Raw genomic sequence first — 72,089 nt, forward strand, 5'->3', positions numbered from 1 at the left:
TCTACAATACAGCGCTAGCTGTAACGTTAAGGGTATTGCATTAGGATTTCCCATTTAACTCTTATTTCACATAACACCTTGTAGAAGAGAGGTGAAAAATGTCATAAATGGATTTGAGATCAAACAGTTATCTTGCATAAATGTCTGTCGGATATAATTCAATATCCGACGTGGTATTCGCCGGGGAAGAAAGTAGTTGTTTTCCGGTAGGAATTTACCAGAACCCACTGTGTAGTTCTGTTGAGAAAGATGAAATTTTCGTAATTTCATTTGGAAATATTTATTTCATTGTTGATTATCATAATGTTTCAAACATTTTCACAGATTTGTTTCATTACCTACATTACATTACAGTGTCAAAGTAAAATTTCAAGGAAGGTTTGAGTAAACCATGGTTCAAATAAATCCAACGAAGGTTCTAATGGGGAATTCAAGACCAGTTATTGCTTGAAATGAATTTCATTTGTCAATAAACACACTGATTTAGAAATAGTAAATTACGTATAATTAAATAATATTTTTAAAGAAATTATTGCAAATGTATTTTTTCTACTGTGTCTATGTCTTCTGTGTCCAATAGAAACTTAAACTGATGAGAAGGAGAGGCGATTTTCGTATAATTCAATTTCCCATTCAATCGTGAAAATTGTGTTACTATAAAAGTATCCATTTGAGTAATATCTTTATAGATTACTTGACATTCCAGAAAGAAGTTTCTAGTTGAATAAAATATTTGAACTTTTTCACCTTGCTTGCAAGATATCCTAGTGCAAGTCTTTCAAAAAATCATTTTTAAGAGATGAATCAAAAAATAAAACAATAGAAGTCATCATAATCAATATCAACTGTAAAAAAACTCTTTTGTATAATATGGTTATACCCTACCGACATATATTGACAAAAATGGTTTTGGAAACCATTAAAAAATATTTGTTCATTTTATTATTTTTCATCGAATGGTCTTCAAAGATAAAATATGTGAAATGAAATATTCATCATTTTACTGAATATATTTTATGAACTAGAACAGAATTATACGTTTCCTCAACTGAGTACAAATGAATATCATTGAATTAATGTAAGTTTTGTATTATCAGAGGTACGAAAGCTCTCAACTTCCTATACTGTAAACAGGAAAAACATTTACTGAACTTAAATTTCAGCAACAAGGAAAACATACTTGATACTACAACCAAAGTATTAATTTGTTATCCTGAACATGCCAACCTTGTTGGCGAAACGCACGTCAAGTGCAAGTATTTTTAAATTGGTGAATGGATAACTGAATTCAAACAAAAAGTGTTTATTTTCATACGAATCTTTCCAATCATACCTATGAATCAAAGATATAATTTGATCTGAGATAATATGTACTTTATCTGAGGAGTACCGTCGAAACCCTTGACTAATTTGACAATTTACCTCTTCCCATCGACCGTCAACAATAAACTTTAAATCTCCTATTTCAAATATATCTACTTTTGTCATACCTACGACCAAATATCTTGGCAACACCGTAGGGGCTTGATTATATCTTCAGAATATATACTTATATACACCCGCCAACCTTCCTCTCAACCCGGGCTTCGACTAACCCTCGGCATATAGCGGGCTTGGTATCATGCGTCAGATGCGTATATATATATATATATATATATATATATATATATATATATATATATATATATATATATATATAAAAAATAAATAGATAAGTACTCTTTGATCATTCCCATATTGATTTCAATTTAAGAGCCACCGGTATACAGCTGTTTCAGCCTATTGGGCATCGTCAGTACCGGGCAGGCGGTCCTCGATTGAAGACAAAATGAGAAAAAACCAAGAAAGTACTTGATAAAAATAGCTGCGTAAACGCAAGCGAAACATAAGTGGAACCACCTATTGGTGTGACACCCAAGTCAACTTGCCAAGTTGCTTGGCAACTTGGCAAGTTGCCAAGCAACTTGGCAACTTGGCACACTCGATTAAATCTCTATTTGTATTTATCCTGGACCCGGATGTCACGCAGGTAGCTATAGCTGCCTCCGTGGTCATGTTAGATGTAGCCTGGGAATTCTAGGTCTTCTAACTGGAACCACAAATGTGCGGTTGGCTCCTGTTGTTGACTCCGTGCGTTTGTGTTCTTTCCTGATTTCGGCAAACAAGTGTTTCCCATCTTTACATTTGGCTGCACCGCGCTGATGAGGCCAATAGCCAGAAACACGTGTCCGCGGTTTGCCCCCCTTTTTTGAGTGTTGTGTCCACAAATTGTTTAATTTTTGATTTATATCATGCACACTCGATTAAATCTCTATTTGTATTTATCCTGGACCCGGATGTCACGCAGGTAGCTATAGCTGCCTCCGTGGTCATGTTAGATGTAGCCTGGGAATTCTAGGTCTTCTAACTGGAACCACAAATGTGCGGTTGGCTCCTGTTGTTGACTCCGTGCGTTTGTGTTCTTTCCTGATTTCGGCAAACAAGTGTTTCCCATCTTTACATTTGATTGCACCGCGCTGATGAGGCCAATAGCCAGAAACACGTGTCCGCGGTTTGCCCCCCTTTTTTGAGTGTTGTGTCCACAAATTGTTTAATTTTTGATTTATATCATGCACACTCGATTAAATCTCTATTTGTATTCATATCCTGGACCCGGAAGTCACGCAGGTAGCTATAGCTGCCTACGTGGTCGTGTTAGATGTAGCCTGGGAATTCTAGGTCTTCTAACTGGAACCACAAATGTGCGGTTGGCTCCTGTTGTTGACTCCGTGCGCTTGTGTTGTTTCCTGCTTTCGGCAAACAAGTGTTGCCCATCTTCACACTTGGCTGCACCGCGCTGATGAGGCCAATAGCCAGAAACACGTGTCCGCGGTTTGCCCCCCTGTTTGGAGTGTTGTATCCACGAATTTTTCATTTTTGATTTATATCATGCACACTCGATAAAATCTCTATTTGTATTCATATCCTGGACCCGGAAGTCACGCAGGTAGCTATAGCTGCCTACGTGGTCGTGTTAGATGTAGCCTGGGAATTCTAGGTCTTCTAACTGGAACCACAAATGTGCGGTTGGCTCCTGTTGTTGACTCCGTGCGTTTGTGTTGTTTCCTGCTTTCGGCAAACAAGTGTTGCCCATCTTCACACTTGGCTGCACCGCGCTGATGAGGCCAATAGCCAGAAACACGTGTCCGCGGTTTGCCCCCCTGTTTGGAGTGTTGTATCCACGAATTTTTCATTTTTGATTTATATCATGCACACTCGATAAAATCTCTATTTATATATATATATATATATATATATATATATATATAAATATAAATATATATATATATATATATATATATATATATATATAAACATATATATATATATATATATATATATATATATATATATATATATATATATATATAAACATATATAAACATATATATATATATATATATATATATATATATATATATATATATATATATATATATATATATATATAAATAGAGATTTAATCGAGTGTGCATGATATAAATCAAAAATTAAACAATTTGTGGACACAACACTCAAAAAAGGGGGGCAAACCGCGGACACGTGTTTCTGGCTATTGGCCTCATCAGCGCGGTGCAGCCAAATGTAAAGATGGGAAACACTTGTTTGCCGAAATCAGGAAAGAACACAAACGCACGGAGTCAACAACAGGAGCCAACCGCACATTTGTGGTTCCAGTTAGAAGACCTAGAATTCCCAGGCTACATCTAACATGACCACGGAGGCAGCTATAGCTACCTGCGTGACATCCGGGTCCAGGATAAATACAAATAGAGATTTAATCGAGTGTGCATGATATAAATCAAAAATTAAACAATTTGTGGACACAACACTCAAAAAATGGGGGCAAACCGCGGACACGTGTTTCTGGCTATTGGCCTCATCAGCGCGGTGCAGCCAAATGTAAGGATGGGAAACACTTGTTTGCCGAAATCAGGAAAGAACACAAACGCACGGAGTCAACAACAGGAGCCAACCGCACATTTGTGGTTCCAGTTAGAAGACCTAGAATTCCCAGGCTACATCTAACATGACCACGGAGGCAGCTATAGCTACCTGCGTGACATCCGGGTCCAGGATAAATACAAATAGAGATTTAATCGAGTGTGCATGATATAAATCAAAAATTAAACAATTTGTGGACACAACACTCAAAAAAGGGGGGCAAACCGCGGACACGTGTTTCTGGCTATTGGCCTCATCAGCGCGGTGCAGCCAAATGTAAAGATGGGAAACACTTGTTTGCCGAAATCAGGAAAGAACACAAACGCACGGAGTCAACAACAGGAGCCAACCGCACATTTGTGGTTCCAGTTAGAAGACCTAGAATTCCCAGGCTACATCTAACATGACCACGGAGGCAGCTATAGCTACCTGCGTGACATCCGGGTCCAGGATAAATACAAATAGAGATTTAATCGAGTGTGCATGATATAAATCAAAAATTAAACAATTTGTGGACACAACACTCAAAAAAGGGGGGCAAACCGCGGACACGTGTTTCTGGCTATTGGCCTCATCAGCGCGGTGCAATCAAATGTAAAGATGGGAAACACTTGTTTGCCGAAATCAGGAAAGAACACAAACGCACGGAGTCAACAACAGGAGCCAACCGCACATTTGTGGTTCCAGTTAGAAGACCTAGAATTCCCAGGCTACATCTAACATGACCACGGAGGCAGCTATAGCTACCTGCGTGACATCCGGGTCCAGGATAAATACAAATAGAGATTTAATCGAGTGTGCATGATATAAATCAAAAATTAAACAATTTGTGGACACAACACTCAAAAAAGGGGGGCAAACCGCGGACACGTGTTTCTGCCTATTGGCCTCATCAGCGCGGTGCAGCCAAATGTAAAGATGGGAAACACTTGTTTGCCGAAATCAGGAAAGAACACAAACGCACGGAGTCAACAACAGGAGCCAACCGCACATTTGTGGTTCCAGTTAGAAGACCTAGAATTCCCAGGCTACATCTAACATGACCACGGAGGCAGCTATAGCTACCTGCGTGACATCCGGGTCCAGGATAAATACAAATAGAGATTTAATCGAGTGTGCATGATATAAATCAAAAATTAAACAATTTGTGGACACAACACTCAAAAAAGGGGGGCAACCCGCGGACACGTGTTTCTGGCTATTGGCCTCATCAGCGCGGTGCAGCCAAATGTAAAGATGGGAAACACTTGTTTGCCGAAATCAGGAAAGAACACAAACGCACGGAGTCAACAACAGGAGCCAACCGCACATTCGTGGTTCCAGTTAGAAGACCTAGAATTCCCAGGCTACATCTAACATGACCACGGAGGCAGCTATAGCTACCTGCGTGACATCCGGGTCCAGGATAAATACAAATAGAGATTTAATCGAGTGTGCATGATATAAATCAAAAATTAAACAATTTGTGGACACAACACTCAAAAAAGGGGGGCAAACCGCGGACACGTGTTTCTGGCTATTGGCCTCATCAGCGCGGTGCAGCCAAATGTAAAGATGGGAAACACTTGTTTGCCGAAATCAGGTTTGCCCCCCTTTTTTGAGTGTTGTGTCCACAAATTGTTTAATTATATATATATATATATATATATATATATATATATATATATATATATATATATATATATATATATATATATATATATATATATATATATATATATATATATATATATCTTCTAGGCACTTCTCAAACTTTTGAGGAGTGCCATACTGTCATAATACCGTATTTTTGAAATAGTGGCCTAGAGTGATCTTTATAACCTGCAAACGCAAGAGTTCTGACCGCACTTTTTGAAGACTTTCAGCGAATTGCTGGAGCTGCCCTCCACAATATTGTACCATATGCTATTTGGCAGTGGAAGAGTGCGTAATAAGTATTCAAGAGAATATCTCCACTCACCACTTCCCTCAGTTGTCTGAGATCACACTAGAATATTTGGAGCAAATTGATTTAATATGTTTCAACCAATTAAGAGTATCATTGAAGGTGAATGTTTCCATATATTATATCAAAATAAAATTTTTTATATGTATGTATCTCTCCTCTATGCATTATTTTCATTTCTGTCAGAATATTGGTACATAGGATTTTCATTCCCCGCTTGGAGTTTCGTTCACGAGATGGAGCTGTTACTGGTTACAGTCGAGCCGTGTTGAAACTAATCGAGCACTTTAAAGTGTCGACATTAAACGTGCGAATAAAAATATTATCGAATACGCGGACAATATCGACATTAAATTATGTACAACAGAAGCCAGTTGATCCAAAATACTTCTTTGATATTTCTGAACTGTCACTATAGAAAAGTGAAAAAACTATTAGAAAAAACACTGAGCTATAATAATAACCAGTACACCTATGAAAGACATTTTACAGAAAAAAGAACAACAAAAGAGTCAAAAGATTGTATGAAGATCCACCTAATGAAGACTGGAGTCTTCATAAAGTATATAATAATAATGATGATAATAATAATCCTTCCTGCTGTAATCCTTCTTGTCCACCAGAGCACGACGATATTTGTCGTGGAGATTTCAGACCCTGACGAGATGAATTTCGCATGAAAAGATGAAAATAACTGGTGAAATATTGAGATTTTCCTTCGAACTCCGCAAACTTTATGTAGATCACTTTGTCAAGATGATTGCATAATCTCATGTCGGCTTGCCGCACTAAGGCAAAAATTTTAGCCGAACAAATGCAGAAGACTATCATTCTTGACTTACTGTGCTTGCTCAGGGCAAATGGACACATTGGTCACTTACCCCACGGTATGGGGAGTGGTCATTAGTTGATAATGCTGGCGTTCCTCCTGAATGTATCGGGGCTTGGAGGATAGAGCCTGATGAGCGCAAACATAAGATGAAAAAAAAAGAATAATAAGTATAATCTCCTTTGTATCTGACAACAACTATGTAGAGGATTGTCTTATTTTGGACTCCCACTGCAGAGATATTATAAATATTGATCATATTGGTATAGATATAGATGGTAATTTTTATAGTTTTCTCAGATTTTTGCATGTGAACGTTCAAGGCTTTATAAACAATTTAAATATCATTGATGTGATGGTTAATTATCACAATGTTGACATTTTGTGTTTGTCTGAACACTGGATCACAAAAGACGATTTCAATAAAGAATATTTCACTAACTATAAAGTAGTTACGATTTTCACTAGACAGAACCACGTTCGTGGGGGAGTTCTTATTCTAGCAAAAAAGTAAAATCAGCAAATTGACGAAATTTCTGTTATCAAAAATTCATCTGTAGAATCTCATATTGAAATGTGTGCGGTTTGTTTGAGAGTTGATGTTGAAAAAATTTGCGTAATAACTGTGTACAGGTCACCCGATGGGGACATAAATATTTTTATCAATTGCTTGACCCAGGCAATTAGCATGGCTACGGATCGTTCAGATTATTTGATATTGTGTGGAGATTTTAATATAGATTTTCTCAAGTCATCAGACAAAGATACAGAACTTCTTAAAGATATTTTTGATTGTTACCTTTTAGAAAACCACTATATGGGCCCAACTAGAATTTTTGCTTATAGGAATGGTCATACTAGTTCTACTTGTATCGACTATATGGGGACTACCCTACCTAATGATACTTTCAAATGTGAATTGATTCAGCCAAATGTAGCTGACCACTTAGGCCAACTTTTGACTTACTCTTTGAGTAGTGTTGCCATTGAGGATGGGGACATGTGTGTCAAAAGTGTAGCGAAGCGTCAATTGTATCCCGGAAACATTATGGAGCTTCGAACATATCTGATGTCTGTCGACTGGATAGAATTATACTACCAGGATGTGACAACTTGTTTTTCTTATTTTCCGGACCAGATTTCATGGTGCTTCAATGTCTCTTGCCCTATCAAAAATACAAAACTCAAACAAAAAATTTCCAAGCCATGAATAACAAATGATATCATACGAGAAGGAAAAACATTAAAAGACATGTTCTGGCTTATTTCTTCTAGTAACACTGTAGACCCTGATATGACGCATAGTTATAGGGCAAAACTTAAAAATCACAGATTAAAAATCAAACAAGGAAACACCAACTATTATAATGCAACTATTATAATGCAACTCCAACAATAAAACTGAACAAGTATGGACTATCATAAATAATGAACTTGGGAAAAAAACTAAAAATGAAAATCCAGCATGTATAGCTTTGAAATATAACAATCAATAAATTGAAGATCAACATACGATTGCAGATTTGTTTGCTAGGCATTTCTCTTCAGCGGCTGCAACCGCAATTTCGGATCATTTTGGATGTAACTTAATTCTACCGTGTACTTTTGCCAAGAATATTGTCGTTCAAAATGAATTCGATCTCTCAGAAATTTCACCGCTTGAAGTTTTGAAAACTTTAGATGATATGAGGAACAGAAATTCAGCTGGTATTGATGATATGTCTATTGTTACTGTAAAGCAAATTATTGATATAATTATTGAACCATCAGTTTTTTTGCTTAACCAGTCCTTTTATGGGGGTTTGTTCCCAGATGAATTGAAGAGGGCTCTTGTCTTTCCACTGCACAAGAAAGGTCGGATAACAGAAATTGACAATTATAGGCAGATTTCGTTGATTTCATCCTTTTCAAAACTCTGAGAAAATGATAGGTAATAGAATTTTGATGTATACTGAACAAAATGACCTATTCTGCAATAATCAACATGGTTTTAGGAAGAGTAAATCAATTAAATCTGCATATTTTCAACTATTGAACTATATTTATGCACAAGTGGATTATAATAACCTGGTTTTTTTACTTTTTTTAGATCTATCGAAAGCATTCGATACTGTTTCTTTCAAATTTCTATTGGAAAAATTACTAGTAATGGGCTTTTCCAATAATGTATTGTGTTGGATAGAATCGTACATGGAAAACCGTAGTTTGGTGGTTAAATGTGATGGAATTACATCAGTTCCTTATGATGTGAAACTAGGTGTTCCACAAGGGTCTGTTCTGGGTCCATTGTTATTCTTGACTTTTATCAATGACTTGCCTGAATTCATATCAGATTGTCACATAACTATGTACGCAGACGATACTACAATCACTATTTCTGGAAAAAATGAGAATGAATTATCGATGAAAATTAATTTAGTTAATGACGAATTCAGTAGTTGGTGTCAACGTAACAAACTGATTTCAAATAAATCTAAGTCAGTGCTGATGAAAACATTTGTTAGGAGGGATTTCTGTTGTAATTTAGTCACTTTGAATGACATAAAAATATCAAAAGAAGTTGCACACAAAAAGTGTGCAGTAAACTCAATTCCGCTTATTATTCGATCAAACAGTTAAAACATTGTTTAGATAGGTTTGGTTTACTAAATGTTTACTTTGCGAATGCATACTCCCACATTAGTTTCAACATAATGGCTTGGGGATGTGCAAAGGAATTTTCTAGAGTTTTCATCTTTCAAAAACAACTGATAAGATTAATATTCAACCTGGGGTACCAAGAAAGTTGTAGACCCGTTTTCAAAAGAGAACGCTTATTGACTGCACCCGCAATTTATATAATGAAATGTGTCATTTTTTTGCACTGGAACCTTGAGTTGTATATAACGAACTTGAGGATTCACGGTCGTGATACTCGCCATGCCACTACTCTGAGGGTCCCTTCACATAAGAGTGATCATTTCAAAAAATCTTCATTATATAATGCCATAAATTTTTATAACAGACTGCCACTTTCTATAAAGAGGTTGAATTCTTCAACTTTGTTCAGTAAGAAAGTTAAAAACTTATTACTGGACAAATGTTACTACAGTCATAAGGAATATTTAGAGGATTCTTTCACAAAAGGATAATGAGATATATAATCGTTCTAAATTTTCACTTGCTGTTTTGCTTTAGTTTCAGTGTTCTGACTGGCGATTTTATCGTTTTTTTTTTAAATATGTGTGTACATGTTTGTAAATATATGTATATATGTAAATATATACATATGTATATTTATTTGACTACGGCAAGCAAAATTGACACATTTTTTATTCATTTTTCAATTATCATTTTATATATCTATATGTACCTATATCCTTGTATATGCAAATATTAATTTTTATTTAAGCTTTGATTCCATAATTTTATTCATAAGTGACGTACTGTTTTTTTGTAAATAATAATTGACCTACCATATATACGCTATGTATCACAAATGGTGAATAAATATTATTATTATTATTATTATGATTATTATCTTACATAAATTGTACATTTCATATTTGTGACCATGAGCTGAAGGGCGGAGTTTATTCCATTTGGAGACAAGACTTCCACTGAAATGTTCTTCCACTCAACCCCAAAATGCTGCCCTATCAAGCTTATTGAAGTAGTATCATCATTACACATTCTTTCATAAACGAATGTTTCAAATTTATTTAGTAAAACGAGCAAAAAAGACAAAAAAAGTTTGTATTGGTCAGAAAAAATATTTTCTGTATTTCAATTTGAATTTTGTGAACAATAGACATTTGGGTTTCAGAGGTAGAGAATTGTAAGTATATGGTGCATATTTGATATGATAAACAACGTTTGAAAATTTCAATATTAAACTGGTGGCATTAGAGTAAAGAATTTCACATTCAGATTATGAATGTCAGAGCGAAATGTGATTTTATGATGCAAATAGGTGGGTATTTTTGGTAGTTATAATTTTGTGGGACATAAAAGCAGCATGAAAAAGTCGCCTCATCTCCATATTCAACCATCCAGCAGTAATTAGTGTAAATGGATGGATGCCTACATCCAGTAACGTTAGTTACAAATAAAAGTGATGAAAAAACATAAAAATTTCCATTTCTCTTTCCATTAGTAATTATTGTATTTGAAATTTTTTCGCGTCTACGAATACAATATATGAGTCTCAGGCAAGAGTTTTGAACTTTTTGTACATATGAACACCACTATTCATACATATAAGGGCCGTACACGCAGTCGGCAAAATTAAAAACAGACAATACTTAAGATTCATACAGAAGTAGGTAGTTTTATATCCATCGTTAAAAAATGTTTGGCTCCGTATAATGTTTTCAGGGATAGATGACACCTCCATATGACTATTTATGTGATTTTCGAATTTTAAATTACAGTCTACCTTTACATCAAGGTTTTTTGTGTGTTGTATAAAAGCTAATTGGTCACTATCAATAGTAATTTTGATATCTTGAGGAAACGATGAATTGTTTTTTGAACCAAACAATATTATGTCAGATTTACTGGAATTTATCTTAATACAATGGTGTCATACTTTTTGCATGAAGTTGTGAGGATTTTCATTAATGAAATAACAAGCCGTTTCCCCTGGATAAAAATTGTAATAGATTTGTATATTTTCGTTTGTTGTTGAACTGACATTGTCAAGAAACACCTTTAGTTTTCGTCCTTGTAAATATGCCTAAAATAACTTAATTGCTGCCACTGATAAGCCTAAATGGTACAGAATAGCCAAAATTAGTTGATATTTTATAATGCCAAATGCACGATTGAAGTCCAAGAGAACTAACAGTTCACAGATACCTCACGAAGGTTTGTTTGTGATTTATGTTCTGATTAGTCTATGTTTGTGATAAGGTACTTATCCAATGTGTTGAAGGGTAATCCTGGAGTCCAATGTTTTGTTTTTCTATGATTATTTAATTTTACATAGAACATTCATCTACGTTGATATTATGAGAAAATAAGAATTATCGGTTATAGTTGAATTTCGATGAATAGCAATCATAACCTGAACTGGTTTTGTTTAATAATTAGATAAAACTGACCGATACTTGATGAAAATCCATATTAAAAGTAACTAATATAGTTTACTGCGTGATTTTCACTATAAAGGGCTTCACAAAAACCGTGACACGTGTTTCACTATACGATAGCTTCCTCAAGCCTAAACTAGTTTACCCTTAAGGAAGGAAGCTATTATATGAATAAGTTTTTTTTTGTTTCGTTTATTTTCATTTCTTTCTTAAGTATTCGCAATTACCCCACTCTACCCAATAATTGTAAAATATTCCACTGCAGAGATGCATCAGATACACCAACATAAATACCTAAACTAAAAATAATTATTTGGATATGGTGATTTTGGTTGATTCGAAAAAATGAACAAGATAAGCCTGAGAAAAACAAGTCCAGAATCCATGATTTAATTATAAATAAAAGTAACGTTCCAAGAAAATAAATCATTGTAGTTATACATAGTGCTTGTATTCAACAAACACTCATAAGTATGAAGTGGTTTTTGCTTCTTTTGCATCTAGCGTCAGTTATTGGTGAGGCATTTCTTCATTTCATTTTTATATGGATCCAGTACGAATAGTTTCGAAATTTCAGAAAACTCTATAACTTGCAATATGTATGTTAGTTATTACACTAGGGCTGCAAAATTATCTAAAAAAATGGGGAGTGCAAATGATTAAATGATTATACATTTCAACTTACTAATTGCCACCATTGATTCGCAAATCAATATATGATTTGCGAATCAATGGTTTCGGAAGGTCTATTGTGATAATAATTTTGCGAAATCTGAAAAAACGAACGGAAGTGATTTTCGAATTGTAATAAAAAATGTCAATTCAAAGTTCATATACCGATTTTGGTTTTGATATAACTAGACAAAAACATTTCTTGTAGTCAAAAAAAAATAAATAAGATGTTCTCGTGAGTTGGAAGAACTTTTTTGTCTGGATTTTATGTGATAGTAAGTAGTATGGATAATTTCAGTAATTTGTTAGTAATTTCAATATTGAAAATAACACTGTTTCCTCTCCTATGAACGGAAACATTTTTCACCGATGCTCATTCAAAGCAACCAAGGTATTACTGTAAAATCAATGTTGTCATTTATATCAGTGAGACTTTTGGGTTTTTTTTCAATTTTCCAATATTTATGGGTAGTCAATTGAAAAAACCCAAACTCATGTGAACTTCACACCTGTAATATTTATTTATTATTCATCCAATATTTCCCAATTTCAAGAAACATTTTTTCATTAGGTATATATGGTATTGATGCGAAGGCATGGAGGAAACGTTTTATTTTAGAATTATCAAGACCATCATTTTTCAATGAAGCAAATCCTTTGGGAAACGTGGAAGGAGCTATAGCACACGAATGTGAAGTGAAGGATCCGTCAATAAGAGATTATCTCGAGGTACCATTTTGAAAGTAATTTGATCATGACTATTGAAAAAAGCGTCAGTTATGTGACCGTTTCTTGTATTGAGTTGTGTAAGTGGGTAATGATCCATAACTCACACCTTCAAACCAATCAGACTTGATCTGATACATAACTTTAGCTGATCACAGATAAACAATTTCATTTCTTCACACTTTTGTGAATTGTCATGGAAATGTATCTACTTTTAAATAGTTTCTCAGCGAATGCCAAACGTATTTATGTAACTGAAAGTTCGTTTTATGGTTTCCAATGAAAAACATAAATGAAAGCATTGATTCGAAAAGTGAAACCGAGTGAACTTTCAAAAAATTTGTATTGTGGCAAAAACTTTATATTTTTCAAAAGTTCGTCACTTGATAACAAAATGATAGTTGATCAAATACTGTGAACTTTCAAGGCCGGAGATAACAATGTGCATACTGGTTTTATATTGGGCGTAACTTGATTTATCTTCATTGGATTATCTGTTTGTGTAACATTAAGGATAGATAGTGAGATTTCATTAATGCTCATAGTATATTCTTTTCTATTGAAATTATCCCTGTGGTTTTGAATGTCTGAATGGGTAGTGATTTTGAGATTCATCAAGTATTACTGTATCTTAGAATGAGAACATGTTCGACTTGTCGAACCCGCAGCTACAGGGAATCCGATATACCCCGGCGTTGCTGAAGGTTCTCTGGGGTTCTTAGCTGACAATAGACTTCGTCTGATGCTTTTTGTTAGCCTAAATATTGGTTTCAAATCGTTTATCTTTAAGATTATCCCAATCCAGTCTGTAACATTTCTAATATAGGGAAGGAAAGTCTTTCCTTTGGAAATTACTAGCTGGGTTTCTCTCTCCTGGGTGGCCCGCTCGAATTCTCCTTCGCCATTCCTTCTGCAGATATTTTTTAGATGATTGAATTCCTCAGGAATACTCTTAGGTTTACAGATACTTCGTGCTCTCTCAACCAACGTTTCAATCACTCCTCTCTTTTGTTGTGGCTGGTGGTTAGAGTATTCGTTCAGGTACCTGTACACTGTATGGTCCAATGTACCATCTTCACGTCTAGTCACAAGAACATCCAAGAAGGCTAGATTCCTTTGGCTAGCGATAATGACGTGAGTAAAACTTCTGTTTTAAGTATTTTGAAAATACATAAATACCATCCAAATGAAATTCAATCACATCAGAAACTGAATGAGGATGATTCTGATTTTCTGCTATCGAAAAAATCAATCAAAGAATTCACATCAAATTTTGTGTAAATGATGGAATTTAGAGCAAGAAACACTTGGAATATTGCAGTGGCATACGGTAAACGTCGAATCACTATCAGATAAGTTCCTGAGATTGCGACATATCGGTTGACTCATGGCAATTTTTTCGAAAATTTTGGGCATGAAGCATGGGGCAGCGAAATTAGTTCGAAAATAGCTGAATTTTGACGAAAAAAAACCGTCTCATGAGCATCTCTGGAGAAATATGGAGTGACATCAACTGCGATCCAAATTTGCCTGTAAGGATCATAACTAGTGACGAAATCATGGTTATATAGTTATGACATCGAAATCAAAGTCCAATAATCCCAATCGCCCAAGGGAGTCGAAACTAAAAAAAGCACGCCAAGTTCGATCAAATGTCAAGGTTTTGCTCACACGGTTTTCTATTACTGTGGCATAGTGCATCAGGAGTTCTTGCCACATGGTCGTACGGTCGAAGTTATGAGCCTCTTGCGAGAAGCAATACGAAGAAAACTTCCGGTATTGTGGAAAAACAATTTATGGCTTCAACATTCGTCATTGCTTGTTCGTAATTTTTTGCCCAAAAACAACACCGTAATCATGCCTCAGTCACCGTATTCACCAGATTTGGGCCCTTGCGACTTTTTATTGTTCTCAAGATTGAAGAGATCAATGAAAGTTCGTAGTTTTGCGACGATTAAGGGGATAAAACCGAATCGCTTAGAGAGCTCAAGGACATACCAAAAAGTGCATATTAAAACTGCTTTGGGGGTTGAAAAAAACGCTGGCACAGGTGCATTATATCTGAAAGGAACTACGTTGGAGGGGAAGAAATAGAAATTGATGAAGAAATGAACTTTCTTGAGAAAAATAAAAATTCATCTTATTTTTTGAACAGACCTCTTACTAACGAAGAGATGTCAACGAAATCCGGTATTTCTCAGAAATATTATTTTCTCCGGTAAGGTAAAATCGGCACCGGCATTCAGTATCCTATTGATACTGGCATATTTTTTCGAGGGGACAGTAACTGGAGTCAGTTATTTGAATTTTTCACAAAATGTTTCAATACCTGTTTCACGACAACGGTTTTCTGATCATTCAAACCCTGCAGACAATAATATAAATTTATGGTTTCAACAAGATGAAGCTACACCACGTTATGCAGCAGAAGTAAAAGTTAATCTTGCTCTAGTTTTTACGCATTGATGGATCGGTAGACGTGACGAAATTGAATGGCCACCCCATTCTTGTGATCTGACTCCATTAGAATATTTTTTATGGTGCTATCCAACATGATAAATGTACTAAAAGAAACTAATACTGATAATTTAAAACACCACATAAGACAAGAAATCATTCAAATCAACGCAGATATGTTGCAAAACGTTGTCGAAGAATTTCCCGCATTAAAACTGAACAGGCAACTGAAATGATACAGCAAAAACAGTTTGCAGATATGTTAGTAATTCCAAAGAGAAAATAACCGTTTCTAACTATTTTTCACACTGACTCCTTAAAAAAACGATAATGGATCTGTTTTGCACCAAAAAATTATATACTATCGAGCTTTTCAAAAAACTGTCCATGATTGTACATTGTTGAAAAAATAATTTCAAGTAGTGAAAATACAGTTGCAGCAAATTCAGTAACAGCTGTAGAAGCACTTGGCAACAAATATGAGTTGATTCCCGAACATCACACTTTTTGAATTGGGTCACGAATATGAGTATAACCACAAACTGATCGTCGATCAGGTCCTCATAAAATTGAGGAAAATATACCATTCTAGCCAGCTGACCTGAAAGATCACTATCAAATAATCAATTGTCTTATTTAAGAAGCTGGATTTATTCAAATGAATTTGAGTGGGAGGGAGCCACAATAAACTTTCGTGGGTTGTAGTGGACTCCATTGGACTAAGACTCCATTAATCCTACTTTAGGTTCGAAATTTATAATTATGATTGTTCATGGAGAAGCAGACACACTTCAAGAAAATCCATGACATGCTTTGAAAGCGACGTCAGTAAGGAAAAAAAATAGTCTTGAAGTTTACTCTGTAAGTATACCGTACTCTAACTGAAAGTGTTTGAAGAGTAGTTCAAAATGTAAGAAATCGAATCTTGAAACGATAGGCATCTATTATAGTTGTCAGTATAATTCTGACATATGTATATTGCTCCCAGTGAAATCAAGTATATTCAGTCAGTCATACAAAATATTTGGGAAACTTCTAAAGGAAGGAAAAAGCAATCAATTTCGAAATGACCTCTTTGTAAAGATGTGTAGATCATTCATAGACGTTACTTTCAGACACAAACAAAAAGCTCTCCCGAAAGAACTACTTAGATATACAATATATTATATAAAAAACTTTCGTCTATTCAGTTTGTACTCTAAACATTCGTTATAGAATTGAATCAGATATCATTGACAGGATAGCTACACAATATAGTATATGAAACAGGTAAAATTTCACTGTCATCTTCAATGGCGAATATCGATGTTTCCGAAAAAGAAATTTGTCTTATTGCCTTTTCAGCACCACTCAATTCATTCATAACATTACGATTGTATATCACGGATAACGTAAATCTTTTCAAGATGACATTACGTAATCACATTCATTCGCTTATTTGATTTAATCCCAGCTACATGAATCTTGTCTAGGGAGTTTTTTATACTAAAAAAAACTCTTCAGAGTTCATACAACATACAAAAAACATCGTTCTGCAAGAAAGTGATATTTTGGTTTCCTTTGATGTTAGTTCCTTATTTCCTAACGTCCCTATTTCACAGACCTTACAATACCTCAAGAAATTACTAGAGAAACATAATTTCAATGATAAGAAAATTGATGAATTCGTTCCTCTCACTAATTTGTGTATGAAACAAAACCGTTTCCAAGTAGAAAGTTGCCTTTATGAACAACAGGAGGGAACGGCTATGGGTAACCCCTTGTCCTCCTACGTGGCAAACCTGTTCATGAGCAGAATCGAAACGGAAACCAAAGAAAAGTCAAAGTATTTTCCAAAGATATGGTTAAGGTATGTGGATGATGTTTTCGCAATATTCGATGAAAAAAATCGAATATTGAGGACAGGAGAAATAACATATTTCCATCAATAAAATTCACGTACGAGTTAGAAAATAAAGGATACCTTCCATTTTTTGACGTTTTGGTAATGAGGAGCCAATATGGAGGGCTAGAAAACGATGTATTTGAAAAAGAAACAAGCACGTACAGGTATATTTCTGACAGTTCACATCACTGTGGACAGCACATACGTGCTGGGCTGAATTTTCCTCTCACACATAGGAGGTTCACAAAAAAACGTTCCAGACAGGAAACAGCCAGTTACGGTTTCTCGAGGGGTATTGTAGATGATATAATAAGAAAGAAAAAGTTTAGGTTAAGAATGAACGAACTCTCGACTTTTAAAAACGACGAAAACCAAGACAAATATATCTCAGTTCCATACCACCAATACACAAAAAACTTTGGAAATATTTTCATGTAACTAGGTATGAAGGTGGTTTTTAAAACAAGTTATACACTACAGAGCATTTTAGTAATTTACGAAATTGAATGTAAGAACTGCGATGCAAAATAATATGGACAAACAGAAAGATCTATTAAAGTGAGTACTTTTGGAGTAAACTTTCCAAGGCCCCAGCCCAGTTTGTCTTTCACAGTGGCATCCACACTGGAAGTATTTCATAACGAATGTTTGGAGTACCAACTGAACAGGAAAAAGTATTTTTCGTATAATTTAATCTATATGTAAAAGAAGTTGTTTCTGAAGTACTCAATCTTGCCTGTAACTCAATGGTCATATGAAAGTCGTTCTTTCGGGATGGTGAAAAGTCCGTTTTGAAATCAAATGCTTTCTTCTTTTCATTGAAAGTTTTCCACATTTTTTTGTTTATAGATAGAGTAGTAGAAAGTGAAAATCTTCCTTTCCCAAAAATTGATATCTGTCAATAATATACTCCCTGCAATTCATATGTCAAATATACAGGGTCTTTCATGACGAGCGTTCGTTAGGAATTTACGAAAAACGATTCAAAACAAAAACTTGAAATTTCGTGATAGTGGGTCTTACAAAATGGCCTTCCCAACAAAAATATTTTCAACTTCCGGTCTCTTTCCGTTATACCGGAAGTTGAGGGCAACTTCCTTATTTCAAATAGAACACCCTGTATTTTATTACATTTTTGAATTTCTGAGTACATTTTAGGCCCACTTTGTGGAAAAATGCCTATACCCAAATTTGTTAGTATTCGAGATATCAATATTTTTCTGAAAAATTAGACAGTTACAGCACCACCCCGAGAAAATCATAACTCGTAGACAGTAACAATTGAAATGTGAAATTTCACATAATCACACCTCAATCATCAAGTCATGAAAATTTCTATCGAATTTTCGAAAATAATTTACAGGGTGGTCGAAATTTTCACCTAAAACATAACATCGAGAAAACTGAAGAAACACGATTTTTTCAAATGGAAACCATATACTATTTTATCATTTTTGTATACTATAAAAAAACAGATATCAAATTCATAAAGAATGTCCAATACCTAAAATAAACCCCTGGCAAGATATATCCGATTTTGGGAAATATTTGAAATGTAAATCACTCGAAGCAATACCAAACCAAGTAAGCTTTGAAAACAAATGGAGTTACAACAAATATGTCAAAATTTGTTGCGATATAATTAACGTGTATTCCGTAGTTTTCTATTTGTGTGCAAAATGTCTCGTTTGGGGTATTTTAATGAAGATTTCCTGAATATAATAATCTGTGCTCGGACCTATACTTTTCACAATGTACATGAATAAATTATTAGAAAACGAATCACAAGGTTACATCACGTCCTTTGCGGACGATACAACTATTCAGTATACTGGAAACACATGGGAAGAAGCCAAAAATAGAGCGGAAGACGACCTTGAAAATTTAAAGAAATTGTTGGATGATATGAGCCTCACCATAAATTTTGAAAAAACTAAATACTTATCCTTCAGCTGTAACATCAAAAATAAACCAACTTTTCATTGCCTCAATGTGAACTCAAATGGCAATATATTAAAAATAGAAGAAGCAGAAAATGTGCGTTATTTAGGTATCGAAATCGATTGCTTTCTCAAGTGGTATAAACATATACAAAATATTGTGAAAAAACTGTGATCAATGATCTACGAATTCAAGCAACTGAAAAATATATTACATTTATGTTATCTAAAAATGCTATACTTTGCATTAGTGGAATCACTAATCCAATATGACATAACGGGGTGGGGTGGGTTATTCAAGAATCACTTGAAAATACTCGAAACTACACAAAAAATGATTTTAAAATTGATAATCAATAAAAATCGAACTTACCCAAGTCATTTACTGTACGAAGAATCTGGATTTTTTTCCGTGAGAAAGCTGCAACAGTGGCGCGGTGTTCCATATCTCTATATAGAAAGCAGATAGGAATCTAATTTTCTATAATATTACCTTATTGCTCGAGCTCGACAAAATAAAAATATTGGCGGTCACACAGGGTGTTCGATTTTTTCTGGGCGGATCCCAACTGTGTCTTTTTAAATGGCAACCTATATTTTTTATCGCTTTTTCGGTTTCTTCATAGAAAATAAAATAAACTTCATGTATATCTGCACTTCGAAAATATTGATGGTTTTCGAGATATCTAGCATGACAGGTTTTTTTTCCAATATTCGTCACTCAGAATATTTGAAATTATAAAGTGGTGCCAAGTCCAGTTGAAATTTTTTTTTGGTCGAATATTCTACATTGGTAACTCTCTCAAACGATATATCTGAAATCGACCTGTGATATACAGGGTATGAAAAACCGCTTGCCAAATATTGTAAATGAAAATTTGCAAAATCTTCCTTATATTAAATGGAACACCCTGTATATTATTGATCCATAAGAAGCGCCAACGAAACCTCTACGAATTTCATTAAGTATTCCCTATGGCTAAGTTCAATAGTTTTTCTTAAATGAGCATTTCTTTCGAAAAATGGTCATTTTTTCAAAGCGAAATCCATTTGACGACTGATAAAAATATACGAAAGATATCTTGTTTCAATTTTGTACATTAGAAGGTGTCAAAACAAATATTTTTTAACGAAATAAATGTATGTACCTATCACTTTTTGCTAAATGGAAAATTATTTTTTCATTGGATGCAGAATTTCACTCATATCACTCATATATTCATATCACTCATATATCAAACCAAACAAGTTAAAAGAAAGAAACATTATAAATAACTATTTTTTTCATGTTATTATATTCATTCAGAGCTTGAGTTCTAGATATTCAAATTTGTCAACTGGCAAATTACAAAACTACAAAAGGGAGAGTTTAATTAAGGTTGATAATGAAACTTTTATAAAATATGTTCAACATGTCTTCCATTTTCTTGAATGCAGAGCTGAAGTCTATGTTTGAAAGACTGCTCTACCCTGCGCAAGACAGCTGGTGTAATGCTGCGAAAAGCATTCGTTATTCTAAGTCGCATATTTTCGGGAGAAGTTAGTGGCTCAACGTAAACCATATTTTTTATGTATCCCCATAAGAAAAAATCTAGTTTCGTCAAATCTGGTGATCTAGCGGGCCACCGTACAGGCCCATTCCGTCCTATCCATTTATTGGGAAATACTTCATTTAGATGATCTCTCACTTCTGCCGAATAGTGAGCAGGTGCACCATCATGTTGTAACCACATTCTATTGCGGAGGTCAAGAGGAATATCATCTAACAAACCTGGTAAATCATTTTGTAAGAAATTGAGATACATTGCACCATTCATATGTCCCTCAAAAAAGTATGGACCAATTACATATTCTCCAATGATGCCTCCCCAGACATTTATCGACCACCTATGTTGATAATCCATCTGTCTCAATAAGTGAGGATTTTCTGTCGCATAATAATGGTAATTATGTCGATTTACAAATCCATTTTTATGGAATGTCGATTCATCCGACCATAAAATATTATTGAAAAAATATTCGTTTCGACGAATTTTGTTCATGGCCCAATTGCAAAATCTCACTCTTTTCTCGAAATCAGCATACAGTAGTTCTTGATGTAACTGAACGTGGTATGGATGCAAGCGATGTTTCTTCAATACTCGTTGCACTGATCTCTCACTTATATCCACTATTTCCCCAATTTGTCGTTGACTCCTACTAGGATCTCCTTCAACAGCAAGAAGAACTTGCAATTCATTATCTTCATTAGTAGCTGGCTTGATGCGCTCATGTTTGGAATAATTAATAGATCCAGTTTCAACGAATCGTCCCAAGACCTTTCGGAAAGATCTTTCATCTGGATGCCTTCTATCTGGATACCGTTGAGAATAAATTCTACTTGCCAATAAACAATTCCTGTCTGATTCACCTAATATGAAAATCATATCAATCAAATCACTTTTTGATAACAACATTCTGATGAAATTATACCGACAGTTCAACTTCACGATTGACTAAAAATGTCATTATTCATTTGCAGCCAAATATTTTGTTCTGTCATTTGCCAGACTACTTGATTTCCAATAAATATTCCATTCGCTGAAAGGTTGTTTTAGACCGAAAGAATATGGCACAAATTCCGAGATTTTTGAAATTATTGTAACTATTCAAGAACGTCCATTTTGTGGTGTAATTCGCAACTTGTTTATCTAGCAACAGGTTATTTTAGGAATGGGCGATATTTTAAGGAAAGGGTATTTTTTGTATATTCTTATCAGTCGTCAAATGGATTTCGCTTTGAAAAAATGACCATTTTTCGAAAGAAATGCTCATTTAAGAAAAACTATTGAACTTAGCCATAGGGAATACTTAATGAAATTCGTAGAGGTTTCGTTGGCGCTTCTTATGGATCAATAATATACAGGGTGTTCCATTTAATATAAGGAAGATTTTGCAAATTTTCATTTACAATATTTGGCAAGCGGTTTTTCATACCCTGTATATCACAGGTCGATTTCAGATATATCGTTTGAGAGAGTTACCAATGTAGAATATTCGACCAAAAAAAAATTTCAACTGGACTTGGCACCACTTTATAATTTCAAATATTCTGAGTGACGAATATTGGAAAAAAAACCTGTCATGCTAGATATCTCGAAAACCATCAATATTTTCGAAGTGCAGATATACATGAAGTTTATTTTATTTTCTATGAAGAAACCGAAAAAGCGATAAAAAATATAGGTTGCCATTTAAAAAGACACAGTTGGGATCCGCCCAGAAAAAATCGAACACCCTGTGTGACCGCCAATATTTTTATTTTGTCGAGCTCGAGCAATAAGGTAATATTATAGAAAATTAGATTCCTATCTGCTTCCTATATAGAGATATGGAACACCGCGCCACTGTTGCATGACCCTGTATATATATACAAATAGAGATTTTATTGAGTGGTCATGATACAAATCATATTTGTATATATATATATATATATATATATATATATATATATATATATATATATATATATATATATATATATATATATATATATATATATATATATATATATATATATATATAAATAGATAAGTACTCTTTGATCATTCCCATATTGATTTCAATTTAAGAGCCACCGGTATACAGCTGTTTCAGCCTATTGGGCATCGTCAGTACCGGGCAGGCGGTCCTCGATTGAAGACAAACTGAGAAAAAACCAAGAAAGTACTTGATAAAAATAGCTGCGTGAACGCAAGCGAAACATAAGTGGAACCACCTATTGGTGTGACACCCAAGTCAACTTGCCAAGTTTTTATGTCAGTGTTGGTGGTTTGACCAATCAACCGACAACTGCGGTAGCAGAAATTTGGGAAGCTAACCTGAAATGCCATCGGAAAACGAATCCACATGTTTCTAGAAATGATATGATTATATATATATATATATATATAAGGTACTAATTCTCCAGCATAAACTGAAAAGTAATTTAGAAAATATTTTCCATATATATGAGACACGATACAAGAACGAACACATCACATTATATTGCGTCACACTCATACTGTTGTATACCTACAAATAATCATAACATTCATCTATTCAATAAACAAATCAAATCCTGGCTCAAAAATCCGCAAAATAGTGAAAGTATCATTAATTCATTATCAGACACAACATAAGTTAATCACAAGTTAAACGATGAATTTCTCGTCTCCAAAAATAAAAGTTCATATTTATATACGCGTATGTGTGCATATGTGTATATATAACAAAAGTAATAAAAATAGCCTTACTTACCAACTGTTCCTTGATAATGTTTTTGTTTTTACTTTTTAGTTTGATACTGTTATATTATAATTCTATACTTCACTTTCTTCCAACAGACAAAATTGAAACTTCAATAATCTCTAACAAATTTTATCCATTTCGCTAATAAATATTATTCATTTTCTATTTAAATTACCTCGGTAACCATAAATTAAATTCAGAAGAGAAATGTAAAATCCCTACGCACGAATCTGAGAATGATTTCAGTAGGGCTTTTCTTTCTTTCTTTATTTATTTATGTTTCAAACTATTGTAAATAGCAGATAAATGTAAATTCTGCGAATGGTTTGTTATCAAGGTACAGGAGAACCCTGAGTTTATGAAGAACATGAAATGGAAAGATGAAGCCAAATTTGCCAAGAATGGTATGAACTAGTCATTTTTGGGCAGCAGGAAATCCAGAGCTCGTTCGCCAGCGCAGCATCCAGGATTCATGGAGTTTTAATGTTTTTTGCGCTATAAAAGAAGACCGAATTTTATGTTTATATTTTTATGAAGAGAATTTGAATAGCGATAGATATTCGCATATAATTAGGAATGTGGTTGGTGAATCCATAAGGCATGTTTCTGAACAATACCGTTTCAAGTTATGGTATCAGATGGATGTAGCCCCTGCACATAGCCCCTGATACCGTTGCTGGGTTCTTGAATGGGATGTTCGTAGTTCAGTGGCTTTGCTAAAATGGGCCATTTAAATTTTCTCCTCGCTCTCCAGACCTGACGCCACTGGACTTCTCCATCTGGGGATATGTTTATGTGGATCTTGTGAGTGATAAAGAAAACATGAAACGAAGGGTTCTGAGAGCTTTCAATAATTTGGTTCCTGACTCCATACAGAAAGCTACAAATAATGGTATGCAAAAAATAATATATTCTTATTCACAACAAAATGGCAAAGTCTTTGAATATCTGTTGAAATGAACCACAATATTATTTGAATTCAAAGAAATTAAGTTTAATTCTAAAATTAAAGTAAAATCTAAATTTAAAAAATATAAACGAAATAAAATTACTGTATTCGATATCAATGAACAAGTATATAATTCATACCTCTGATAGTATTTTATTTCAATCCATCCATTTTCATGTTTTCAAAGCTTCCTTGGTTTGGTATTGCTTCGAATGATTTACATTTCAAATATTTCCCAAAATCGGATATATCTTGCCAGGGGTGTATTTTAGGTATAGGCCATTCTTCATGAATTTTATATCTTTTTTTTCGTAGTATCGAAAAATAATAGAATAGTGTATGGTTTTCATTTGAAAAAATCGTGTTCCATCAGTTTTCTCTATGTTATGATTTAGGTGGAAATTTCGACCACCCTATAAATTATTTTCGAAAATTCGATGGACCTGTTCATGACTTGATCCTTGAGGTGTGATCCTGTGAAATTTTATATTTTCAACTGTTACTGTCTATGAGTTATGATTTTTTCGGAGTGGTGCTGTAACTGTCAAATTCTTCAGAAAAAAATTAATATTTCGAAAACTAATTGGGTATAAGCATAGTTATACAAAGTGGGCCTGAAATGTGCTGAGAAATTCAAAAATGTAATAAAATACAGGGTTTTCTATTTGAAATGAGGAAGTTGTCTTCATCTTTCGGTATAACGGAAAGAGACCAGAAGTTGAAAATATTTTTGTTGAGAAGGCCATTTTGTAAAACTCACTACTACAAAATTTCAAGTTTTTATTTTGAATTGTTCTCCATATATATTCCTAACGAACGCTCGTTGTGAAACACCTTGTATATGGAATAGACTAGTTTCCAGTCTAGCTCCAGACTAACAAAGTTGCTTTTGATGTGTGGGTCTCCAGTCAGGTGGATGTTCCTTTTCTGAATAAAATCCAGTATACTTAGGGGTGAAGCCCTATATATGCGACCAATTAATTGTCCAAGAAGTCTGATTTGAGCAATATACACCATTGAAGGCTACTGAGGTGTGTATTTCTGGTTCAAATTACTCTTGCACGCTTCTGATAAGCGAAATTTGCTATTCCAGGAACGTAAGTATATCAAGACAATGTTTGTTAGAAGGTGATTGACAATCTTTCATCATTAATTTCATTAGTTCGGACTTCTATTGTCTAATATTATATAAAATAATTTGAAATCCCCTAAACAACCAACACAAATGAAAATACATGAAACACCAAACTATATCCTCACGTTCAACCAAACGTCACTTCCAAAACGAATTAAGGTAGCATTCTACTCTCTACCAGTCAGACAATATATTACCCCTCCCCTACGATGCTTTAGATGTCAGAAATTTGGACATACATCCCTAAGATGTGAAAGCAATCAAGGCTGTATATGCGGAAAAGCGATTCATGAGGGATCACCATGCGAGAAACCTATCGAATGTGTTAACTGTAACGGTACAACTATAGTGCACAAAGTAGAGATTGCCCTATATATAAAACTGAGGTAGCTATACAGGAAACTAAAGTCAAAGATAACCTAACATATGCAGAAGATAAGGAAAAGGTGGTGATTACGACGTCCACTCTAAAAATCTTGTATGCCCAAAGCGTTGGTAATAATCCAAAACCAATGAATGCGAACGTATCAGACCTGATAAATGAATTGCTCCAAAGATTATCCCTGATAATAAACGATGCCATAGCCAAACAAATCCCAAAACCAACATTTGAGAAACCAGCAAATCCTCTCGTTTCGTCAAGCGAGAAAATTCCAACACACCAAGGTAAAAGGAAGAATGCAGTCAGAACTCCAAGCCCCGAACCTATATTAGATACCGAATCAAATACATCCGTTTCTTCTCAGAGTAAAAAAAAGGGGGGATGGCCAAAAGGAAAGACGAGAAACTCCTCTAACCCACCAAAATTTACCCGTGATATAAATCTGTGATAATAGTTTTAATAATACGTATACACTCATATAATATTTATTTGTATTTAGTTCTCTGTATTTGTTTATTTATTCAGTTCATTTATTCAATAACTCTCTAAACTCGAATACTTTGTATTATACTATACACACCATATACTTATAATGTCTCAAATAGAAAACATCCTACAATGGAATTGTAACGGATTAAAATACCACTATTGTGACTTGAAAAAAATTATGATAGGGAGGGCTCCTTCTATCATCTGTATTCAAGAATCGCACCTGAAACCAGAAGAAAATTTTAATTTAAGAGGCTATAAATCCTTTAAGAAAAACGTCAATCCTGAAAGAAGAGCGAACGGAGGAGTTATAAACTTAATTGAAGAAAACATAGCTACGTCTTCTGTTACTCTGCAGCCATCCGAATTGAATATCCTCATATTTTAACAATATGTGACCTATATTTGCCCGACTTTGCGTGGAACCGTGATGACATTGTAGACTTGATCAGACTGCTCCCAACACATTTCATCATTTTAGGTGACATGAACTCACATAATCCTATATGGGGATCTTCCAAAAAGGACATGAGGGGTAGGATATTTAAAGAAATTATCAACGAATTTGATTTGAATATTCTGAATACGGGTGAAGGCACTTACTTGAACGGTCGATCTCGATGTCTGTCAGCGATAGATATCTTGGCAATGCCTCAGTGATCACCTCTCAAGTGATCATATTCCAATTTCCATTGAATTCGCCGGCAGACCAATTAAAAAATACCCTGGAAAACGATGGCAACTGAGAAGAGCTAACTGGGATCTATATGAAATGAAAACTGAGGAACCATACTTACCAAATGATACAGTTGAAAAGGCAGTAGAATCGGTTACAAGGCAAATAGTAAGAGCCGCCGAAACGTCGATTCCAATGACCACACGACATCAAAATAAAGTCCTAGTCCCATGGTGGAACTCTGAAATAGTCCAAGCAATTGCTGATAAAAAACACAAATTCAACATATTCTAAAGATTTCCTACTCAAGATAATCGTATTTCCTTTTAAAAAGCAAGAGCAAAATCTCGAAAACTGATACTTACCAGTAGGAGAGAAATATGGAGAAACTTTGTATTATCATTAAAGAGCGATACACCGCTATCTGAAATCTGGAATGAAATAAGAGCAATAAAAGGAAAACACTTTTCAACTACTTCACAAGCCCTCATTGTGGATGGGCAGTTTATAACCAACGACAATGACATTGCAGAAGCACTTGCTAATCAATTCAAGGAAACCAGTAGTTCAAACAATTACAGTCCGGAATTCGCACAACAAAAACAAGAATTTGAAATTCCACTCAACTTCAATGAATTGGACACATCACAATATAATAAACCCTCAACGCTGAATAAATTTGAGATTACATTGAATGAAACAAAAAACTCTGCTCCGGGTAACGACAATATTCCTTATGAATTCATAAAGGAACTCTCATTGAAAGCAGAAACAGTCATTCTGGAACTATATAATAGGATATGGCTAGAAAGAACGTATCCCAATAAATGGAGGGAAGCTATCATCATTCCTGTTCCCAAACAAGATAAAGGATATGTAATTGCCGTCAAGCTACAGACCGATATCACTCACCTGTTGTATGGGTAAACACTCAGAGAAGATGGTGAGCAAACGCCTGATGTAGATTTTAGTAACAAAAAACCTCATATCACCATATCAAGTGGGTTTTTGATGCTATAGGTCCACAGCCGACCAGCTCACACTTTTAGAACACTCAAGATAGCTTCGCGAAACGGGAACACATGGTCGCCGTTTTCTTTGATACAGAGAAAGCGTATGACACAACTTGGCGTTATAATATTCTCAAAACCTTATATGATTGGGGAAACAGAGGGAACTTACCAATATTCATAGAAGGATTTCTGAATAATCGGAAATTCTCTATCAGAAATGGAAATACTATCTCCACCCAACGAGAGCTTGAAAACGGAGTCCCTCAAGGATCAACACTTAGTGTCACCCTTTTCTCGATAGCAATCAACAATATCATTGAAAACATCAACCCAATGGTGTTGATGATGGTTAAACACCTTCTCTTAGAATGCCACCAGTATGAAGCCGATCGACAACGATATAACTTACCGGATAATATCAGAACTTGCCTCGGTACCAAAACTATAAGAAATGTTTTGAACTTTCTGAAAGCAACAGACCTTTTTAACAAAATAAAAATTGATATCGTATACTACAAAATGGCTAATGACCTCAGCACTCGATGCCAGAATAATTAAAAAAAAACATTGAGAAAGTCCATTGTACAAAGACATCACAGCGAAATTTGTAGTCTCTGTTTGCCAACAAATTTTGATGTATAATAAAAAAGATTTTTACACAAAATGAAACACGTGTATGGAAATGGTTTCCGAGAAACCATGAAACGCGTTTACGGAACAAGTTCACGAAACATGTTTATGGAATACGTTCATGGAATATGTTTATGAACACGATTACGGAAATGGTTTTCGAGAAAGAACCGTATTGAAGACTATTTTCTTTAAGAGCGGTCTTTGTGAAAGCTGCATAGCCCCAAACAAAAAAGATCAGGCAAGCCATAGCACCGAAGTTCAATGAGTAAACCCTCCTGTCAGACACGATCGAAGGCTAGGAAGTATCGAAGGAAGAAGCTCAAGACTACCCATATTTTTGATACCATTATTCTAAAGAAGGTTTCGGGAGTTCTCAATACGTAGCAACTTTTCTGGAGCCTTTGTTTTATCAGCCTTTTATAAATTCTGTTCGGAGTTGGATATATCTTCTACAGTCAACAACTTCTCTTATTCCAACCAAACCGAAATACAACTTGACCAAATTGAAATACCTGTGGTATTCGAGGCCTCAAAAGGTTGAAAAAATCTCTCAGGTTATGGAAAATATAACCTAAAAAGTAAGTTAGGTAGCACAATAGTAAAAACAGGTTCGAAAATGATCTACTTCATTATAGTTTTTGGGTTTTGTGTTGAAATTGGATCACCATTTACAGTTACTTTCATTAACTACTGCCAAATATATTCGGACTTCCACACATTCGGGCCCAGAAGGATTTTTTACCTGAAGGAGTGCAGGAGCGTACTCGATATTTTTTTCCAATAGGTACACCACACATCTCTTCCTTACAGAAAATACACCTTGATAAACATTTTTGATACTGATAAATAGAACTGTTATCTTCATCGAACTGTTATCCTACGAACGACTTTCACAAGACTTCCGTAATACATGTACGAACTGCGGGCACAGGTTGAAATATTTTGTTTACGTATTCTTTTAGCGTAAATCTTTCCGAGCCAACCAACATAATAGAGAGTTTTGGTACCCTATGATCAGTTTACGAGTGTTACTAATATACGTTGAAAATGTTATCTATGTAACAAAGATCCGAATTTTTAAATGACTCATTTTTTTAGGAATTATTGAAAGAAACAAAAAAATGTGTTAAGTCAAAAGACATTTCCGAAACCAATTTGGAATCGTTCCAAACACATTTTGACAATTGCACTTCTAAAATCAGGACTAAGACCACAAGCTGTTTGCCATCTGGAAAAGAATATTTTGCAAACCTGTTGCTTGACTACGCCAAAGGCATCGTCAATCTTACATACAAGCACGAAGATCTATTGGAATGTTGGTAATATGAAAATATATTTTTAGTTTGATTTCAACAAGTGGATTTTCAGCTTCTGAAATGGCAGAGTGTATGTCTAAACTGAAGAAAGATGAACAAACGAGAACAATAAAGTCATGTATAGAAAACTATCGGCGGGTTGAAATTCCTAGTTCTAAAACTGAAGCATGCAAGTAAGTGTGGATATAATTGAATATATATCTGAAAAACATTTTTTTAAATTAGGTATTCGTATAATATCGTACTAGAATGTATATTCTCATACATATTTGGCTTTTGTTAGATTGTTTCAGAAGTTTTGATCATTGTAATGAGTCTAATTCCGAACTGTAATATCTCAATGAATACTCATTCAATGTAATCAAAATAAGCACCATTTGAATCGGTAACACAAGTAGTCATAATAAAAATTGTACCGTCAGCATAAAAATTGGATACTTGGGATTCGAACAAGTCGATGAAGGCCATTCTGATTGACGAAGATTGTACTGGTGAGAAAATTATCGAAATGCTCGTCGGTTGGCGAGAGGTCTCGGGCGTATGGTAGGTTAGGCAAAACTTCGACGCTAATTTCGTTTAATTTCCGGACGGTGATTTGTGAAATGTGCAAATGGGCGTTGTCGTGGAGCAGGATCGGACCTCTTCTGTTCAACAGTGAATATAGTGAATCACACCAGTCGGTGACCACCATACAGTATCAATGTTTTTTTGGTGGGTTTTCGCATTTGGGAAGTACCTGTGTAGCGAATAGGGGTCCAACCACTACCCAAAACGTCTCCTGCTGTGGAGGATCTCTACATCACACTCTACATCACCCGTGACAATCCGATCCAAAAAAGGTTGTTTTGGTTGAGCAAAAGCAAAGAAGAATAGTCCTCAAAACGTGTAACAATTTGTGTTGATCGTTGAAATCGTAGGGATCCCACTTTTCGAGCTCTTGACCTTTTCAAAACGTTTTGAATCATCCGAAACCGCCTGCGAACTTTGGTGGTGTCAACAAACAAAGGTCTCACATAGAAAAAGGAAACTTTTCTATTCTCGATTTGTCTTTTACTTTCTATATTGAGTTTTGGATCACCTCAAACCTACATAACTCACACAAAATTCGAATAAAACCATCATACAGGGATAATAAAGAGTAGTATAGCTAACGTGGTTCTAGATACAATGGTAACCATGCCATCGAGCTGTCCATCGAGAGCGTAAGGGGTGCGGTTGTGTGGGGTGAAGAAGCGTGTCAAAAAGGCCTTGTTGTCGAAGAACAATGGTGTGCCAAAGAGTTCTTGAGCAACCCTTGTGTAGATCGTCAATGACCAGAGGGTTGTGATGGTCAATGACCAGAGGGTGTTGTAAGAAGAGGCCTCGACAGGTGTAGGTTAGCCGTGTCGTAGAGCCGTTTTGGCTCAGTGGATGGTCTTCGGGCAACCCTCTTCAACCCTCTTCGACCCTCTTCGGGCAACCCTTTTCGGGCAACCCCGAGGCACCCTCATCAGGCGACCCCTTTTCGTAAAAGCAGGCGTACGCCAATGTGTTCGTTTCGTAAAAGCAGGCGTACGCCAATGTGTTCGATGAGTCGCCAGTTGACCTTGAGACAACTTTGTATCAGTTAATTAGGATATCGTTGCATTGGAATACTTGTTTGCCTGATAATAAACCAGATTAGCTGACCTTAAGGTCATATGTATAAGTAAACATGAATACTTTGTTGCACTTAATTAGGATATTTTCGTTGCATTTTGTTGAAATATTTGTTATTTTACTGATAGAAAACCAGATTAACTGGCATTAAGGTCAGATGTATAATTAAACTTGAATACTTTGTTGCATTTCGTTGGAATATTTGGTGTTTCACTGATAATAAACCAGATTAGTTGACCTTAAGGGTCATATGTATGATTGAACATGAATATTGTGAAAAAGGAAATACGTAATTTATTAACGTTTATTAATTAGTAGGTATTCACAATGTATGAGTTATTTTCAAAAATTCATCTTTTTTAGATGACAATAAGTATACATAACAAATTTCTGGTAAAGCTAAATATTTTTTGAGATTAATATTTGCATATTCATAAAAATCTTCAACAGTTGTCCACCAGAAACCTCTGTAAGTTATGGATGGTTTATGGAATTGTTCAATGCTATGATGTCCGCACATTAATCGGCTTTTGAATGGAACAATGGGATGAAAGTTTTCGTGTGATCCAATAACGTATCCGCACCTATACTTTTTTCCTTTGTCCTTACATGTTACTGTAGAATCTGAAAAAATGAAAGAATAATTACAAAAATGTTTGAGGAATATTGTTGGTTTATCTTACATAACGGTATTGATTTTTCAGAGTAGAAAGCTGGATATTCATTCAAAATAATCGTATCTGGATGTACTTCCATTAATAAAAAGCTACCATTTTCCAACTTGTATGGTGTATTGATATAAATAACTTTTGAAGTTAGGATGTTGCAAATTTGTGAAAGTAGAAGAATAATGTACAACAAATACATATTTTTATCGCTGTGTGTGTTTCTTTGAAAGCAACTCGATTACTACTAGACGTAACAGTTGTATTAGGGATGTTTTATACCATATACGTCACGTGAAATCTGTTCAACTATACATTCTAAACATAATATATTCGGATAATTTGTTTCTCCTCCACATTTAGTACACTTATATTTCACTGGTACAGGCATAATGATGTGAATGATGCTATTGGTTACTTACGAATGACTCCACGATTGTCTGCATAACGTTTATCAATTCTCAGATGCTTCGGCGATTATAATTCAAAAACGGTTTTCTTTTTGCAATTTTTACAATACTGTCTTGTACTTCTTTTTGATGCTTCCTTATTGTCTTTTGGAGTATTACACAGTTTGCAAAATAATACGTTTTTTATGGATTCTTTCGTTTTAAGGTTTATATTTTCTTCTGTTTTCTCTTTACAGAGTTGTAGTAGAGTTTTTTCCATATCTTCACATGCTTTCAATAAAGTGTCCTCGAATAAATCGCTAAAATCCATCTTTTGATTTTCACTGAAACAGAAAGTGTGTTGGAGGTCGAAAAATTAAATTCCTCATGTGTGGTTGTTGAATGAATAATGAACAGTTTTGAAGCGGTTATGATGGTTATGCTGTCAGTTGTTGTCTCCTCAACTGACTTCTTGAATCCCTCTCATTCCTTATTCTTTGTCTATAGGACCCAGAATCCCGACGTTGATGACAGGGTGGACAAAAGTTATAGGCTGATGAAAAACTTTCATAAACTCTCAAACATCTCCTGTCATTACACCGATACTTTGAAGGACCATTGACTTGAGGGATTTCGTTTCCATTAGTGCTACTAATAATATTTTCCTGGATTGCTTTGTTCATATTGCTCTGTAAAATCACAAATCAATCGGAAAAAGAACTCAAGATAGAAACGTTTTTTCCATTGTGTTAAAATATAAGTTGTGAGTTAATTAATTGTACAAATGAATATTACAAGTGTGGATTAAATTTTGAAACCCCAAGGCAATGTATCACTTGATAAATAATTTACAATTCGTTTGTCATCGAAAGGAGTTAATGCAACTTTTCTTTGATTTATTGTATATACCTCATGTTTTTTACTACGAATCAGATTTTCCGTTACTTCAAAATGTTCATTTCTGAATAGACAATCGTAGTAATTTTGAAAATTTATTGTTTTGAGAGAGGCTCTGGTGACACCTTTATCTTTTTTAATTATCAAATTTTCCCCGTCATTCTCTCCATGTTCTACTTTTATCGCATACATTTTCGACTTCAAACCAATGAACTCTTTCATAATTTTTCCATTGTTTTCGTCTTTCATCAAACCTAAAACTTTTTTATTTACCAATGGAATTCCGAATTGGTTATCTACAGCATAGTCTGATGTATCAAATTTATATATGTCCTCTTTGATATGTGCATAAATGTCATCGGTGAAAAAGTGGTAAATCAATGAATCAGTATCTGTATACAACAATTTCGCATTTTCATTGAATTTAGGTTTGATATAATTATAATGAAAGTCATATAAAATAGTTTTTGAAATTTCCAAAACACTGAAACCCACATAAATGGGTTTATTCAGTTTTATATTGACTCTTTTCATCTCAATGATTACCATATCATCATCAAAAATGGTCAAACTATGAAAATTCGGTTTAGATATGTAACTTTTTGCTCCGTATCTACCCTCCCACTTAGTACATAATTTAATATCTTTATATTTACGACAGTTTTCTATTGTTTTCCCAAAGACACTATTGTTCATTAGCTTATAAAAATTTTTCTCAAATTCATTTTTACTGTTTTGTCTTAACATCGTATTCAAATCAATATAAGTTTTTAACCATGGTATTTGTTTAAATTTCAAAATTTTATGAACTCTGCTGATTTTGAGACCTAAACTGACTGCCTGTTTCAAATTTCTATAATGGATAACATAATTTTTCTTATCGAAAAGTGTTGTTAACAATTTTGGATTTTTTGATGATGATATGGGTGGAATCATTTTTTGAGGACATAATGGAAGATCTTTATGAACATTTTGAAGTTCTACAGGATAATCTAAGTCAACTTCTAATATGTAACCATATTCAGAATCATTAGGTGTATTAAATATATCTTCAGAATAGAAATCAGTATTATTTTTCCATTCAAAATCACCTACAGGTAAATATTCTGATAATGCTGTACCATACAAGTTATTAACATCGTAGTACATGAGATATGATGAGGGTTGATCATGTAAATATTATTAGCTTTACCATATCTATTGCTACATTGAGATATTCCTCCTCTTATACCCCTTTCAATAAACATTAGCTTATCTACATCATCTAATAATTCCAAAGTAACCTTTGAAATTTTTAAACAACTTGCATAAGCTAGACCTGGTGCAGTGTAATATTTCAAACATTCCAAATCGTATGTTTTCATACATACTTTTCGAAAGTTTTCGAAAACGTCAGCCAAAAGTAATACATCTGTTTTCAAATATAACTCCATATATTGTTGTAAATTTTGAATTTCAAAAGTATCCCATACTTTAACAGCGTGTGAATACTCATCTTCTGTTACACCACACTTTCTCAATTTATTGAAAAAGCATTCGATCGGTGGTAATTTGTCAATGTTCATTTTATCCCAACTATCAAAATAATCATATGGAAATATACCTTTCTTAGATAAAAGTTTGAATTCCTCTTGATTTTTACAGAAACTTTTTGTGATTAACTTTTCTGAATGATTTAAATATGAACTCAATTTATCTAGACTACTTGCCATGAAACGAAAAGAGTCTAGGAATCGGTATGTTATACTTGTATTGTCAATTTGTTTACTAAATGATATATATTTTTCTTTATTTACTGGTAACAATCTGACAGCACCAGAAATCTCTTTCGCTAAAGCTCTAATAATGAAATGGCTATCGTAACCAGATAAATTATGAAAAACAACAGGTATCATATTATCATTCTGATAGTTAATGTTGCAAGGGGTGGAATGGGCTGCACCCCGAAATTTTCCAGATATATGACAGTGGTCCTTAACCTTGATCTGATCCTCTGTAAATGGTTTTAGACAAATATGACAGTTAGTGGCTGAATCGAAATCGTGTTTTTGTTGAGGTGATAGCGGAATCATTGGAACCACATTGGAAAATACTGAATTTAATTCGAAAGCTAGCTGTTGTAAACGTTTGACGAACCAGCTGATACAATCTTTACCAGTATATAATTCGAATTTTGATTTTGAATTGTCGAAAGTACACAATAAGTAAAATGCTACACTACATGGAATATGTTTTTGAAATTTTCGAATTTTCTTACTAGGTTTCACATCTTCATATTTTTCCAAAATGCTTTCAATGTCTGAATAAATCACAAACAGTACGGGTTCTTTATTTTTGAAGTCTGTGAAAGATAAAAATTTTTCTTTTTCAGATGGTAGAGTTATTTTGGTTTTATTCATTTTTCCACAGGTAAATATATGGGTGTTCAATACTTCCTGTGAATAGAAATGGTTGAGACATTTGGTACAATAAAACTTTTTGTGATTTATGTCACCACTTTGTCCACACAACAACCGCGACATGTCTTTTATTAGAGCAAAATGATAAATAGTTTTGAAATTATTCACATTTTCATCTAAGTCCATCAATTCCTCTTCATCACATGAATCAACATCATCGAAATCATGTTCGGTTTGAAGTATTAATAAATTAATTGTTGTTAAAAATTCAAGATTACTCAAACGGATAGGAACGATTTCCTTTTTTTCAATACCGAAAACGTTTATTGACATATTATTCATTTTCTCAAATTTTGTTATATCTTTAATTTTAAGTGGAAATTCAATCCCTTCATATTTCAATATATTAGAAAAATGTGGATATGATGATTTTTTACAGACATTAGTTGCACATGGATGAAGAGCTGCCACAATAGACCAAAGAAAACAGTACGGATCATTATTTTGAATGTTAAGGACAGCCTTTTTATTTTGAATGAATTTAGGTACTTCAATATATGTGGAAATACCTACATTTATCGGTGTATAGTTATTAAGGTTCACCTTCAATTGTAAAATTTCATAAAGGCTCCAACCGCTGTCTTTTTCTTGAAATTCTTCAAGTTTTGTCAAAATATTATGTTTGATATGCTCATCGTAAAATAATTTCAAATCTGTATTCGAATCGAGAATTCTGTTTTTCGTTTGAAAATGTTTGATGTCAGTTTCACCGGTTTGAGGCTTCATGAAATTCGCTAAAAATATAACGTTAACTTTCAATAAAGTTTTTTTCAATTCTTTCCTAACTTTACATATAAAAGATCTGTATGCTTTATCGAAGAACTCCGTAGGATCCTTAATTTTCAAATTAATGATTGCACCAGTCCTTACACGACTATTGAAACATGATTCTAAATCTTGCCAAATTAAATTTCTTTTTTTGTTTTTATCAACATTTTTATGAAAGTTGAATTTTTGTTTATAATATTTCAATAAAGCCAAATTCGATTCTAATTTGGAAAAATATTTTTTGTTCGAACATTCGTTGAATTTGATATATTTTTTCAAAAGTAAGATATTTTTGTTCAAAAATTTAATCCACTTGCAATACTCAGCTTTACTTTTAATCAACTTACCAACTTTTTGAATTTTCAACACAATATTATCGCTAACTTTTTGTATTTCTGCACAGGTATTCATTGTTGTTTAGTAGCGTGAAAATGATAAAGTGAATAACGAACGATAATCAACACAGTTTTAATCTATTCTCACTTACCTTGCGAATGATGTCAAATTGCAATCAGTTCAATTTACAAACCTACTTTATAAGATTTATGCAGCACTTATTTGCTAATGAGTTGTTATTTCAAATGCGCGCTATTTCCATAAATTAGAGGTCATTTTTAATTATGTGAATCATGAACTTTAAACGTCTGTTTATCGCAATGAATTAATGGAAAATCACGTAATTGATACATGATAATGCACTCGCAAATCATGAACTTTACATGTTTGTTATGGTAAAACGGTATTGATATTTCTTAATAGAAAAATTATATCACGTACTTGATACATGATAATTCACTCGTTTATCATTGCATAAACAACATAATTACGATGTTATTCATTTTTATCAGCACAATTTCACAGTATAAATTGACGGATCTGTGTCTTTGGAAAATCATTCTAGTTACGAGTGAATCGAGATACAACAACGAAAATGTCGACTATTCCAACAACTTTAATTATCAATATTACAAATACAAAAATGTTGCCCGTTAATATGGCAATGGTGGTGCTTAAACAATTATTTAGGTAAGTCATTTTCAACTGATATTATTACTTGTGTTTGAACAATTTTTCATATTGTTATAGATATGGTGTGAAGCAGATTGTAAAAAAATCTGAGGACTGTATTTTAGTATATTTAAAATACAGTCCGAAGATGGTTACTTTAACCAAGAAATTTGGTAATTTGCCAGTGAAAGTAACCCGGGCAATGGCTGAAAATGAAAAGGAATTGGGGTTTCTGGAAACAGCAGTGAAACGGTTCAATTTCAATATACAAGATGATGATGACGTGGACGCTATTCCATCACCTCCACCACCAAAAAAGTTGAAGGATTCATCATCATCATCAAAAGAAATTCTACCGCCTCCAACACGATCACTATCTCCTGTCATAATTGAAGATTTTGAAGGAGAAAACTCTCAACACCCTACTTATTTCCAAGAATCCCAAGATTTTTTGTAAAATTTATTTATTATAATAAAATAAACAAAATTGAGAAAAATATTTTTTTATTTCTGCAATGTAGTAAAAATCACATGTATAATGAGAATGTGTGAAAAGTAAATATTTCATTATAAGAACAAGAATTCAGAATTTATTTCTACAGTGAGAATACCAATATTTCAATAAAAAAACATTTTCTAGTGCACAATTCAAACTGTTATTTAAATGATTCATACAATGGTGTGACTTGAGAAAACTTTTCAAATTTTCTATTGCAGGACATCCTTCTTCATACAAATCGGAAATTTCATTTTGAATGAGTTGACTTAACCATTTTTTCTTTTCACAACCTTTCACACTTATAACAGCATCAAAACCAACACAATTCTTGATGAACTCCGAAATTTGTTCGTAGTTGATGGTTGCTACTGTTGTTGTTGTTGAACTTTGCTCATGCTGCCATGACAATCCATGTAGATTATTTGTACACCAGTTCATATGTTTTTTCACATGAGGCATATATTGATTGATGCCTATTGGTAAATTAATCATTCGATGGTACCATACTCCATTTTCAACATTCAAAATTGCAATTTCTTTACATAAAAAATTTCCTTTACCATATTGAAAACCTTGCACATCGATGATAAACATGATACCACACTCAATGACACCGTAAAAATAAAGTAATATACTGATTCATAGAGTATTTATAATACGAATGCTGATTACGCAATATTTCTCTTATCTATCCAACTATTATGTTTGTCATCGAATCCTAACCATTTAACGAAAACTTTTCCATTCTTTCTTTTAAGTACTTTTTCTACGAGATATATATCAGGATGTTTTACTTTTTGTAATTGCTCTTTGTAAAAACCTCCTGAAATATCTTGCTTTTTATCATCTCTCAGTAAATAGGTTACAGGATTTGTCAATTGTACTTTTGCTATCGTGAAAATTTCTGTTGACCAGTTTGGAAAATATTTTTTATCGAAAATTCCTCGTAATTTAGATATGCGTACATGATCTCCTACTTTGAATTTATTATTGAAGTCAATTTGTTTGATATGATTGTAGGCTGTGTGAAGTAATTTATTTTCATCTTTTTTACTCACTTCAGCAGGTTTCATTTTAATGGTTCTATGAGTGGAATTGTTATATTTTTCCAAAATATGCTTCAATACATTAAGCCACTTATAGTTACCCTGAAAATTGAATTCTTTATACATCCAAGACTTCATTGTTCTATTGAATCTCTCAATTATTGATGCTTTCTTTTCACTGAACGTACTATAATGATTAACTTTATATTTTTCCATCAATTTCTTAAATTCTGAGTTGAAAAATTCTTTACCTGAATCAGTTTGTAAATTTTGTGGTGATTGTTTACGTAAAACTTCTTCCATAGCTTTGGACACAGCATTAGCTGTCTTATTTTTTAAAGGTAGTGCCCAAGCAAACTTTGAAAAACAGTTTATCACAGTTAGAATATATTTATATCCTTTATTCACTTTAGAATATGGTATCATCTCAACTAAATCAGCTTGAAAAAGATCATCGAAACCCTTAATGATTACTCTTCGTCTTTTGAAATTGATTCGGGCTTGTTTATGAAGTTCTTCAATAATATCCCTTTTAACATCAGTTTGAAAGTTCATGGTATGACGGTCAGAAGAAAACTCAAGAAAATTGATGAAATTTTATTAATACATACACTATCTGTCATACATATTTCATAAAACAATGGTACTCATTTTCTAATTCCTGGATCCTTTGGATTTTTGTTTCGAATTTGATTTGGTGGTTGTGCTCTCCTCTTCTCAAGAATTCTGGAAGCTTTGATAATCAAACGGTTTGCTTCGGAAGACACTTTATGCTCTTCCATATCAGGACAAAGTTCTCTAATCAAATTTTTGGTATACTGTTCAATGTCAATTTGATCATATTGTTGTGTATTCATGTTTGAGATGAAACGTTATAAGTACCTATAAATCCAATGAATATATTTATACTTTTCTGTTATCAAATAAGATTAAAATTCTCCAAGCTCTTCTCGCGAAATCTTTGGTCAAAAATTTTTTGTCTATGTGAATGTTCTAAAATTGGATCTATAAAAGCTGAACTGCTCCGAATACGTCGCTGAAAGCGTGTTCGATCAATGGCAAAAAATTCCCAATAAGTTTTTCTTGCATTTCTATAGGCGAAACTCCAAGCAAATATGTAATGAACTTCATTTTTCTTTTCATTGAAAGTTATTCTATTATTACTACTCATCATAAAACTCACTCTAGAATTGTTTCACAGAATTCGTTAGTGGATTGTATCTGAGTAAACGATCGTGTAAAATCAAACAAAATGCTGACGTATTTGCAGGAATATTTTCACTGGCTTCGAAGTCGAGTCTTATATCTTGCACTCCTACCTTTAAACTATCATTTTGTCTACTGCAATCAATAACAAATAGAGGTGCGATATCGTGAAACTTAGTCAATGTAAGACAGGGCTCTCCAGAAGTTTTATAATAGTAGGATTCTTGAAATTGAGCGAAGAGCTCGTAAAGTAATGCAAACTGGTTTTTCTTGAAGTTCAAATTCATATTATCGTAAGGGTATACATCTGAGTTGAGGTGAAGTTTGATGTTGGTAATATTACAATGATCGAAATGACTAATATTTTTCTTGATCTGATTTTTCCTCTGAGTCTGAAAAGCTACAATGATGAATCGAGGTTTTTCCAATTGATTAGATGCTTTCACATTCCAAGAATGAGTCATTGTTTGTTGTAAAAGTGGATATTCGTGTAGTTCCCAGCTCCTGAATGCAATTTCTAAGTCACGTCCTTTTTCAATGTACTTGAGTAATCGCAATTTTTCTGTATCGGAAACTTGAACATGAGGAATTCTCCACAGAATTTTAGTTAAATTAACTTTGGGTTTTTCATTATCCTTTGTTGATATTACAGAATTTACGTCACTACTTGTTCTAATGAGTACCAATTCTTGGCGAATGTTTACGATTATTTTCTTGAAATCTTCACAGAAACCCAAAAGGTGTTTCAGGGGTATGTAGACGTTGAAGTATCCATTCGAATCGGATACTTTTGGATATTCCAAATGATTCCAACAGGCATTATTATATCTATCACATTCACTACTTGTATAGGAGATGTATCCTTTAATAGATGATGTTATACCTGGATTCCTCACCCTGTCCACTACTGTGCCTCCTATCTCATATCTTATCTCATCGAACAGAAATGCCATACCATTATTCACAAAATTTAATGTTATACTAGGTTTATTTTCAGCATCGGTTAATCGTCCTTCGATATAAAGGTAACTTTGGGATGGTAATGTATAAATATCTTGAGTTTGAATAGGAATTCTAATTTCATCAGAATTATTGAATGTCGTATTTGCATAAGGTGGATGACTATGCATCTCGTAATTAGTTATAGAATCATCCATCAATACATGTTCACCAATATTCAATATATTAAAGCTCATTTTTGCGTTTTTTTCCTCCTTTTTCCACTATCTAGTATTTTTGTTTTTCTGCTACTTCTGCTGCTGCTGCTGCTTCTGCCACCGCAAGAACACTTGAAAAATAATAAAATTTGTCTGAATCTTGAACTGATGTTGACTTTGAGGTTACACCAAAACTCGTAAAAAGTAGCCGTTTTGACACTTTGTCACTTAAAGTACTCGAAAACCAAGTGAAAGAAGAAACTGTCGATTTTCTGATGTTAACCGTTTAACAGCACTTCCTATAGTGACACATTTTCCAGGATCTTTATCAATTATACTATGTGCTGTTGTTGTTGATGTTGTTGGAAAAGTTGTAATATTATATAAGAATACCATCAGAGCTGCTCTTTGAGATGAAGTCTTACTGTTATCGTTTCCTGTTGGAAATTGACTAAATTACCCTCTTGATCATTTATTTTAAGGAAAACCTCATCGATATGTCTGGTGTTGATTGGTAAATAGATAACATTTGCAACTTTTTCAATAATTCGAAATCCACTTGGTACGGTGGGGTAGAACATATGTAACAAATGTACGGCACTGTCATTATTGAATGAATTCGTTATTAAATTGCATTCAACACAAATCGAATTCACTTTGGAGATATTGATTGGAAAAACCGATATATGTTTTCTATTCGGTTGTAATTTCTTTTTCTCGAATCCCAATAGAGGTGCCAATGAGTTAGGTTTTTCAAAATGAATTGGTTTATTGGACATGATTTCATATCTCAAAGTATTTCGGTTTGCATACAATTTCAGATCGATACTACTCTCAGAATTTTCCTCTTCTTTAGTTATGATATTTGAAGTTTTCGCCTTGAGTTCTTGTTTCGTACTTTCTTTCGATTTCACTTCATTCAATTGCCTCATAATTTCACTCTCTATATCAGATATTTCATATGAACCAGGAGGAATCTTGATTTTTGTAGACCCAATATAAAAAATATTATTAGTCTCATCCACATTCGGTATTGTATTGAATGTTACAAAGTCAATCAATCCTAAAACATAATTTTTTGTATCGTCCAGTATGATAGGAGGATTAATTTTAGACGAGAGAATCGAATCTCGGCCTGATAAGGTGAACGTATATGAACACATGTTAAAGGTTATCTGTAGAATGAAGAGAAAACATTGATTGCATACATGTTTATTGAGAAAGAAATTTCAAACATAGTTGTCCGCAATTAACAGAATTATATGATTGATATACAGTATGATTATAATTAATGAGACAAGGTCCATCTGAATTGAAGTATATTAAAGCTTCCAGAGGTGGCCTCAGATTACCATAACTATCAAAATAAATTATATGAGAACCATTTTTGCGGTAGGCAGTCCAATGAGTCCCAGGTCCAGATTGTTTATCGAGATTTATTATTCCTCTTTCTTTTTTTCGGATTTTTTTCGGTAAATTATCTCTCATATAGACAGATCTGAAGAATGGAATTTTTAAATCCTTTGCATACTTTATCAAGTCGATATTGGATAACGGACGATTATGAGGAATTTTTTTCATGTTTCACCTCTCCCTCTCAAACGGTGGTACGATTCAAAAACAACCCCAAACCAGTTTTGTAAGGTCTTAAATAAAATCCTTTCCCCAATGCAATATATTCCATAGTTTTATTATGACGTTGAGCTTCTTCTAACTGATTTTTTGCAGATTTAGCATCAGTTACAGCTTTGGCAATTCCAGCTGCTCCCCCTGTTAGGGCACCGAGTGCACTCAACCCAACAAAAATTGGAATCAAAGGAAGTATTCCACCTGTTTTGGGTATTTTCACAACACGTGTTGGTCTAATATTCAATTTTTTTGCAGATTTCAAAGCTACCGTCACAGCTTCTCCTAAAGTCTTTGGTTTTTTACTGATGATTTGTTTTTTTATTTTTCGTGTCGCTGTCATGAAACACATCCCCTTTTTATTCCTACATTTCTTCACAATTTTTTTCTTCCTAGAGATATTTTTCCTCTTATTTTTAGATTGTTTTCTTTTACATTTTTTGACAACCATCTCGTTATGAATTACTCGATACACTGACAGATTCACCCTATTACAGTAAATATTTATATGGATATTTTCATTTTCTTATTATCAACATTTTCAAACTCTTCCTCCAAATTTCGTTTTTTAGGATTCTGCTGCTGCTGCTGCTGAGACATTTGTTCATTTATTCCTTCAATTGAACCATTTTTCTGAATATCTGACTCGATTTGTTGCTCTAAATTTTTTCTTTTCGCAGATAATTTGGGTTTATTTTCTCTTGAGTTGATTATTCTCATTTTTTTATCTGGGATAACAGGTATATCGTTGAGGAATTTTCTTTTAGTAGCACGCTTCAAGTCTTCTATTATATCAATATCCATAGGTTCATTTTCTTCTTTGTTATCGATAATAAGTCGTTTTCGTCTCGGTGGCGGCGGCAGCGGCGGCGGCAGACGTTTAGTCTTAGATTTTTTCTTATCAACTCGAATAATTTTATTTCCATTGATACTGTTGAGAAGTTTTAAACACTCTTCAATATTCTTCGTTACATCTGTTAGTCGTTTATTCATTCCACTCAATAATTGAATACATTTTCTCTTGATATTAGCAGTTAAAGGTGTACGATTACGACGTTGTAAGCCCATACCTAATTTGACTTTTGCCTTCATGGTACCTGCGACTGCTAGGGCAGCCATTTTTTCTCCTAATGAACTATATTTCGCTTTGAATCGCGTCATAGCCTTCTCAGCTAGAATTCTATCAGCTTCATGTCTACGATTCAAATCTTTGGTTTGTGAATAACTTATATCATGATTTTTACATGCTTCATCTAAACCATTTATACCTTTTTCACCACGAGCCAGACGTTTTTGTAATTTTGTACCTGGTCCGCAATATTTATATCCGGGTATATGCAATTCAACCGGTAAATTATTGATAGCGCTATTCACCAACCCATCACCGTAACGTTGCATATTAGATCTTTTCGCGTATAAGTTTGAAAGTTGACTGATTAAAATTCAGTTACCTCAAGTATTTTATTGGAAATAGATATGCAAGGTATTAAAGTAATTCCGCAAAAAATTGCTCTACCAATCGAGAATAATATATTTGAAACAGAGGAAACTTTCAAAAAGCATGGTATGCTATTCCCCTCTACAATAAGGTGTATAATTGTTGGACCTTCAAACTGCGGTAAAACAAATTTAATGGTGAATATGTTGGAGCATGAAAATGGATTGAAATTTGAAAATATATATGTGTATTCTAAATCACTTAATCAACCTAAATATAGGTACTTGGAGCACCTGCTTAAACCAATAAAAGGAATCGGATATTACGCATTCAGTGCCAGTGAAAATATAATGCATCCGTCTGAAGCTAATCCCAATTCGATTTTTATTTTTGATGATGTTGCTTGTGATAATCAGGAAGTTATAAGAGAATACTTCAGTATGGCGAGACATGCTGCTGTCGATCCATTTTATTTGAATCAAAGTTATGCAAAAATACCCAAACACTTAATTCGAGACAATGCCAATTGTTTAATCGCTTTCAAACAAGATGATCTAAACTTGCGACACATCTATACCGATCATGTAGGAACTGACATGACCTTTGATACCTTCAAGGTGATTTGTTCTTTATGTTGGAGAGAACCTTATGGATTTATTACTATTTTTAAAGATTGTTGTCTCAATAGGGGTCGTTACCGCAAGGACTCGATCACTTCATACACATTCAAGAATAAAAATGGAAACAAACCACATTATCAGATTAATACCAGTTCAGACCTGTTGTAAACCAGTTCAAACCTGATAAAACCTGTTCATAACCGGTTCAAACCGGATCAAAACCAGTTCAACAGACCTGATAGAAGCAGATCAAGTGTCGGTTCATTCTATTCAAATACCTGATCTATTCAAAACCTGATAGAGACCAGTTTGACAATGAAAAGTGAAGACATAGAACTGAAAAAAAGGCTCATTAATAAACGGAAAATTGTTAAAAATAAATTGGAATTTTTGAAACATGGTGAATTACTACATGAAAGTATGTTCAATCCAATTACAAAACACCTGAAAAATATAGAGAATAAATTACAAGACAAAATTCCTAAATTAGGTGAACAACAAGAAACATCATCTGAAACATATAAAACGTCTCCAATACAGCAATACTTATTGCAAACTCCAAAAAATGAAAAGATGTTTCCCAAGATTCCTCGTCGATTATCAATGAAACTACTATCAAATTCAGAACCAAAAATAGAAAATGTTTCACATTCTGATGATGATGATGAACCAAGTGAAATCAAGCAATCTATTGTAGAAAATATTCAGTCTGAAGATGAAGAAGAAGAAAGTCATTCATCTGGAGTTAATCGTCTGAAAGATATTACACAAACTTCATATATTGATTATTTAAATCAATATGATCCTCTTCCAAGAAAGTATATCAATGAGATGCACCATGATGTAGACAAAAAAGAATTCGATCACAAATATGGTGTACGACTTGATGAAAATACTGAAAAACTATCAATCGGAGATTCAAGACTGCACATTGATGGTCCAGATGTAATCGTTAAAAATAGAAGATATAAGGGTACACCCGGTCTATATGAATTACTTTTCAAAAAATATCCTGAAAATTTCACCGAACAAGATCAACAAAATTATAAACAAATTGTTTTGAAAACGAATGCTCACCGGCGGCATTATCAACCAAATAAACAAATTGACGGTAGTAAATTGCAAAAATATAAAAATATAATAGCTCCAATAACTGGTATATCGGGAGAAGGTATGTTTATGGAAGCAAATAACAATAAAATAGATTATATTAGATGGGATGATCCAAACGAACTCTGCGACAGATTACGTTTACTACTATCCTCAAGGCAGGCAGGTCATTCAGGTCATCAAAATGAAATAAATTCCATTATTGAAGAACTGCGAGAAGCTAACATAATTGCATGAGAATTCAACAGAATTCATTAGAGAGAATGGAAGTCGAAGCACGTATGCATTTGATACACGAAAGAAATTTCGAAACTTTTGAAAGTAGAATCGAAACTTTTCATAATTGGACACATGAATTTCCAAAAGATAAACTTGCTGATGCTGGTTTCATTTATACTGGTAAAGGTGATATTGTTGCGTGTCCAAAATGTCACATTGAAGGATTTGAATGGAAAATGGGAGACGATCCGCTGATGGATCACTTCAGATGGCAACCAGATTGTATATTTTTTGATGGAAATACATTGCTCTCTGGAAAAGAAACTCAAGAAAAACCACCCAAAGACAACGTTCCCACAAATTCAAGTAATATTTGTAAGATATGTTTAGAAAAAGAAATGAATATATTATTTGTACCATGTAAACATATAGCATGCTGCATTGATTGTTCTATCAGATGTGATAATTGTCCAGTTTGTAGATCATATATTGAATCATTTATAAAAATTTTTATTACATAAAAATAAAACATAAAAAACGTAGCAATGTTATTTTTATTATTACACTCTACTTGTTATTATAAATCGAATGAAACCTTGTATTCATGAGGAATTACGTATTTTCCAATTCATTTACAAAAATATCCATATTTAATCATACATATGACCTTAAGGTCAGCTAATCTGGTTTATTATCAGGCAAACAAGTATTCCAATGCAACGATATCCTAATTAACTGATACAAAGTTGTCTCAAGGTCAACTGGCGACTCATCGAACACATTGGCGTACGCCTGCTTTTACGAAACGAACACATTGGCGTACGCCTGCTTTTACGAAAAGGGGTCGCCTGATGAGGGTGCCTCGGGGTTGCCCGAAAAGGGTTGCCCGAAGAGGGTCGAAGAGGGTTGAAGAGGGTTGCCCGAAGACCATCCACTGAGCCAAAACGGCTCTACGACACGGCTAACCTACACCTGTCGAGGCCTCTTCTTACAACACCCTCTGGTCATTGACCATCACAACCCTCTGGTCATTGACGATCTACACAAGGGTTGCTCAAGAACTCTTTGGCACACCATTGTTCTTCGACAACAAGGCCTTTTTGACATGCTTCTTCACCCCACACAACCGCACCCCTTACGCTCTCGATGGACAGCTCGATGGCATGGTTACCATTGTATCTAGAACCACGTTAGCTATACTACTATAAAGAATTTGTCGATTGATGCAAGAGTAAATTACCCCTATAATACAAATATAGGAAAATGGTATTGGAAAAAGTTGTTTAGTTTTGAATCTTCCAAAAATTGTCAACTTTTGTTTATACTGCTATACGTTTCGACGTGGTTGTTTTCTACACTCACTCAAATCGACGGCCGTGCTGGTCGGTGATTCAAGCCCCAAGCTGAACGATTGATTTTCACTCGCTATCGTTCAACCCGTGTTAGGAATCACACGTTAAAAGGTGAGACGGTGAGACTTCGTTAATCCTCAGCTCGCACAAGTTTCGACTTCTGAGGGTTGTCGTTCGTAGGGGTGCGACAGCTATTTAATGCAAAAACCGATTTTAAAATAGTTTTTCAAACTAATATAATCACAAATGTTCATTAGCCCCAATACAGAATTATTGTTATTCTTACAAAAACTCTCTGACTTGAGAAAATAACCGCATTCTCAAAAAACTAAGAAGTTGAAATTGCTCACAAGTCAATAATATTTCTATATCTATGAATATGTTTTCAGGGAGTTTGTACCAATCCACAAATGTTTGACAGATCCCATCAAGAGCATTTGTGATTCGAAACTTTCACAATTGGCAGATGACTATTTAGAATTGGCCAAAAATCTTTGTAAAGTTTGAAGAAATAAATAAACAATGTCTGCTTTACCGTTTATTTTTATGCTTAGGTACCTATCACCTGGATGATAATGAGAATAATTGAAATAACTTTATTCTTTTATGTCGATCGCAAACAATGATATAGGCAATACAAAAATACATACACGAATTGATTTTATACACTAATGTAGAAAATATAAAATCATCAAGAATGATAAATAGAAATGAAAATTTATAATTGAAGCGCATATAAAATGAAATTGATGAAATATACGAATATATTGTATACATTATGCTTTTATAAGAGTTTCATATTGTTTATATTTGGTGACATTCAAATTACTCTTTGACAGAGTAACACGTTTCAAAACAATATTCTTTGAACTCGGGTTTGAAAACATTGACATTTCGAATGTTTTCAATATCTGTAGGAAGGCAATTGCGGAGCTTTGTAAAGATGTTATCTCAAAGATTTTTTCACTTTGATATAATAAGACATTATTGATTCACAAAGAGAGTAAGAGACGAATGTCTTGAATGTCCCTCAAAGCATAAAACAGTCTGAAAAACTTCCCCAGACGTTTTGTTACATAATTAGTATGGGCATCTCATCTTACCTGTTTATCTACAATGACCCCCCAAGTAGTTTATTTCTTGTGTTCTATTAAAGGGCAAGAGCATAATATTTCTGTTTCACACTCAACTTCATGTATAACTTTATTAGGCTGCTCGCTTTTTAGTATTGAAAATGTTATAAATTCAGTCTTATGGATGTTCAGTCTCAACAAGTTGCAGTTCAGCCATACTTGGATATTCTGCAATATCTCTTCAGAATCTGTGTACACATTGTCCCTAGAATTCTCAATTACAACTATAGCTGTGTCATCGGCAACTAATGCTATTTATGTAAATCAGGAACAGAACTGGAGCTATCACCGTCCCTTAAAAAATCTCAATTTTCACTTTTCTGCCACTTCTCTGGCATGATTTGGTTTGACTTTTTGCATCCTACAAGTCCAGTAGTCTTGAATCAGAAAAAAAAGCATTAGTCCTCTTATACTATAGTGATGCAATTTCTCCAAGAGCTTGTCGTGTGATACTGTGTCAAAAGCCTTGTCAAGATCAAGAAAGAGTGTTGAACACTTCACTGATATCTCCAAGGTTTTCACAGCTTCCTCAACAGAGTCAAGAACTACACTTTGGCTATTGGAGTTCTTTTTGAAGCCAAACTTGATATTTTTTTAAGAAAACCGTTAATCTTTTCTTGAGTGTTTTCTCAAAAATGTTTGCAAAATTATTCATTACCGTCTATAGTTGTCAACAATATTTTCTTTACCTACCTTGTATATAGGTGTACACGAATGATTTTTTTCACAGTTAAGGAAGTTCACAGTGCTTGAAAGTAAGGTCAATTAAATAAAGTAAAATTAAGTAAATATAATTATATGAACCAGTGGTATTATTAGATGCCTGTGCATATTTTTTATGAGAATCGTGGATATAATATTAGGACCTGGGATACAGTTATTTTTAAGTTTTGATATAACTTGGATACTGGTTTGAGGAACAAAGAGCATTTCACAGATGTATCCTTCAAAAAATAACAATCAGGTAAGGTTTCAACTTTCATATTTTTTTCTGACATTTCAACAACTATGTGAACAATATAATCATTGAAATAATTTAATTCATCATTCACATTCATTACAATTCCTTGCAGGGTTTTCATTGTTATATTTTCAATCGAAAACATAGTTTTATCGCTGTTCGTTATTTCATTGATGAGTTGTCATGTTTTTTTACAATTATCTTCAGTTGAATTGAATTTTTCCTGTGAAATTTATTTTTTGTTTGATTGATAATTTTGTTCACGTTATTTCTGTGCGTTTTATATTCATTTTTTCAACTCCTCAGAGTAACTGCGAATTAACTTTTTTTCAAGTGGATGTGATGAGTTCAGTAGTTATCCAAGGTTTTATTTTGTGGTTTTTGTTTTTACGAGTATTATGTTCATATGTGGATGATTCTCAGTGAAATTTATTTATGAAATTATCATAAGCTATTTGTGTATCCACGCAATTAAGGACATCCTCCCATTTTCTCATTCTAGGCAAGTTGAACCCTAGACATCTCGATGTCTTGATTTGATTCGGATGATCCCTTGGTTTTGCACCCTCTGCACTAGGTACAAACAAACTTATACTAGGACCAGGTAGATGAACATCGTCTAAAAACTTGTAATATGTGCTACGTCTTCGAAGGATACAATCCGTTCGTTTTCTATTATTACTATTTTTATTGAATGAAGTTCGTACAGGTTCAGGTCATCAAGTTGAATCCCTATTGCTTTGGGTGGCTCTGCCTTCCCTTCGTCCAAGTCTGGTAAGATGATTGGTTCACTATTGGTAACTTGGTGATCGTTGGTTAAGATTTGGTTGCGAAAAGATAACTTCCAGGTAGTAGGTTTTCGATTTCGTTCTGGTTCTGGCACTTGAGTTTGGTAGTTTGTTGAGCCGGTAAGAGGACAACCCATTCGTTTGAGTTGTCTAGTTGTCTGATGGCTGGTTTCGACAAATGTATGATTGTCTCCTTATAAGTGGAGGTGTCCTGGACATTGAGTAACTGGATTTCGCATGGATTTTCTTCTGTCAGATATCTGATGTTAGTGGACGGGCAGATATAGGTTCGATGGGAGATCTCCAAACAAGGATCGCTCAAGAATGCATACAATTTTTCGTTTTTTGACAAATATTTGTTTTGACGTTCAACAGCCTTGAACTGACCCTTAGTTTATATCGGGATATAAAATAGGTGATAGTAATCGAAATTTGAGGAATGGGTAATTGGAATATGCAAGATATAGGTTATTCTGAAATCTGAAATATAGCTTTTAAGGCTTATGATTTTTTCATAAAGTAAAGTATTCTCGAAACTTATTTCCATTGGTAGTTGGTCTTTCTCAACAATTTTATTCAATTTTTGCAGTTCCTTGCACAAATATGTTGTTTTTATTGTACTAGGATGTTCAGTCTGGAAAATTGTATTGAGTTTGCAACATCTTGCAAAAATGTATTGATTATCTGATTCACGATGTCTTTGATGAACATAGAGTTTTCCTTCCTTAATTTGCAACAATTTTTGCTATTTGACTTATTTTTGATTCCAAAAGCCTTTCGTTATGTTTCACTTGCTGAAATGTACTATTAACTGATCAATTATTGAGATTGAGAGTGAGTTTTGCTTCTTAATGTTCGTTACTAAATTATTTTGATTATTTTGTAATTCGTTGATCAGACGGTCATATTTTTCGCCATCGCTGGAATATGAATTTCCTGTGATTGACTTGAAAATGGATCCAACGCCATTTATAAGACCGCGTTTTGTTCTGAGTGGATGTGGTAGAATATTGTTGGGCCTATCAGTCACCCCTTTTTCCGAAAATTCTAATATTTTCAAATAGTTAGATGTGTCCCATCAGTAGTCTTTGTGACCGCCTACAAGTGTTCTTATATTTTTAAGTGGAATTGTTCATTTACCTCCATGATTATTAGATTTGAATCACAATAATGAATAAGTTAATATGTGTGCGTTTCGACTTTGGCTGTTCCAAGTTTGGGAGGAATAAGTTCTCGATTGTTCTTGTATATATGTTCAGATATATTTTCCTGGAGTCCGAAAGTTTCAGATAATCTGAAAAATTAATCAATTTTTAATGAAAGATAGATATTTTTTGAGGGGACGTTTCAAATTGTCCATGTGAATTTTTTGTTGGTTTTCTGTAGAAACTGTTTTCATTGTATGATCGACTGTTCTGATTTGAGTTGGTTTTTGAAATTAATTTGCATCCTTTTGCCTAATATGTTATTTCACGTAAACTTTTTGTTTCGTTTTGAATACAACGGGATCATCGCGCCTTTCATTTTCACGTTCTATTATTTTTTCCTTTACCTTTATTAGATCCGAGTTTATTTTGGAATAGAGAAGTTTTAATCGTTCCTCGTGATCATTGATGTAATCATTTAGTAATTTTCTATCTATTTCAATATTGAAAGAATCATTGGTGGAAATGTGACCACTTATGATGTCAATTGACTTGAGTTTTGTGACCGAATGTATAGAGTGCTTGTATGCCAAAATCGCGTACAACATTTTCATTTTTGGAGGGGTTTTCAAAAATCCTCTAGTGTTGAGTAGACGAATGTGTGCTGGAATAGTAGAATGAAACCGTTCTATCATTCCATTGGATTGCGGATGGTGTGGTGATATGAAATGAACTTTGACTTTGTGTAAAGCCAGGAGTTCCGAAATAAGAAAGTTATTGAATTCAGTACCGATATCAACGATGATTCGTTTGGGGATACCATGATGAGAAAAAAATTGAATGAGATTGTCGGCTATTTCCGTACCTGTCAAGGAGTTGACTAGGTATGCCTGTTCGTACTTTGAAAAACTGTCTATGATTGTGAAAAATTTTGTGCTTTCGCTAGTGGATGTATACATATATTATGTACGATTTCGAAAGGTTTGGTTGCTGTAAGGGTGATGTTGAGCTTCATTTTGATGGCGTTTCGCTCATATTTGCTTTGTTGGCGAGTAAAACATTGATTAATATATGTTTGAATGATTTCTTTTATGTTCGATCAGTAATATTTTTCCTTAATTCTTATGTCAACACCGCGGTGGTTTGAGTTATCTTCATGGTGGTTTTTGATGAGTTTTCGAATGTCTTTTTTGTAACGTCCAGAAACTTTTTGGTACACCTTTTGAATTTTGTAGAGGGCCATTTGAAATATTTTTGAAATTTTACCGGAAATGATTCATAAAGTTCGGGGTTTTCAAAATAGACATGGTACTGCACTCCTGAAGAGGCATATTTTGCGATATTTGTACATGAATTCTCATCTTTTTTCCTAATACAATGGTAGTTTTGGGTTTGGCCGGAAAATGGAGAACTGAGCTTATAATCAACTGATTGAGCCCTAGGTTCACGGCACATGGTGCTATTGGAATTGTCACAAAAGGATTGTTCAGCATTTGACTGGAATGGAAGGTAATTCATTGCCATCTGGCATTCTGGGTTCTGGTAGAGGTTCATCTCCTGTACGATCGGTATAAAGTTGAACTTGTAAAAAAAGATCATCATTTTCTGTATGACTTGTCGGAGGTAACTCGTTGTCTTCCGTATTATTTCATGCATTCCGTTGTGGGGAATCATGATGGGAGTATATTCAGTGTCCTGATTGGGTTCTCCAATAATCAAAATATCGGAAGAGGGTTGATAATCCGGGGTTTCAGGGGAACGACTTACTGGGTTTCCTTGACCACTGATAGTGACACATTGATTTTTTAGGCGTTGTGATTCGTCTAGTATATCATCCAAATCCTCCCAAAAGGTTTTGGTGTCCTTAGTGTGGATTTTGACACGGAATAAAGCATCGGCGTTGGTGTTCAACTTGCCTTTTTTGTAGATTATGGTATAATTGTATTCATCTAGTTTGATCCGCCATCTCAGCAATTTTCAGTTGGGGTGAACTGAAGGGGTTTATCAAGAAGAAGATCTGTGATGTTAGGTGAAAGGTATTTGTCATCTATTGTTTTCTCATTGAGCTTGCGATAGCCAACAACAACCCTCCATTTCTGCTTCCCAAAAGCATCAACCTTTTTGGGTACCACTGAAATTGGCGATGACCAAGGAGAATTGATTGGCGGCCTAATAATTTTCTGATCGAGCATTTTTTTGATGCGATTTTCGACTTCTTGCTTGTAGATAATTGGGTACCGGTATGATTTTGTATACACCAGTATTTCATCAGATGTTCTAATTTGGTGCTTTACACCATATGTCAGAGAATTCTTGCACAGCGAAAGTGTCTTAGATCTTTTCTCGTCATTCAAATGGTCACATCGAATTTTTGAAAAATCAAAATTTTGCTTAGGAGAATCATCAAAATTATGAAAATCGATTTTTTAAATTTCGTTCTCATCAAATTTTTCAACAGCGATTGGTTTTTGGAAAATTCAAGGTTACTGGTTTGGTGGCGTTGTTCAAAATTGTAGTGAGAGCTCTACCTTTATTTGCAATAAATAATAAGACACTTACAATTCACAATTATGAAAACGTTGGTGAGGTATTATTATTTCACCATTCTGAATTGATGTTTTGACCTGTATCACTTGCTCAGATCTTGGAGCAATCGTGACTAAATTGAGATCGCTTTTTGTTTTTTGAAACTTAAGTTTTATTTTCCCATAAGGAGTGATAAGATTGCTGTTACCGGTTAGCTTGTAAAAGTTTTAAATTGTCAAGACCAATTAATCCTTCGAAAATGTCATGAAATTTGAAAAGGAAAATTTTAAATGTTTTTGTTGTGGCAAATTGAATAATTTTGAAGCGGGCATAGATGCCCCAGATTTATGAGCTGATTTTTGAAAAACTGTGGAGACAATGAACGGGTCATATTTAATCAGATTTGGAAAGAGTTTTTGAGCAATTTCTAGATCGATAAAAGATTTTGTGAAGCCTGAATCAATGAGAAATTTTGCGTCGTATTCCGGAAATGTTATATATGATAATTCACTTGAACTGGAATTATTGAAAGAAATGATTTGCGCAACTAGGTTTTATTGTTTGTAGTTGACATTTCCAGAAAATTCACCTTGGAATCGTCAAAGTTACCTTCATGATTTTCATTTTTGCAATATAGAAATTCGTCAAAATGTTCGTTATGATCTACTTATAACTCTTGTTCGCTATAATTTGGTTCATTTTGAGTGTCACGAATTACCATATTGAATAATTCCTCTGATATAAAATTTCTTTGGGGTTGATTTTGAAACTCGTGACCTGATCGATAATTAAGGGCGTTTCTTGTCGAAACACTCATTGGTATTGATTTATTCGTTTGATATGTATCTATGGTGGATACATGGGTGTAGGTTTTGTGAAGTTCTGATTTTGATTGGGCCCGAGAACATTTCTGTTTTGAAATGGTTGTCTAAAAACTTGCGCGTTGGTGAAGAATTGTTGGGGTTGGCTTGGTGCTCGTGGCTGAAGTGGTATTGGTTGTGAAGGAAATTGATTTTGCTGCCTGAAAAAGTTATTTGATGTACTATAATTATCGATAGAAGAAGAATTTGGCTGTCTGATCTGAATTGGTGTTGTAGAAGGCTGAAAGTTTGGCCAAAATGTATTCTTATTTGAGAAATTTTGGAAATAATGTACATTGTCTTCCTATAAAACAAACTACAATGCTTCACTAAGAGATTTGGCTTGCATACTACGTACTGTAATACGCAAGGGTTCCTTGAGCCCAGAAAAAAAGGTTTCCAATGCCAAATTGCTATATAAATCTCTTTTACACTTTTCAGATTCTGCTGTGATTTCGTGAACGTCGATATAATTGCGCAATAGGTTCAATATATTTAAATACCTATCATAGAACTGTTGAGGCTTTCCATTAGGGGATTGCTTAAGCATAACCATGTCTGTTCAGGCAAGTTTCATTCCTTTGATTGGCAAAGTTTCTGATTAATGTATCTTTGAGTTCTTTCCAATTTGAAACGTTCTGTATATTAGTTACTATTTTAGCATCGCCTGATAATTTTGAAACGAGACAGTTCAGTAAAAACATTTTGGAAGCTTGTCTGCTCAGCCACATTATAAAAAGTAGTAATTATTGAATCACAAACTGCTAGATATCTATTTGAATCATTAGGATCGCCATCGAATTCAGGCACTAACCTAAGGTATTCTGAGTTGAATTGATTAGCCATTATTTGCATTACTAGAAGAACTAGGCAAAGAAACTGAAGAGTCAGCTGAAGGGTTTTCGTTATTCAAATTTAACTTTTCCAGAATTTGAGATAAGGTATCAATAGACATTTAAAACAAACGACTTACATTAAAATTGTAAGAATTTTGAGCATCCTTCATAAGATAGACTACTGGTTCCTCGATTATTGATTTCCACAAAGACTTGCGACACTGGTCGCCGAATATATTTTTCGGATGTCAAAGTCCTTTTTCGAAAATTAAATTTTATTAAAAAAAATAGGTGTTAACAATTTGAGAGCAAAATTGAGACTGAATCATAAATGTATTCTTCCCATGAAGATAAGATTGCTTGCACATCAGTTCTCCAAAATCGCGAGATTCTGCTTCAGCATGGTCAGCGGTTCACATGGGAACGGGCGATATAATTCAGGATTCCTACTCAATATATTTAATGAAATCAGTGAGGATGACAGTGTTCCATATAAGTGGAATTTCACTTCTTTTATCAATTATATTGTGTAGGAATCCTGTGAATGATATTTTGTCACCTCACAAACCACAAGAGGAGACTAAATCATCTGTCGGTAATAAATAAGACAGATGGGTATCCGCGGCTAAGCTAAACAGTGGAGACGGGAGTGGGTTAAACAACTTAGCAAATTTCAAATAGATCTTAATGGGCGCCAGGTAAATTTAATCCTCCAGATACCCTAAGTAACTCACAATATCAATAACTTACCAATTAATATTGGAAATAAAAGATAAAGGTCCCCAATATGATTTATTCAGTAATCCTAACTTACATGGATTAACCAACAACGCTTCTAAGACAACAATGCAATATTCACACTACTACGCGATGTTCAAATGTCCATACAAGAGCGCGGTGTATATACCACGAATTCAATCAGCCATAAATTACGGTAGTAACGACGCTCAAAAAAAAACGACAATACGTCGAGTAAAACTACCACGAAAATTGAGTAGGTGAAATCGTAAATACTAGTATCGGATGGTAAGACAAACTCGTTTGCGTCGCGTGAGCTCAGGCGTAGGCGCATCGGTGTCAATCAGCAATCGTGAAAGGAAGAATATACCTCAATTTCCGTTTCACAAATATCTATGTCAATCAGGTATCAATAACAAACTCTTAATCAATAAACGATAAACAAACACTATATCAACAGGTATCAATAAACATAAGGGCAACAATTATTCAAATATCTCAGTATATCACAAATATTCAATTAAATCAATTATAACTTGCGTGCTCCTTTTGGGCCACCCGGTATATGGTGTTAGGCTACCCCGTAGTTCGACGGAAGTGGATCACCCTGTAGTACTGCTGAGATGGATCACCCTGTAGTACGGCGGAGATGGATCACCCTGTAGCACCACCAAGATAGATCACCCTGTAGGGCACGACAAGCTGGACCAGTAATGGATCATCAAATAAGATCCAGAAAGAAAATAGGGGAAGAAAAGACAGGAAAAGAAAAAGCAGGAAGAAAAACCCTACGGAAGAAAATTCTCAATCAGAATCAGATAAAAACAAGGTGAGATTCAACCCCCATTCAATAGGACTATTTGACTAATCAATACCCCTGGTATATTTTCATTTAGCAAAGTAGAAAGATAACAAGAGTATATTTTTGGGTGCCCTGTATAACCATATGACCCGTAAAAATCAAGAAAATTGAATGAGTGTTGAAACCTCTCTTCAATACTAATATTCAGTTGAGATATAACGATGGAACCAGAAATTACTAAAATCATTTAAAACACATTTAATGGTAAAGTTCTTACCCTGGCCAAGGGGTTTTCTATACGATTCTTCGTGTGCGGTGTTCTGCACGGAAGTCCTGCTGGGACTTGATGAGTGACTGAGGGCCTTCTGTTTCTTATGAATCTAGAGACGAGAAACGAAGGTTGTAGAATTGAAGAAGTGATATCATAGCTAAGATCACATGAGAGATGCGACAGTGATTCAGACATACCTAATTTCGGAAATCCTTCCACCTGGCACGAGTTCGGTAACCACCACAAATCCTCAAAAGAGCTTAAGTTTCAGACTGCAAATATCCACACCAAAATGACCAATCAGTCTTCCACTATACAATCCTGACTTGTAGAAATAATCCCCGTGAAGGATGGCACAAATACAACCAAATATATCCTACAATCAGTCTGATGGTACCCTTTGAACTCCGAACCAAGCTCACCGAAGGCTAACTTCCAAATACTAAGCGACTGCCACATCTGACAGCTAACCAGTTGTTGCCACAGTGCATCCAATCTACACTACAAGCACCAAGGGGGCGCTGTGCACAACATCATACATCTATCAATTCCTCCACAGCCACTTGAGACAATATCAACAAGTCCATGACCCATCAAAACTCCTTCTCAAAGCAATGCAACCCTTAAACAACCCTTGACAACTTGAGTAACCGATCAATCCCTCACCCGTGAACAACTGTAGAACTAGTTCGGTGTAAGTCGACGGAACGACACTACGAAAGTTCGGCAGATGTCAACCAACAGCTGTCTCTTAACCTTGTTTACGAATATTTACAAAATATATTGTTCCAACCTATTTTCAACTATTTACCAATCCTTATTCATGCGATGGAATAGAAACATACAAGGTAAGTCGCCACATCCTTCCCTTTCAGTACAAATATTAGAGCATTCGTATTATTCAGATTATTTACCGAAAATATCAAACAGTATTCAGAAACCAGAGCTAACTAATATTGTTTTTCAGGCGATATGGCTCTAATATGTGATGAATAACAATCTATGCAAGAAATATTCTCGGAAAGGTATAGGGAATAAGGCAGACAACGGCTGAAAAAATGATAGGTGAAGAAAACTGAGAAACAAACAATAACAACTATTTCAACCTAGCGAGGAATTTCGGATCTCCAACGTCGATTGGCAATAGGAGAATGCGTAAGTACTGGTCAAAGCAGTTAGTCAGGGAGCATACATTTATTCTTATACATTTCAGGTATGGTTTTCTATGGAACGGAAGATTCCCATTACTATGATGTTAAATGAATAAAATCAACTTGTAACTGAATTACATTGTTAATATCCTCTGAATAAAGATCTTAAAAGGTAAGGTAGTGTTTTTGAAAGGTCACATAAGAGCAGTTTGATCTAGTGCTAAATTGAAACGTAACAACTTCTTTGAAAATGTAGGTTGGGCACACTGACAAACCAGATGTGTCCCTAGCTGTGACGAAAAGTTCGTCATCAATAAATGACAATTCTGTCGATTCCATAGTAAATAAACGAACAATATCTACAATATTTACAAGTAAATTTAGACCGTTACAATTTGATTCGATCCCATTCATATAATAGTATTTTTCTTTCGTGTAATTCGATGTTCATATGAAAATAGCTGTTTCAAAAGATATTTTTGCTTCCAGTTTGTGTCTGAAAGTTATTTCTTTGCATGATCTACACATATTTGTATAGAGTTAATTTTTTAAATTGATTGCTTCCTTCCTTTCTTTGGATTCCCTTATTTTATGTATCAAAATGAACAAGTAGAAGGCCAAAAACTTTATTTCCTATTTTAAAATTACTTTTGGATTATTTACTCTAGATATTTCCAAATAAGTAGTGAATGGTCTGTTAGGTCAGTTGAAAAAAGTATAGCAGTTGAGAAAATACTACCTTATCCATTTCGTTGTCTCGAAAATATGTGATCAATTATTCTTTTGGATTATTCAGTTTTCCTTCTTGGTTTATTCATGTACGAAAAATATTTCTCTTCTATTTTCACGTTCAACTAATCACTGACGTAGATTGAAGAATTACCCAACAGTTTTATAGTCTCCAAAAAATATTTGCATCATTCTTTTGATTTATTGAAAGGAATTTTTTCAATTCCTCTATAAAAATTGTTACATATGTGGATGGTAATCGATAACATGCTGGTATACCTATATATGGCAACGTCAGAGTTAGTAGCCAAAGAACACGACAAACTAAGACAATGTGATTTAATTGAAATAATAATTACGAGAAAAGTGTCTTGTGATGTCAAACTCAGTGTATATTTTCGGAGTTCATTGAAGATAATGACTCAGGCGAGTTTCACGACTCTCTAAGTGAAACCACCAAAAACAATCCATATAACCTCAATCTCAAAAGTAAAGGTACTAGGCCGGTTCTGGCTCATTCCTTATGGAGATTAACATGGGAAAACAGCTAAGGTTCATTCTGCAATTTTTGGTTCCTTTCAAGGTCACGCGTACGGCAGAGAATCGAGCAGCGTTATCGCGGTTTGGAAAATAACGATTCGAACGCGTTTGGAATGAGAACAAATACAGGGTATTAAAGAAAAAAACATGGCTGCCATACAGGGTGTCTCATCGTTTAGGAAAAAACATGTACAGGTTGTACGTCGGCGTGAAAAATAATGGTATGATTATAATAATGAATGAAAAATCTGATTGAAGAAAAAAAAACATGACGTCACTATGAACAGGGTGTCTCAGAATACGTCATTTGAAAAAAAGTTTAACGAGGCTCTATGGTTTTGACGTGTGATTCTTCAATGTATACAGGATGTCTCATTTAGGAAAAAAAAATATGTCAGGTGGGGGGGCCTAACGTTTTAGCGTGCGATCCCAATGAGAAACGATGGAAAATGGATAATGAGGATATGCAATGACATTTCAAAATACGTCACAAGCGTTTTCTCGTCTTAGTTGGGAAATGGGGGGGGGTAAAGAAAACACGTGGGAGGGCAGTAGTGTAACAAAGAGACTTCTGGCTCAAAATCCCATGTATTTTCTTATGGAGCTAAACTTTTTGCAATCTTTGGTTCAAACAGGAGTGGGGGTAACCTATCAGCGTCATCGAAATCGACGCAGGATGGAACGAGTATCGTAGCGATTCAAGCATGGAACTCCGCCCCTTGGCCCCCTTGGTACTTCACCTAACCTATCGGCCCCCCTTAGTACTCCACATCACCGCTCAGGCCTTCTTGGTACCCCACCTAACCCCTCGGCCCCCATGTCACGTTCCAGTCACGTGATTTTAAATAATAAAAGTTTATAGTTATGGGATTCGAACCTGTGTCGTCCGCGCCGTAGACATTGTCCTTAGCATCTACACCATCGTTAGATATTGAAGTTAACTGCGAATGTTGGGTATTTATAGCGTTAGTTTTGTCGGGTCCGAAATTGACTCATTCATTATACCTGACAGCATTTTTATTTTTGACTTCCGTAGAATGTAATCGTCATTATCATATTGAAGATAGGAAAATATACTTAGATTTGGGAAATAATTAATATTTCATGTAAAGATGTGTATGTGTGTGTAAGAGCGAGAGGCGCGTGTGACGTAATCGATGCAAAGAGAGATGGAGATTGAGGTTTTACCGATTGCTAGTGCAAGCAGGTGTTGCCAGTTGTACAATAAATCAATGTTTATGGAGTAATGTAGCGTTGCCGGTTTGAAAATTAAGTTATAGAATACACAGAGTCATCTATGAGTCACTAGCTGAACTATCTATTGGTTGAAGAAGGACACTGAATCGATGCGTATATTGAGAATTCATTTGAATAATTTATCGTACAGAATTGTTTCATGTCCTGTTATCAGTAACCGCACAAAAATAGGCGCTCGATTCATCGATACAAAAGTATATGGAAACACCAAAGTTATAGAACACACAGAGTCATCTATGAGTCACTAGCTGAACTATCTATTGGTTGAAGAAGGACACTGTTAACACTGGACTCATAAGACTGCATCTGTCAAATGTCAATACATGCCAGCATGGCAGGTTCGGCGTTGCCAGTTGTACAATAAATCATTGTTTATGAGGCAATGTAGCGTTGCCGGTTTTGGAATTGATCGTGAACTACTCAACGAAAATTGGAAGCGCGAAAGTGATATATTAATAATAATGAATCAGATTTAAGAAAAAACATTACAGATTAATGAGACTGTATCGTTTCAAAGTGTGATCCCTCAGTGTTACAAGGTATTTCAAAATACATCATTGAAAACAAACATGGCGTCGAAGTGTACAGGGTGCGTCAAAATACATCATTCAAGAAAGAACATAACAGTTCCACGAGGCTGTAAGTTTTCAACGTGCGATCTCTCAATGTGTATAAGGTATCTCAAAATACACCATTGAAAAACGAATATGACGTTGAAGTGTACAGGGTGCGTCAAAATATATCATTTAAGGAAAAAAACATGTCGATTTGAAATATGATATTAATGTGTATACAAACATGTCGATTCAACAGAAGTCTAGCGTTCCAACATGTCGGAAGTCTCGTATCTTTGTTAACCAAGTTAGCATCATTAGGAGAAAGAGGAGATCCAAAAGTGTTGAGAGGTTGAGCGTTGTGGAATCAACGTGAGGGCGCGAATGGGAGAGCGAAGTATTCGACAATGACATTTCAAAATACGTGGTTTTCCGTGCGTTTTCGATCGTTTTTCGTGCGTTTACGATCGTTTTTCGTGTGTTTTCGACCGTTTTCCGTGCGTTCATTCGTTATCGTTTCATCGTTATTGTTGTAACGGTTTTTCGTGTTTCAATATGGCAGTCATTTATCATTTAACGCGTTTCGCTAATCAAGTTGGCATCATCAGGAGAAAGAGGAGATCCAAAAGTGTTGAGAGGTTGAGCGTTGTGGACTCAACGTGAGGGCGCGAACGGGAGAGCGAAGTATTCGACAATGACATTTCAAAATACGTGGTTTTCCGTGCGTTTTCGATCGTTTTTCGTGCGTTTGCGATCGTTTTTCGTGCGTTTTCGACCGTTTTCCGTGCGTTCATTCGTTATCGTTTCATCGTTATTGTCGTAACGGTTTTTCGTGTTTCGATATGGCAGTCATTTATCATTTAACGCGTTTCGCTAACCAAGTTAGCATCATCAGGAAATGATTAACCTCCATGCTTTGTCATATGAAGATTCATTTTGCGAATTTTCAGGCTCTTGAACGGAACCTTGTGGAACACCCAACCTAACTTCTGTTACAGAGTAGTGTCGGTCAGCCAATCAGAATGGAGAAATCAAATATCGTTCGATTGATTGTGCTAGATGAAATTGAACTGGAGAATGAGGGTCGAATAATAATAATAATAGTGATAAAACATTAAAAGCTTGAAAGTGACGTAGTCAGCGTGATAGGTGGTGGCGTGTGTGATAATGAATGAGTTATTACGAAGAATAATAGCGCAACTGTCAGAAGGGCACTGAGTTGTATATTTACTAATAATGATCGGATCGTCGCATACGGCATGTCAAATGAAAGGATAAGAAATGGAGAATTCGTCGACAGAGAAAAAACAAATATGGCGTAATGAATATAATATCCAACGCCTAATGTGAAATAACATAGGAAGAATTGCAAATTCAACAAAAATCACTGAAAAAACTTGTAATTAAAAATTGTTGGGTTATGAACAACTATAAGTTCATTCCAATTGCAGAAGCTTGATTCAAAACGCAGAATTTATTGACAAAAAAATTTAAAAAATCATTGGATACTGAAACATATGATATATTTGGATTCCTTAGGGTGAGAAGGTTTCGAATCCATCAAAAAATGACCAATTCCGGTTTCCACTTCCGGTCCTCCGATTTCGATGATTTCAACATCAATGGATTCGTTTAGATGTCATGAAACATAATTAATCATTTGTCGAAGCCAAAAGGGCCTTATAACCTATTTTCATTATACTAGCAGCAACGGACCGATGTGGGTACTCATTTTAAATGATTTCATTTGTAGATTATGAAAAGTATAATATCGAGCATCTAATGTGAAATAGCATAGAAAGAATTGCACATTTAAAGAAAATCATTAAACATATTTGAAATTAAAAGTTGTTGGGTTATGAACAACTACGAGTGTAATGTAATTGCAAAAGTTTTATTCAAAACACGTAATTTGTTGACAAAAAAATCAAATAATCATCGTATACTGAAACATATGGTATTTTTGGATTCCTTAGGGTGAGAAGGTTTCGAATCCGTCAAAAACAGGTCACTTCCGGTTTTCACTTCTGGTCGTCCGATTCCGATGATTTTGACATCAATGGATTCCTTAAGATGTCAAAAAACATAGTTATTCATTTTACGAAGCCAAAAGGACCTCATAACCTATTTTTGCTATACTAGTCGCAACAGGTCGATGTGGGTACTCATTTCAAATGATTTAATGTGTAGACAATGAAAAATATAATATCGAGCGCCTAATGTGAAACAGCATAGGAAGAATTGCAAAGAGAATCATTGAAAAAACTTCGGATCGCCACGTACATCATGTCAAATAAAAGAAGAAAAATTGCAGAATTCATCTATAAAGAAAAAATAAATATGGCGCAACATGTCAGAAGGGCACTAACCCACATCTTCATTAATGATAACTGAATCTCAACGTGCAGCAAATCAAATGAAAGGAAAACGAATGCAGAATTCATCAACAGAGAAAAAAAAAACCGAGACGATGCCAAGAGGGCACAAAGTTGTATCTTCACTAATAATAGTCGCATCATCACATGTAGCACTTCAAATAAAATGGGGAAAAAAGCAGAATTCATGTGTTTGTTGCGCTATTCAAATCCAAGGTGACATGGATCAATGTCAACGCTGAATATGCATCTAACAAAGACTCTTTGATTTTCTTTTGTTTCATTTCAGAATACATCACTAATTTTTATATTCAAAACCAAAGTGACATTGATCACTGTCAATGTCGAATCTACATCCGGAGATACGCAGTTCTCAAAGCGACGAAACAAAGGCTCTTTGTTTCATTTTGAAATATGTCATCACTTATTTTACTATAAATACGTCATGCATGGCGAAATGAGTTAGTTTGCATCCGTTGAAAGTGATACCAGTGACAAGTGCACCGATTCTATTTGAAAGTAAGTGTTTTAGGTTTGACTTTTTCCTCAGATGAATTTATTCAAATGTAATTTATTTGAAAATTGGTGAGAATTGTTGAATCATTTGATTTCCAAAATTTTTCTCGATATATATATGTTGGATAATTTCAGTCAGATGTTTTACATGTCGTGGTTTGTTTGAGATAGTATTCGCATATATTGTCAATCAAAACATGAAGCTTTCATTTTTTGTTTTTCACAGATGGATTTACAAAAGTTGAATGCAAGTTCGATCGTGAAGAGAAAGCCAAGTATCAAAGTAGTAGATTTGCCTGTGGAGATGCCGCAGAGGATATTCACTGCCAAAATCGTGAAAGGAAAATTTGGTGAAGCGGTCTTGTTAGATTTGGGAGATAAAGTATCATTTCTGCCCCACCGAGTGACGGAGGCGTATCGTCCTCACTTAGAAGAATTTTCATCAGGAAAATACGCTATTGTGTTCAAAGGGTTGATGGACATTGGGAAACCGAATCTTGTCGTTTCATTTGAGATTGTACAAAATTAAGGTTAGTACTGTTTCCAATTTTTTCTTTGTTTTATAGGCAAAGAGTTTTTGGGTGTATACAATATTTTTCAATCGAGTCAAAAATTCTCACTCACAGATATGATCCGCATAAAGTAGTGTTTCCATACAATATATTTCCTTCACTTAGTACGTGCAGAATATGTGTTTCAAATTCATTATTTTGAATGACACTTGATTTTTTTATTTTCATTATATGTGTAGCAATTACTTCATGGAAGACATTACCCTCTCTGTTGTCAAAAAATTTTGTTTAGTATATGTTTTTATTAAAAAATCGAATTTATTTCAGTGTATGTTTTTATTGAAAAATCGAATTTATTTCAGAATAATACATCAACGTGTGCAGTATCAGTCAGAGTCATCTCAACAACAACATTCAAAACCGTCATAGCAACCTTTCCAGAACGAGTTTCAAATCTAAGCAGTTTCCATTTTTTTCAATCTATAGAGGCTTGAATTTGTCGATATTCAGTGATTTGTTGGACAAACTGCGTCTATTCAATATATACACAACCGTAATGAATTTGGAAGACTTTGAAGATTCATCGTGGTGTGTTCCAAAATTCAAGAAAAACACGCCGTTCTGTATGGGTCATTTCAAAGGAAATTTGTTCAGCTGCAGTCTCAATAACGTTGATATTTTATATAAATGGCTTTATAATATACTACCAAAATAAATACAATACATATCACACACATCTTTTTTTGAAAATGAAAACTTATCTTATACAGGGAAAGTTGTCAAAAATGTGCAATAACAAAAAATTATATGCCAGATTTTATAGAGATGAAGAAACATCATATTGAAAGATACTAAGTTGACAAAAACAGGACATTTTAGAAATAAAGGAAATAAGTTTGTCTGTCATTTCAAATTCTGATTCGTTGGGTCGATATAACAAAAAGTGGCATTTTATATCTTGAATTTTATTCAGGACACTATTATAGATTATTGACATTTGTCATTAAATTTCAAGTGTGATATTTGGAAATTCATTTCGTATTGTAGTTTTTTCGAAATTCCCTTTCAAAATAGCATCCTTTGATATAGATACCGGACGAGTTCATTATGTGTAGATAACCTGAGTTTCATTTTTATGACAATGTCGTTTGGTGTGATCACGAGTCCATTATAACAGGGAGTGAAATGAATTCTCAGACATATGAATATAACAAAGTAACGATACAGACAAATATGAAAAATCGTTATGAAATAATTCAAAGCCATGAATCGAAATACATGAATTGCTTCGATATTCTGAAACAAAAACACTCAGTATTCACAATTCCATTCATTATTCCAACTATCTTCAAAATGCACATCAAGCATTTTGTCGTAGTACGCTGACCGGAGCAAAGTTACAACTTCAGCATATGAATGTTTATAAATAGTGAGGTAGGTCAAGATCTTCAACAGGTATTACGAAATTCATTCGGTGTTCATTGATCACGAAACGGTTCGTAAGCTTTCGGAATACAATGAAAATAATTTTCTTTATGACTATTCGTTCGATATTAAATATTATTACCTCAAAATATATCGAAATCATAACACGTTTGCGATTCATTTTTTCAGTTACACTTGAAAAGTGAGTTTCAGTTTGCAGAAATAATAGCCCACACATGTTGGAAATTTTGCCATAGTGTGGTGAAAATCGTATTGAAAATTCTACGAAATATAAGCGCATACATACAGAGTGAATCAATATTTGAAATACGTCGTTTGGAACCCCCCATAACCCTTCTCTATCGAATTTTGGCAGAAATAATGCTGAGTCGTATTGTAGAGTGACCGTTCGAAATTGGGGAAAGTGAAGTATTCAACAGTTTAGCGTGCGACGGTTATGCATGCGTTTTCGAACAGTTTACGTGCCTTTATTCGTTATCGTTTCGTCGTTATTGTCGTTTTTTTCCTATTTCAATATGACAGTCATTTAACACTTAACGCGTTTCGCTTACCAAGTAAGCATCATCAGGAGATGACTAAAGTCCACGCTTTGTCGTATGAAGGTTCGTTTTGCGAATTTTCAGACTCCTGAACCGAACCTTGAGGAATCAATCAGCCTAACTTCTGGTACAGAGTGGTGTCGTAAGCCAATCAGACTGGAGAAATCAAATATCAGTAGAATGATGGTTTTAGATGAAATTGAACTGAGGAATGTGGGTCGAATAATAATAATAATAGTGATAAAACATTAAAACTCAACTTGTGTTACAGAGTGGTGTCGGTCAGCCAATCAGAATGGAGGAATCAAATATCGGTCTAATAATTGTGTTAGATGATATTGAACTGGGGAATGTGGGTCGAAAAATAATAATAATAATGATAAAATGTTAAAACTTTGAAAGTGACGTAGTCAGCGTAGGAGGTGGTGGCGTGGTAGAAAATGTGTGAGGATTTGTGGAAATGAATGAGTTATTAGAAAAAAAAATGGAGCAACTGTCAGAAGGGCACTTAGTTGTATATTCGGTGATAATAATCGAATCTTCGCTTACAGCACGTCAAATGAAAGGACAAAAAATCCAGAATTCATTGACGAGAGAATACAAAGATGGCGCAACATGTCAGAAAGACATTAAGTCACAATTTCACTCATGATATTTGGATCTTAACGTGCAGCACATCAAATGAAAGAGAAACGAATGCAAAATGTTATCGACAAAGAAAAAAAAAACAAAGACAACGTAACATGTCAGATGGGCAATGAGCCGTATTTTCGTTAATAATGATTTGTTCTCAACGTACAGCACATCAAATGAAATGGAAACGGATGCAGAATTCATCGACAGAGAAAAAACAAAGATGGCGCAACATGTCAGAAGTGCACTAACCTGCTTCTTCGTTAATAAAAGTCGCCTCGTCACGTGCAGCATATCAAAGAAAAAACAAAAGAGGCAACCAAAAAGGCACTGAACCATATTTTCGTTAATAATAGTCGGATCGTCGCATTTGACATGATTCATTCACTCAAAACTGAAATGTTTAGAAGATACCAAAGGAGATCTCACGGTGACTATAAGTTCTGGTATGCTTTGTTAGGTATCGAATGATGCGTGCAATTTCGTTAATTCCAGCGACATGATTATTCCAAGACATATTGGTGTCCATTTGAACCTCAAAAAACTTATCGAAGCAGAAGGTGGAACCCCAAAAAATAGGAGATATAGTACACCAAGTCAGTGAAGAGCGGCATTTTTCTGCCGAAAAATTTTTGAATTTCTTCAAATTTTCCAAATATCTTTATTATATTTATATATAATAATATATATTATATTTATATATAAATATTAACAGATAGACAAAACTCAGCTGCGGAACGCTTCTATCTACTAAAGTTAAGTATGTGTCGTTATTGTGTAACGAAGGTTTCCATTAAATTCACTGGTTGCGCCCTCTGGAGGATGTTTGTTGCGATACACCATAGGTGACAATATTTATTGTTTATCATTTCGAATCCGTTGAATACAAGGGGTTTGGAAATAGAAAAAAACAACGTTTTAACGCTTTGTAGACGTGTTTGATGCTCTATGAGCAACACCCGTTATCCATATTTTCATTATTATCCCGATTGTATGACCACCAAACATTCAATATTATCGGGATTGAAGGGAGCTGATAGGTTAGGTGGAGTACCAAGGTGGCCGATAGGTTAGGTGGAGTACCAAAGGGGCCGAGGGGCGCTTAAATCGCTACGATACTCGTTCCATCCAGCGTGCCCCCTTGGTACTCCACCTAACCTATCGGCCACCTTGGTACTCCACCTAACCTATCAGCTCCCTTCAATCCCGATAATATTGAATGTTTGGTGGTCATACAATCGGGATAATAATGAAAATATGGATAACGGGTGTTGCTCATAGAGCATCAAACACGTCTACAAAGCGTTAAAACGTTGTTTTTTTCTATTTCCAAACCCTTGTATTCAACGGATTCGAAATGATAAACAATAAATTTTGTCACCTATGGTGTATCGCAACAAACATCCTCCAGAGGGCGCAACCAGTGAATTTAATGGAAACCTTCGTTACACACTACCGACACATACTTAACTTTAGTAGATAGAAGCGTTCCGCAGCTGAGTTTTGTCTTTCTGTTACAGATATTTGGAAAATTTGAAGAAATTCAAAAATTTTTTGGCAGAAAAATGCCGCTCTACACTGACTTGGTGTACTATATCTCCTATTTTTTGAGGTTTCACCTTCTGCTTCGATAAGTTTTTTGAGGTTCAAATGGACACCAATATGTCTTGGAATAATCATGTCGCTGGAATTAACGAAATTGCACGCATCATTCGATACCTAACAAAGCATACCAGAACTTATAGTCACCGTGAGATCTCCTTTGGTATCTTCTAAACATTTCAGTTTTGAGTGAATGAATCATGTCAAATGCGACGATCCGACTATTATTAACGAAAATATGGTTCAGTGCCTTTTTGGTTGCCTCTTTTGTTTTTTCTTTGATATGCTGCACGTGACGAGGCGACTTTTATTAACGAAGAAGCAGGTTAGTGCACTTCTGACATGTTGCGCCATCTTTGTTTTTTCTCTGTCGATGAATTCTGCATCCGTTTCCATTTCATTTGATGTGCTGTACGTTGAGAACAAATCATTATTAACGAAAATACGGCTCATTGCCCATCTGACATGTTACGTTGTCTTTGTTTTTTTTTCTTTGTCGATAACATTTTACATTCGTTTCTCTTTCATTTGATGTGCTGCACGTTAAGATCCAAATATCATGAGTGAAATTGTGACTTAATGTCTTTCTGACATGTTGCGCCATCTTTGTATTCTCTCGTCAATGAATTCTGGATTTTTTGTCCTTTCATTTGACGTGCTGTAAGCGAAGATTTGATTATTATCAGCGAATATACAACTAAGTGCCCTTCTGACAGTTGCTCCATTTTTTTTTCTAATAACTCATTCATTTCCACAAATCCTCACACATTTTCTACCACGCCACCACCTCCTACGCTGACTACGTCACTTTCAAAGTTTTAACATTTTATCATTATTATTATTATTTTTCGACCCACATTCCCCAGTTCAATATCATCTAACACAATTATTAGACCGATATTTGATTCCTCCATTCTGATTGGCTGACCGACACCACTCTGTAACACACGTTGAGTTTCAATGTTTTATCACTATTATTATTATTATTCGACCCACATTCCTCAGTTCAATTTCATCTAAAACCATCATTCTACTGATATTTGATTTCTCCAGTCTGATTGGCTTACGACACCACTCTGTACCAGAAGTTAGGCTGATTGTTCCTCAAGGTTCGGTTCAGGAGTCTGAAAATTCGCAAAACGAACCTTCATACGACAAAGCGTGGACTTTAGTCATCTCCTGATGATGCTTACTTGGTAAGCGAAACGCGTTAAGTGTTAAATGACTGTCATACTGAAATAGGAAAAAAAACGACAATAACGACGAAACGATAACGAATAAAGGCACGTAAACTGTTCGAAAACGCACGCATAACCGTCGCACGCAAAACTGTTGAATACTTCACTTTCCCCAATTTCGAAAGGTCACTCTACAATACGACTGAGCATTATTTCTGCCAAAATTCGATAGAGAAGGGTTATGGGGGGTTCCAAACGACGTATTTCAAATATTGATTCACTCTGTATGTATGCGCTTATATTTCGTAGAATTTTCAATACGATTTTCACCACATTATGGCAAAATTTCCAACATGTGTGGGCTATTATTTCTGCAAACTGAAACTCACTTTTCAAGTGTAACTGAAAAAATGAATCGCAAACGTGTTATGATTTCGATATATTTTGAGGTAATAATATTTAATATCGAACGAATAGTCATAAAGAAAATTATTTGTATTGTATTCCGAAAGCTTACGAACCGTTTCG

At 34.5% G+C, this 72,089-nt stretch overlaps 1 protein-coding gene and 1 long non-coding RNA gene across 3 annotated transcripts; one reads left to right on the forward strand and one right to left on the reverse strand.

The window, feature by feature from the left end:
* The first annotated feature begins 12,199 nt into the window (after positions 1-12,199).
* On the forward strand, positions 12,200-49,003 carry LOC111514230 (uncharacterized). The gene is made up of 5 exons (XM_023170471.2): positions 12,200-12,346; positions 13,074-13,231; positions 30,155-30,371; positions 30,425-30,545; positions 48,859-49,003. The coding sequence occupies exons 1-5, from the start codon at positions 12,304-12,306 to the stop codon at positions 48,974-48,976; spliced, it is 657 nt and encodes a 218-aa protein (XP_023026239.2). The 5' UTR covers positions 12,200-12,303; the 3' UTR covers positions 48,977-49,003.
* LOC141481313 (uncharacterized) lies at positions 32,297-35,126 on the reverse strand. Of its 2 annotated transcripts, none has more exons than XR_012464884.1 (2): positions 33,098-35,126; positions 32,297-32,634 (listed from the first exon to the last, which is right to left on the reverse strand). It is a non-coding gene; the product is annotated as an uncharacterized lncRNA (long non-coding RNA). The 2 variants fall into 2 exon arrangements; XR_012464885.1 differs by having other exon boundaries at positions 32,694-35,126.
* Positions 49,004-72,089: the final 23,086 nt, after the last annotated feature.

The sequence above is a fragment of the Leptinotarsa decemlineata genome, unplaced genomic scaffold, assembly GCF_025532065.1.
Source record: "Leptinotarsa decemlineata unplaced genomic scaffold, Ldec_3_MD MMD2_tig00000157_RagTag_RagTag, whole genome shotgun sequence".
Lineage (NCBI taxonomy): Eukaryota > Metazoa > Arthropoda > Insecta > Coleoptera > Chrysomelidae > Leptinotarsa > Leptinotarsa decemlineata.

Excerpts from the sequence above, each read along its gene's own strand:
- LOC111514230 (XM_023170471.2), top strand. The coding sequence starts at position 12,304 with ATGAAGTGGTTTTTGCTTCTTTTGCATCTAGCGTCAGTTATTG. Across the intron at positions 12,347-13,073 it reads GCATCTAGCGTCAGTTATTG|GTATATATGGTATTGATGCG; the intron begins GTGAGGCATTTC and ends TTTTTTCATTAG. Across the intron at positions 13,232-30,154 it reads CAATAAGAGATTATCTCGAG|GAATTATTGAAAGAAACAAA; the intron begins GTACCATTTTGA and ends TCATTTTTTTAG.